Below are 72,089 nucleotides of genomic sequence, written 5' to 3' on the forward strand. Positions count from 1 at the left end.
GTGCGCATTTTGTGTAGCCTGCTGCAGCTTTTTTTCCCCGTAATTACCAACCCTCGCTTTAATTGTTTCATATTTAAAAAAAAGGCAAACATCCTCCCAGCCTTTCATATACAAGGTTTTACTACTTTACTCATTTCACATTTGTTGGTCGGGCTAAATCTATCACCTTGGGATTGACAAAAGAGATTGAGACTCGTGTTTGGAGGCAATGTGAACGCACACAAGAGTGAGTTCACCCACTCGCAGAAACATGCAGATAGATTTATTTTCCCAGATTCTGAGACGTCTGTCTGTGACAGTTCTTACTTGCTGTCGAGAGCTTTTCATTCAACTACTTTCTACTGTGAAAACACAAAAAGTGAAAACTGCTCACAGACAGTTCGATATATCCAGAGTAACGAGGACACTGATTCTGGATAGAAGTCTTGCTGTTGAATTTTTTCAGTTCTGTGTGGGAAGCACAAATCAAATAACCTTTTCCTCTTTGGATAGAAATCAAATGTTGAACCAGACACCAGAAAGAAAGCACGTGAGAAAACATGGATCTTTTGTCAATTCGGGTGAAATGGACTTGTAAAAAGGACATCACACAAATCAGAGTGTAATTGGAGTACGCATGCACGCACGCACACACGCACGCATGCACGCACACACACACACACGCACACACACACACACACACACACACACACACACACACACACACACACACACACACACTCTGTAGTGACCTAGTGGGCGAGTATAATGATGACTGAGTTTGTGAGAGTGATGCGGTTTCCTCAGGACAGATCTCACAAAGTCTGATAAAGGGGACATCGCCTCTGGGTGTTGATCTGAGCACACACACACACACACACACACACACACACACACACACACACACACACACACACACACACACACACACACACACACACACACATCTATACTGCAACTTGTGTACGGTTGCATGTGTGTGCACCTTGGTGTCTGTCTCATATTGGTGATCATTTACCGAACCTTCAGGGTAATGACACATTTCCATCAATACAGTGAGACCTTTGCCCCTTAAAGCAGATGATATTCCACATTCTCGCTCTGATGTGTACCTCTTGGAGTGTGACTGTGGAAGACAACTCAAGGTTTGCTGAAAAGGTTAAACCTCAATTAATAGATCCTTTAGTGTGAGTGTCAGCTGATGATCGGAGGCTAAATATTGCTCCATTGATTGGTGCTGATCCCAGATTACACACACAGGAAAGATGAAAAAGGGCAAAGGAAGACAGAGAGAAAAACAACAACACATCCCCATTTGAATGCACTCAGCCACCCCGAGATCCACTTTTGGATAAAAGAGAATGGTAAACAAACATGTAGCCTACAGTAATTTAGCACAGCCTACTGTTGCATTTCTCTTCAACAAATGGTTACAAAAGTTACTTTGGTATAAATATTTAATTTCAGCTCTGAAGCCAAAACACAAGGAGTTCACTCTTACTGCAGTGTTGTGTGATGCTGCATGTTCCTGCAACTCTCTGCAAGCCGGAGCGCTCACATACACACACGCACACACACACGCACACACACAAACACACGCACACAAACACGCACTCACATGACCGCTGACATGCATGCAACACATGGATTTCTCATTCACACGCACGCATGTACACGCTCGCTCACGCGCGCACGCACGCTCGCTCGCTGCAGCTTCTTCATGCAACGAAGCACCGGGCAGGGGTGACACTCACGTGCGGATTCCACAGATGCTGGTGTGGCGCCTCCGTTTTGCTTGGAGAAGCAGAAAGAGGAGATAGGAGGCAGGAGGGGAGGAGGAAAAAAAAGGCAGGAGAGGGAGGGATGCAGGGAGGGAGCCGGGGATGGATGGATAGATGGAGGGGAGGGAGGGAGGGGAAATGCGGAGGGACGCAAGGGAGTAAGGGAGAGGTGGGTGGGGGGGGGGGGCAATGAGAGGGCTGAGTGGTTCTAGTAAATATTTATATTGCATTATGATACGCGAGAGAGTGAGAGGGAGAGAGGGGGAGGCAGAGAAATGGGGAGATATAGAGCGTCCATCCCTTTATTAATTTTATTCCGGACCGCTAAGTTTAGCATTCAACACGTGTCGCCAGTGATGGAGGGAGGGAGGGAGGGAGGAAGGAGGCGAGAGAGGGAGAGAGAGGGAGAGAGAGAGGTTGACGGTTGCTAGGTGACGGGGCGCATATACTGAATTTTAACAAAAGAACAGGGAAAGAGGGAGAGAGAGAGAGAGGGAGAGAGAGTGAGAGAGGAGGAGAGAGGGAGGGAGAGAGGTAAGAGGAGAGAGACCGGAGAAATTGAATACATGAAGAGCACATATATATTTAGATATATATATTTTCCCCGGCGTGTGTGTGTGGGGGTGTGTGTGTGTTTGCGTGTGTGTGCGTGTGTGGCGTGCGTGGCGGTGGCGGCGGCGGTGGCAGCAGTAGCGGCGGCGGCGGCGGAGGCGGCGGCGGGGGACACCCGCAAAACGGATACCTCAAAAAGGAAGGATGTGAAAAAGGATGGAGGGACGCAGGAAGAGAGGGGGGACAGGCTGGTGAAAAACAGTAAGTGCATTTATTTTAATGACATTTGCGGTGCAGAGGCATTTTTTCTTCCATACACACACACTCACACTCACACACACACTCACTCACACACTCACTCACACACTCACGCACACTGACTCTGTAACTGCTTAGATTAATTGCGGCTCGGGCAGTGAGAGGGTGCTACGCGTCATTGAGACGGGAATAAGGGGCTCGGGTGTCGGCATCTGCGCGGCCGCTGCTCGTGATGGAGAGATGGATGGATGGATGGACGGATGGATGGATGGATGGCCGGGGGATGGAGAGGTGGAAACGGCCGGCGCACCGGGGCTTTGACCCCTCTGTCATTGCTGCGCCTGGAAACTCACAAGCCTCTTTAGCCCCTTCACGCATAGGTTCCTCACAGCAGCAGCAGCAGCAGCAGCAGCAACAACCGGGATAGATGCTCCACTGATACACACACATATACACAGATTACCGGTGGTTCAATTAATCATATGGACGAAAGCTTTGGGCTATGATTTTGTCTGCCAGGAATTTTCCATGCATTATTAATAAAGACAGAGTTTTTGGTTCCGTTTAAGTCTTTAAACACTGGCTGCAGTTCCCCCTCACTCTGCTGCTGCTGCTGCGGATGTATTAACTGAGGTGATCATATCTGTTGATGCTCATTTTCTCAGGCTGCGTGGTCAATGTTAGTGTGTTTGTGTTCCGCTAAGCCCGCAAGATTGCCGATCAGTTCCCCCACACCCCCACCACCACTGATCTATTTATATCCCGATACGCTGAATATTTGGGCGTATATCACACTGTTATCCCTCCACCGAGGAATCTTCCCCCAATGGGCTGACTTGCCTCAAACAGTCTCAGACAGCTGGAACAGGCAGTGTGTGTGTGTGTGTGTGTGTGTGTGTGTGCGTGTGTGTGTGTGTGTGTGTGTGTGTGTGTGTGTGTGTTTGTTTCCAGCTTGGTGAGAGAGTGTGTACTTTGTAGCTAGATTCCTAAATTTGCACCCTCTTTTGGTGCTCATGTAACTTTTGTGGCTTGCCTTGCAGTACTTTATAGCAGAGGGGAAGTGAATGACTGCTGCCGCCATCAACACCCCCCTTCCTCAGAAAAATAAGGCCTTGCACCATTGAGGACCACCATGGGATTGAGGCCATCATTTTGACCCAGTGATATGTTGAGCTGCAGGGGGCTGCTTCTCTCACAGATTTTGCTGCAGTGATTGGGATTTGTTGGATCCAATACATTGGCCTGCACAGCGAGGCCACTGAATGCATTTGGGAATTGGAATGTTGGAACGTGCTGTTTGTTTTTTCGCGTTTCTCCGAGGCATCTGCTGCCTCTCGATCGCCGCTCTCAGCTGAATTCTCGAGCTGATATCCATTTCAATCAGCTCTTTCGCCCACAGGTGACATGCTCCACTCAGTTTATCATCTCTCTCCCCCCCACCCCCCCACCCCCCGCCACTGCAAGCCCAGGGAAATTTACACACCGGCGTACTGCAGCAGTGTACTGCATGCACTGCTGCCCGTCAGGCTAAAGTGTTGCCTTCGGTGTCAGCAGTGCCGATCTGTCGTACAGTTGCCCAGAGAGGGATCTGTACTGTAACAGCTGTGTGTAGGGGTAGATGGGGGGAGTGGGTGAAGAGAGACAGACAGAAGGTGTGGAGGGAAAGAGGGATGAGAGAAGGTGTGAGGAGGAGGTGGTGAAAAGAAAGCATGAGGGGAGAGCCGGGTGAGAGATTAGAGAGGCGTCAGAATGGAGGGGAGAGCAAGAGAAAGGCGGCTGGAATTGACTATCAGAGGGACACGGGTGGAAGGCACTGGAGAAGAGATGAGAGGGCTGGAGTCAACATTTGTGTGCACTGTTTTTTTTCTCCCCCCCCCCAAGCCTGTGCTCCTCATCAATTTCACCTCATTGATTCGTGGACTTTTGAACAGAGAACCTTCAAGCTTAACCAAACCCCCCCCCCCTCGCTTGTCTCCCGTTTCTTCTACCAATCCCCCTGTTTCTTCTTGCCTCAATCCGTTCCGTCTCCTCTCTCTCACCCCTGCAACCCGTGACTTCCTGATTGCACAGTTTCCTTTTCCCTCTCGTTCGCCCGCCTCCTCTTTCATCATTTGTTTGATGCAACATTAGTGGATGGTTTCCTCAATCCTGCGGCCCACCCAAACCCCCTCTCCCACCCTCTCCACACGTTGCACCCAGTGTTCTTTTTAATACCACTAATTAAGGTAAAGCTCGTTAACATAGAACATCAATTAGTCTTTAACGAGATCAGAGGCTGGTGTTTTGGAGCGATTACAGTACTCCCCTCTGCCGGTGTTCTCCTCTGGACTCTTCTACGGCTCGTATCGATAAACGTGTTGCATATTCACTTTGGCCTGGAGCAGTGGCATGCCCAGAATTGAATACATGTGGGGGGTGTGGGGTGTCATGTGAGGTGGGATGTTTTTGACCAATTATCTGACTGTGGTATTTGGGTTTTTATTTAAATTCCTTGGGAGGCTTTGTCACAGCTACAACTACGTCAAAACCATTAACCACAAATCTATATTTTCTCTGATAACAAGGGCTCGTTAAATAAATCTATTATTTCAGGAAGAATTGTCCTCTGAAATCAGCAGGGGACACAATTCATCACATTGATTCTGCTCTGCAGCCTCAAGTCAACTGAAGTCTAAATTAAATACTTCAGTGCAATCATAAGGTCATTTAATGCATGAAGTGACTTTTTGGGAAAGAAGTGGCCTTTCAGACATAAAAAAGAGATGAATGTAGCTGTTCAGTTTCAGTAATTGCTCGACATGAAACTTGAATCAGTCACTATGCGATTTCACACATCTGTAACTGAAAATACAAAATTAACCATAAAGTGTCAACAGAAACAACAATTGTGGCCTTTGTTAAAGTGTAAAAACAGAAAAGCGACAAAGTCATGTTTCATTGCTGCCGACCCTTTTGGAAACATCTGGGTAAACTGAGGAAACACAAAATGTGTTAGGTCTCAATTACACCGGAGCTAATTAGTTGATTAATTAGTTTATTAGTATGTCAATCAGCATAAAAATAATTAGCGATGGTTTTGATTATTGCTTAATTATTTTTGTCAAAATAAAATATTCAATCTCAAATATTCTCAGCTTCTCCAATCTCCGAGTTTTTTTTCTTCTCTCTGCTTCTCGAGATTATCTTTGGGATGTTGTCTGTAGGTGGGACAGAAAAAGACATTTGAGGACCACACATTAGACACTGGAAAATTGTAATGAACACATTCTGCCTAGTGGCACGGTGGTGCAGTGGTTAGAACCGTCGCCTCACAGCAAGAAGGTTCAGCAGGGTTCCTTCTGTGTGGAGTTTGCATGTTTTCCCTGTGTCATGCGTTTCTCCGGTTTCCTCCCACAGTCTAAAGACAGATTGGGGTGAGGTGTGAGTGTGAATGGTTGTTTGTGTCAACATGTTGGCCCTGGCCCCGGCGACCTGTCCACGGTGTACCCCACCTCTTGCCTAAAGTCTGCTGGGATTGCCGCCAGCACCTCCATGACTCTCAGGGCATAAGCCTGAGGTTTTTTTCCCCCCACATTTCATTTAGCTTATGATTATATGCAGCTTAGCAGACAGGAAAAGTAGTTATTTGCAGCCATGCAAGTAGATGGGTATCATTAGCAGAGAAGAATCTTCTGCATTTATTTAAGTTTCAAGTTAAAACCAATGCGAAATTAAATATTCTTCGACTTGAAACACGTTAAATAGAAGTATCTGCTCATCAACATTAGAAAAACAAATTTCTTATCAACATTAGTGAAGGTAGAGCAAATCTCTGCCGATGTGTTCTGTCACAGCTGCCGAGCTTTCAGTGACAACTCTAAGCACCTACCACTAATTGGACGTAATAGTGACATTATGATGCACTTCCTCATGACAAGTTGCAGAAAAATCTGAAATGATTTACTTCCACGATGAGAATCTGGGCTTCATTTGTGTCGCATGAGAGATGTCAATCAAACGCTGAATGGCACTGTTGATGGGAGAGGTAAGAGGTCTTCTTTGGCTGTGATGAAATGCAGTTTAATGGTTCAGTGTGATGATAATCAATATCAAAACAAAATTATGCCTTAGAAACGTAGGGAATTACTTAAATATCAGCTGGGCAGCATATCTGAGGGTTTCTCTTCAGTGAAGTAGCAGCTGCTGTGGTTTGGCAACCCTGCGGTGCAGTTACAGCCCGACTCTGGAGCAGGACTAAAGCAAAGACAGTCAAGCACACAGTGTAGATGGAATAACAGGAAGTCATTCAACAAACAGGTGGCGATATGAGCAGACAGACAGATGGACAGGCGGGAAGACGGACACATTCATAAACAGAATCACACAAACAGGTAGAAACACACACAGCAATGAGGGAGAATTTAGTGATCATTCCTTGCACACAGCCTCTATCAAACAGGTGCGCACGTACACACACACACACACACACACAAACCTGAGCCCAAAGCCCAAAGCCCTGCGGCTTGTTTTGGGAATACAAGTCTGGAGGCAGCTAGCAGGCATGCATGCTTCACATGGCTGCATGCAATACACAGTCACACACACTCAAAAAGTACATTCAGGCAAATACTCTTGGGTTTGCAATCACACACACACACACACACACACACACACACACACACACACACACACACACACACACACACACACACACACACACACACACACAAAGAGCATACCCAAAAATACACACAGAATGAACAACGAATGGCATATTTCCACACTAGCACACACACAAGGGTTGATGAGAGGGGTCCTTGGGATCTCACCCATGGGATCCACACATATATATATACTGTACTGTATATATTCATCTGACTGCATACTACAGTATATGCACACACTACATGCACACACGACATGCACACACACACACACACACACACATACACACAGAGGAAAGGAGGATGAGGAGAAGCAATGAAAGCATATGATGAGATGTGCAGGAACATTTTGCGGCACGCGGCCGTTTGCAGCAGTGTGGTGCGGACCTACACGATGATGGATGGGTCAGGAAATGACAGCATAAGTGGTTATTAAAAAGAGGATATGGGGGCATTTATAAAAACTATGTTAGCCGGTGTCTGCGGCCCATGTCGCGTGTCACCCTGGGCTGCTGTGTCATGCCTCCTGATCTGTGAGACTTCCCCGCGTTCCATGTAGGGCCGTCTTTGTTAAAACCCTTCGCCATTCTCTTCTCGAAGAGCCTAGGAGCCGGCATTTATAGCAGTCTTTGTACTGGAGTGACTGTGCCGGATTTACTACGTGCCAGTACCAGGTGCAAAGTTGAACCTGTTTTATTGCCTTATCACTTCCTATAAAAATAGCATTGCTTTATTTCTCTTTTGGGTTTGAATAGGAATTTCCTTCCTAAACAGGGGGCCCGACTATACAGCTGTTACAAATGCAAATATGCGCGTTTGTACCTGAATGGAATTTGCACAGCGTGTTATCTATAGTACAATGTGGAGGGGAAGACAAGGATGGAATAAAGAACATCGGTGCAGAGATGGAAGAAAGCCTCGGATGAAGATGGTTTGATGTTGCTAGACTTGTTTTAAAGTGCATCATTTCTGCATGTAAATTGCTCCAGCGTCCAAAACTAGGCCCTGTGATCCGAGACGAGTCTTGCAGACCCTCTCCTGGTTTTTTGACACTGAAAAGAACAAAATGTACACTGCATGTGGAATGCAGGTAATCTGATTCAGGGTCAGGATTAATTTGTTCTCCATTCAGGTTGTGAAGCTTCATTATTCAAATTCAGACAGTTTTCACTTTGAATTTCTTCTTCAGTCTGTCTACTGAAAGGTGATTAGGAGTGAATGCACTCTTTTCAATTATGTAATAGCAATTACAATCTACTTTTTTCCTTGGAAACAGGCCAATAAATGACCCCATCCTTGGCCTGGTGCTGATCACGTTGATTGTTATGTGATCGGTTCAGTGTTAACCGTGGCATGTTCTCTATCAGAGGCTGCAGCGTTTTGAAATATAAACACGCACATTTTGCACTGAGCAGTGACGGGAAATAGCGAGCAGATCAATCACTGGCACTGGGTGCTCTGCGTGATCCATAAGCAAATATTACGTCTGCTGATCATAGAACTGTGCAGGGGGTACTTGTGAAGATTGACCAGTTTCTGTGAGTACATATGTGTGTGCATGCATTGATCCCGCACACGTGTGTTCCTTCTGACTCAATAATGTTGAGTCATCAAACACAGTAAGACCATTCTGTGTACTCGGACCTCATCCAAGATGTTTAGTCACCACAGCTGATGAGCTAAATGAGGCTTAAATTAGCTACATTCATGTTCTACATATTCATTACAAGTGAAACCGCAGAGAAACAGTGTAAAGCTCTGTTTTAATAAGCTGAATTTACAGTACGAGTGTTAAGATATGATTTTATTTTGGTGTGACTACTTTCAGTGGTGGCTTCGCAGGCATTTTGCCACTTGTTTTTTTCCCCTCGTCTTTCTTTCTGGGTAGAAAGTCGTAGCTGTCAGAAATTTCTGATACCTCATGGCATGAACATTTTTTCCCCCCGAGGCTGCTCATAATTGCGTTCTGTAAAGTATGATGTGACGTGAAGCCATGATAAAGAGGCCGTGGCGATCTCAGACTAGTGGAACACCTCTCTGATGAGCTGCTGAAGCTTCATGTGTCAAGGCTTTGGGAGAAATACTGGAGAAGACAGGTATTTCATATTCACTTCTGAGAAACAAACATCACAGGACGAGTGGGCCTCTGGATTTGGCTGTGTGAAGACAACACTGTGGGTTCTGACATTCCCTTCACTAACCTTCCACCACCTCTTACTCTGGAGAATCATCGGAGAATTCTTCACTGGTCTCGAGCCTCAAATTCCTCTCCCCTGTTGGGCTCCTGTCTGCATGGGAGTTCACTTCCTGAGCCACACTGATCCGCCAGCGTTTATAGGATAGGCTGACAGAAGTGTTTCTAACACCTTTGGTTATGAGCGGGGGCAGAGCCAGATGTGCTGTGAATGCAGCTCAAACCTGCACCCAGCATTGTCATGCAGCGTTTGATTCTAAGCAGACAGAATATGGCGACATGTGACACCTGCTACTGAAAGAGACCGGCTTACCATTTCCCTCTCGTTTTTAAAATTTGTTAAATGCTTGTGTGCGCTCGTGTAAATGTGACAGACTAACTGTACACACTCATCTGAGCGTGTCAACGTTGTACATGTCCTCTTGTGATTGTGTGTGTGTGTGTGTGTTTGCACCAGCCTGTGTGTGACCTTGTACAAAGGCGCCATAGTTATCAGAGGTTTCCTACACCAGTTTAATCTGTTTATTCTCAGAATAAGATTAACAAGAGTTAGGTGTGTTTATCTTTTCTGCCGAGAGTCTCGAGCAGCTTCCTAGTTTGTGGCTGTTACAGAATGTTTCACCTTTAAGGTCCTGAAGGGCTGCAGTGTCGGCTGCTTGTCATCTCGCTCTTTTAATTAGTGACTGATTTAGATCTGGCTAGGTGATCCCAGTGTCTGGCCAATCAATGAGGGAATTAATGGAAGCGCTGGTGCAAGCAGAGTAGAGCAACACTGTAGCTGGCTCAGCACGGATTAAGGAAATTCATTGGTTTAACGTTATTATTAAAACCCGTATTTGTTAATGATTCTTTTCATGTCTGAATATTCAGACACTTATTTCTACCGTCTCTTCACATCTGCTGAGAATCTTCCATCCAATTTGTTCCTGATTTCAATCTCAGTGCTTGTTAAAGAGAGCGGGAGAGAGAAAAAACAAAAACAACAATCAGCCAAACATTTCATTCATGAATGTACAGTACATTATGTAAATGCACAGTGCGCATGCATGTTCATTCTTAGATGATTGCACAGCATTGACAGTGCTCTGATATTGAAACAATTTTCCCTGAGAACAAAGCCCTCAGAGACTCTGGATGCATATAAAAGGTTGAGGAGTGAGACATGATGCCTATTAAAACAAACACAGTAAGATAATCCCCCAGGTCGTGTGTTGAAAGGACATCTTGACAGAGGATTTGTGGGGGGAAAAAAGCAATTACATGACACCATTTACAAAGACATTGAATCCAGTAAGTTATGTGTTGTTATAATTAACTTGGTAGCGGAAGGGACGGGCCAGGCCACGTTGTTTTAGTCGTCAGGTGTTGAGGTGGAGAAATGAAGTATCCTCGCTCCTTGGGCTGCTTTAAAGTAAATACTTAAATTCAACAAGCATTTGCAGTGGGCAGACAAACTGTGCAGTGTCCTTACAAAACCATTCAAGTGGAGTTAATATAGGCCAGTTAGGCATACTGGAATAATACCCAGCACATTCTGATGCAAGATCCCCAGACACTGGCCTTTCCACTTGAGTGCATTTGACCTTACTGATATTTATGTCTGAACACACATGAGGGTGGTAGAACATTTGTAGCCTTTTTTTTCTGAATGGATGTGTGTTTATCATTTTTTTCTTTTTAATTATATTTGTGTGTATCATTCATAAACAGATGAGTGTTTATGGTTCCTGTATAATAATATAAGTGTGTGGGTGTTTGCAGAATTCTGAGGATTAAATGAATGACAGTTTGAAAGATAACACACACACACACACACACACACACACACACACATGCATGTGGGCAAACACACACTCAAACAGACACACACAAACAATGTGAATAATTCAAGATGCCCCGGCTGTATAACAAAGCAAAGGGAAGCCACTGACAGGCCTTTACTTTTATCACCTGGTTTTCCTCTCACGTTACACAAGTTCAATTTCAAACATCACTACAATTGCTTGACATCTATGAGGTTATATCAAAGCAAGATTAAACACACTCTCCACTTAGGTAATTATATACCCCGCGCTGAATGTTATGAGTTAGAGAGATGAGAAGTGGTAATGTCAAATATTTCAGTAATAATCATCTGTAATGGATGTGATTTCCCGTCACTGCTTGTCATGGTCTAGTGTGCCGAAAAACCACAGTGGGGAGGATTGGAGACATTTTTCCTTTTTGTTAAAAAATGAGGTCAGAGAATTGTTAGTGCTATTCTGTGGAGGGGTCCGGGGTCAGCTTCATCTCATTTCCATCAATCCATAGAGGGAAGAGAAACAAGGAGTGTCCTCCCATTCAAGTAATGAAATGTATCCCCTGAATGTACAAAAGTGAAGTCCAATTAATTGACCCTGTCTCTTGGCAGAAGTGTTTTAATCCGAAGCCATAAAGAATGTATTTGAAATAAAGGGGAAGATACCGTGAACCTCGGAGTGAGGTGCGTTTTTTTTCTGCGACCACGTGGAAATTAAAGGGACTGTAAATGTCAGAATAAAACTCGTGAACAAACATCCGAGTGAGATGTCAACGTGACTGTTTCATTTTGTTCCTTTAAAAGGTTAGAAAATATAGTGGGCATAAAGAGTGACTACCTGCCGGGAAAAAGTGTTGACATGCTGAGCCTTAGTGGAGATTTCACTCCTGTAAAAAGAACAGCTCATATGAAATAAGATTGTTTTCCATTTGCTGGTATTAACTGTGAAAGCCTTCAGTTTCATTTTTGCACCATTTACAGTAGTTATTTGTTTAAAAAAAAAGACAAATATAAAGATGCCTCATAGAAATGTAATCTTATGGTTGGACAATAGATATATTCTTATATTTGTGACCCTGTGTGTCTTCCATTAGTCTTAAATTTGAACACCACAATCTTTTTTTTCCCATATTGCATATCAGCGAGCCCCGATCGGTGCCACATAAAAAATGGTGTCACGTTTATGAGAGCGACCAGCTTTAATCTGATTATCAGCCTGTGGCATGTTTAATTTATAAATATTGTGTTGCATTTTCCCTCTGTAGACTTGGTGTGACAAAGATTTGATAGATGACTCCGTCGTTTGTCACTGAAATGGCTCATGATAGCCATGGCATCAAGTGTGAGGGAGCCAGTGGCAGCAGCAGCAGCAGCAGCAGCCTTTACTACTGCTGTTTACAGCCATGCAGTAAAAACACACAGTACTGTACGCCCTGCTGCTGCTGCACACTGCGCTACTCGCTGATCACTCTGCACACCATGCACAATGGGAGCGGGAGCCGTTCGCCTGCCTGGTGGCTCTTCTACTCGACGGGGATCAAAGAGAGGGAAAGCGAGCGATAGGGAGAGGAGAAAATGAGAGAGGAAGTGAGGGAGGGGAGGAAGTCGAATTTGAAATACAGGACAAAGACATGTGTGGAGGGAAAGAATGGGTGAGAGCTGGGGGAGAACAGGCACGGAGTTGTGGGAGGAGGGGGAGAGAGGGATGGAGAGTTGGTGAAAGTGAGATGCTGCAGAGTGGGATGACAAGAGAGACTGACTGAATGGATGGATGGATGAATGAATGAATGAATGAAACAAAACAAGTGGAACTGAGACAGACTGAGTGAGGGAGTGTGTCTGCGAGCCTGCTCGTGTCCGTGTGTGCGTCAAGTCAGAGTGTTGTGAGTGAGTGGATGAGTGGGTGAACAAGTGCAGCAGGACAGAGAGGGAGAAAGAGAGAGCAAGATTGGGAAAGAGAGGAGGAGAGGGAGAGGATCTGTTCCGTCAGAGAGGACACACTCCACTGACTGTGATTGAAGTATGGGCCAATTAACACGAGGAGCATTGAGCTCCAGCTGCACACTTCTCTTCATTCCTCCGCTCCCCATATTACCCTGCATGAAACACACACACACACACACACACACACACACACACACACACACACACACACACACACGCACACGCACGCACGCACGCACGCACGCACGCACGCACACTTTATCTTATCTTTTACTATAGTACAGCTATGGACCCAAGGAAATTACAGAGGCTACATAAATCAGTTTTCTCGACTCTTCATCTTAATATGAGCATTTCCTAATCCAAGCACTTACTATGACTCATAGAGATGTAGTCTCTTCTAATGGCGTACAGTAGACTATATATTGTATTTCAGATGTTTGGTGTTGGCCACTGAAAGCTGCCTGCGCGGATTCAGTGCAGCCTGTGCCATAGGCTACAAGAAGCAGGTTCATTACTCTGGATGACAGCGTGGAATGAAGCAGCAGAAGCCTAAATGTGGGCTGCACGCACTGCACTTCCAACAACTCCACACTCCAGACTCCACAGACTCCTTCCCCCAATTCACATTTCCCCAGCAGATCCGATGCAGCAAAGGGTCTGGCACGCTGCCTCCACTGAAGTTCGGCAGGAGAAAGGGGGCTCAGAGAGGCACGGATGCCAGCAACCGACTTCTACCCGAGCGGTTTCCTCCTCTCTTGCGACTGATTCTTTCAGAATCACCGCAGGCTCTCGCTGCAGCAGAAGCATGTACAGTTAAGGGGGTGGGAGGGGATCTGATCCTCTAAAACACTGTGATTGTTTCCCCACCATCACACTGATGCCAAGAATCAATCTTTCATTTCGTGTTCAGAGGCGATACAAGTTTTTGTCTCTTTGGTCGTTGCATGAATAATACAGGCTCCACTGTTCTTCTCTATGGGAGAATATACCTTCAAAGTGGTTGATTTGCCTTCAGCGACACAAAGAAACAGTTTTGATATTTTTTCAAACCTGTGAAACTTTTTGAAGGAGCTGCACTGCACATGCACTAGCCATCAAATCCTCTACGTAATGATTTAGAACTGAGCACATTATGCAGAGTGAATCGAATGTTTGAGAAATGATGAGATGTGTTTTGATTGTGAAGCACTGGCTGGTAATTTGGGGAGAGAAAGAGGAGGCTGCTTTGGCTCCTGTGTGAATGTTTTCTCTCTCATCTTCCTGATTAGCCGTCTCTGTCAGCCCGAGAACATTCCTGCTCTTAAGTGCTCGGTAAATATTCCTGAAGGTGTTTTTAGTTTGCTCCTAACAGTCGCTGGCATGTTCGCTGGCTTCTGTGCTGCTGTAAATGCCACTTTCTTTGTTTAGAAAGATAAACTAAACAGACTCAGCGGAAAAAAATAATTATGCTGTAGATACAGTAAGCTGCTTATTGCAGTGATTGACAAAATGGAAGATCAGCGCTGTGCCAATACAAACACTTTAATGCGCTGTGAGTTTTCTAATGATGTAGATAGCAAGTCACGCTTGAAGGTGATGAATTCGAGAAGTTTTTTTTTTTTAATTTCAGGTTTTCAAGACTTTTCTTCCTTTCAAAAAATACATGATAATATTTAGAGGTAAAGACACAACATTTTTAGCCAAACACAATCCTGATATGTCACAAATAATCAGAATTAATGAATTTTGACATCTGCCAAGGAGGTTATGTTTTGGTCTGTGTTTGTTTCTCGTTGTTGTTGTTGTTTGTTTGTCTATTAGTTAGCAGGATTACACAAACTTTTTTTTAACATGAAATTTAGAGGAAGGAATCCATTAAAATGTGTTGCAGGTTTAGGATTTTTTCCCCCCTGCTTTCATTATTGGGCATTCTGCAACATTTTCCTAATTATTCCTTATCAATGGATCTTGATGAAAGAAAATCTGGCATGTTAGGGACTGATATTTAGGAGTGTGTGCAATCTGATGCAGACCCAATCAAAAATCCTGATCTAGTGAATTTACATGTGATTTCAGAGATGGTGAGATGATCGCAGTGTAATAACATCATCTAACTAAATCCTTACTTCTAAACCTGTTAGAGGAAAACAGAAACATTTACTGGGTTTGTCGGCTTACCAGATATGTACACAGTATGTTCTCCATTGACTTATAAGAGGCTCCAAAGACTGGAGAGGGTTGTTTTTAAAGCTAAGAGGGGAAAAATAAAATGTGAGCATTTGCATTCTAACAAAAGATTCATGTATGGTAGCAAATCAAATGGAACAGTCATCTCTCTCTTTCTCCCACTCTCCATTCCCTTCTGTGTGTGTGTGTGTGTGTGTGTGTGTGTGTGTGTGTGTGTGTGTGTGTGTGTGTGTGTGTGTGTTTGTGCGTATGCTTGCTGTTAGCCCCCTCACTGCAGTTTACAGAATTTCACCAAATGGAGCACATAATGAACTGTACAGTAAAGTACATTTAGATAAGGAGCTGGTTATAATTCACTTGCACTTAGCATTGCCTCAGTGAGACTTTGCAGTGGCGCGTTCGATAACAGGCAGTGTACACTCTGCGGAAAGTGGATACCGTACACAGTAATACACTGTGTTCACACCTCCAACGAGGCTCGCTGTGGTGGAATGGCACACACCGGCGGAGCAGTGCAACGTAAACACCTCATGAGAGTGAAATACGGTGACAGGCCTAACAGTTAATGGCTCAGAGCTCGGCACCGTAGAATACATCTTCACCAAATGATATGATGTACTGTATTCCTGCAGCTCTGGCTCTCATTTTCTGCTCTCGCCGTCTGTGTCTCTGTCCTTTTCCTCTCTCCTGTGCCACATCTTCCTCGCTTCAAAGACATAAAAAAGATAAAAAACTAAACAACAAAGCCCTGCTTTCTCCTTCTCCCCTTCATTATTACATTCTCCTTTTCTCTCTCTCCTACTAACAGGTCTGTCTCTCCCTATCGCTCCACACCTCCATCTCTTTTTCTTACTTGAATCTGTTCGCCTCCCTCATTCGCCCTCTCATTCTGTCTCATTCCACCGCTCGCTCTCTGCACACATACACATGTGTATACAGCCATGTCACTCAAAACAGATTTGGCAGTGTATTTGTTTAAGCCAAACACGTATACACATCCCAGTAATCAATATTTCTTTTCCTGCTACTCTCCTCACATATTTTACCCCACCGCGCTCGGCCTTCTCCTTTTCCCCTCGTCCTCTACCCCTCCACCTGGTCAGTCCGTCTTCTTTTCGTTATATACACTGTATTTTCGGCACATTACTCACAGCTCTCGTCCATGTTTGCTTCCCCTTTTCATTCCACCAGTTAATTCTTCCTCTCTGCCACCTCTCCTCTTTCTTTTTTTTTACTTTCTATTTCATTTCATTTCATTTCCTATAATACTGATCAGGGTCAAGGAATCGGCAGACTGTGACAAAGAGTGGAGAGTCGGATGAAGACGGAAAAGAAATGAACATGGAGGGGAGGAAAGGGGGGATTGACTTTAGAGGGAATATTATGTCAGCGGGCTGCTGTTCATCAGTGCAATTGTGTTTGGTAACTGAAGCCATGAAAATAGGGAGAAGTGATTGGGAATATGAAAAGACCGAGTATATACGGCAGAGAAAGGGAGGAGAGGGAGGGGAGAAAGTGAGACGGAAATGGAGAAAGGGAGGGAGGGCAGTTGGCACCAGAAGTAAATTGAAAATGATGTGCTGTGTTTTTGTGTGTGCCCTGCTATCTCCCAGGTAGTCATTATCTCTCTGTATGGTTGTTTGTGTGAGTGTGTGTGCGTATATGTTTGTATGTACTGCATTAACCCTCCTATCTCTTTATCATTAAGCTGCTCTCCGGGCACTGTGTTTCCATGCATTTATCTTGTGAGTGTGTGTGTGTGTGTGTGTGTGTGTGTGTGTGTGTGTGTGTGTGTGTGTGTGTGTTCTTACACACTTGCATGCATGTGTCTGTGTGTGGTTGCAGCTGTGTGAGGGCGAGTGTGTTTACAGTGATCTTAATTGTTGTTATCATTCATGCAGCACAATAACCACCTCCGCCCCCATCTTTGTCTCGGTCTGCTATTAACTCGCTCTCCCTCTCACCCTCCTTCCCTCTAACGGCCAGTTTCTGTTTTTCCTTATATTGTTCTTTCTCAGCCTGCAGCCTAAATAGCACCCATTTCATCTTCTCTGTGCTTCGCTTTCCTTTCCTTCCCTCTGTTGTTTTTCCCCCTTTGCTTTTCATATTCCCCGTCCAGCTTTTTCTCCAACCAAAGCTCAAACTCATCACCTCCCAACCAAGAACCACCCAAGTCTAACTAACTTCTCTTCCTCTCTCGCTTCTTCTTCACTTTCTTCTTCTTCTACTTCTTCTTCTCTTGCTGTCTCTCTTTCTTTCAGGCACCCTCTCTTAGTGCGATATATATCTGCCTCCCCCCCTCGGCAGGTTGCCATGGTCGCCATACCTACTCTCTCTCTCCTATTGGTCCTGGCAGAGTGGACAGGTCTGGTGGACGCCTCCCCCCACCTCCTGCTCCGGCCCAGTCCGCGGGAGCGTGATGCAGGGGCCATGATGAACTTCAACATCGCCGTGATCCACGCTGGTGCTACAGTGGCGGCAGAGGCGTCGGTGTCGGGGTCAGGGGGCAGGGTCCTCTACCCTGGTTTCGGCCGGGTGTACGGCTCCCTGGGCGAGAGCGTGGTCACCCAGTGGGGCTCTGCTAATGTCATCTGGCTACAGGTTGGACACTGTCTCCTCTACCTACTGCTCATCCAGCCTTACTTGATGGAAGGGAATAACAATGACCATCCATTATTCATACTCGCCCTCATTATTTGAGCTGAATGGGCTGCACACTGCTGATGTTGTGTTGGCTCTGCTGAATGAGTCTGACTCTGCTCTTTGACCACAGCTTGTATTGCTAGCCAGACATGTCATGCATACTACACACACCTTCCATATGAATAAGATAACTCAAGACATCATGCCCTAGTTGGCCAGATCTTCTTGTCACTGTCCTAAACCATCTCTATTTGTGTTTCTCTCTTTCCTCTTCATCTACCACGTGCCAGGTGAATGACAGTAGTCCAAAGACGGTGCTGTCCCAGCTGTGTGAGCTGCTGGCGGCGCGGCCCCTGCAGGGTCTGGTTTATGAAGAGGAGAGGCCCCCTCGCACAGCCTGGGGTCCATTGGCCCCCATGCTGGAGTTTGTCTCGGCGCAAACAGGACTGCCCATAGTGGCTGTAGGAGGGGGAGCGGGGCTGGGGAGGATGCCACAGGTAGGAGGAAGGGTGTTGGCATTGAGGTGGGAGAGAGAGAGCGAGTGTGTGAGTGTGTATGAGCGAGAGAGAGAGAGAGAGAGAGAAAGGTGAGAGAGAGAGGAGAGAGATGGATGGATAAAAGAGGACAAGTGTCCCAAACGTGTGATTGTTTTGCTGCAAATGTGTGGACTGGCGAGTGGGACAATGTTAATTAGGTTGGTGCTGTATACTAAAGCAGTATGGATTGACAGCAGTATAAAACATGCACAGAGGGCTTGGTCCTTTTTTTACACAGATTGAATGAAGTGTAATGGATGAGTTGCTCATTGCCGTAACGACTTACAATGTCACACTGTCGCACATCCTCTCTGTGAAGAAAAGGTTTGGGAAAGTGCCGGTGGGACGGAGCAGGAAGTTGAAGGTCAGGGTCACTGATCTGCTGAAACTCTGCAGTGTTTGATCTGTAAATGGCACCAACTGGGGCTGTTGCTCAGCCTCTGATGTTCCTGGGAGGGAGGCAATGAGCAGACATGGGCGGCGTGTGTATGAGTGCGTAAGGGCATGAGTGTGTATGTGTGTGCACTGTGAACTTGTGTGCATCAGAGAAATCTAGTGCCACATGCTTGCCAATGCCAAATGAGAGGGAAGTACAAAAAGCGTTGCATTACTTGCTAACAAATACTGTTTTAACCATTTACTCTTGAGGAATTAAATTGTATCACTTTGATGAACTTGCTTTGAGGACGCGCGCTCCTCATCCCCCTTCCCCTAAACAGACTTTTTAGAAACACTCCCTTTTGGAAGTCATTGGAGAATTTGAGCAACAATCCAAGCTGTGTTAGCCCTGTGGCTGCACGAGTGCTGCTGCTCCATAAAAACTTCAAGCCCCATGATGCCTCGATGTTATGCATGAAGATGGAGCAGTCCAGGGAGTTGTAGTTCTGTGCTTAGAAAACACTGTCCCTGGCTTACAAGCTGTATCGTAGCTGCAGTTTAGACACGGTAGAACTTCAGGGGATGAATTTCACTTTTTATTTTAACCACATCTGCTGCTCTCTTCCCCAAATCAGGAATCAGGTTCCATCTTTCTCCAGTTCAGCTCCTCTACTACCCTCCAATTAGAGGTCATCTTTGAGGTGCTGGAGGAGTACGATTGGACCGCCTTTTCCGTGGTGTGCACACGTCACCACGGCTACCAGGATTTCCTGTCCGTGGTGGAGGGCCTGACGGACGGCTCGTTCATCGGCTGGGAGAAGAAGAGTGTGGTGATCCTGAACGTGACCGACGACCCTGGGGGGGCACGCACGCGCAGGCTGCTGAAGGAGAACGAGGCGCAGGTGAGACAGGGGGGAGGGAAGGGGGGAAAGGGGGGGAGGAAAGGGGAGGAAGTGCTGCGAGTGTCATTGGGGGCCCCCTTTCTGACAGGTGGCTTCCCAGCTTTTTCCTTCCTTCTTCGTCTCTCCCTCACCCCCTCCGCATCTCTCTCTCCCCTCTCTCCTCTATCCCTCTGTTCTTCTCTCCCCCCTCCCATCTGCCAAGGCACAAACTGTTCAATGGTACAAGGGAACCACAAGTCAATCTGATCTGCTGGCTGGTTGTCATGTGGCATTGTGTGAGGAGTTGCTGAGTTCAAAGTCCTAAACAAGTGAAACCACTTACAGTTTTCCCATTGATTCCCGTAAGTAGCTTTAAGGTTCTGGGGAAAAAAATCCCAATCCTCACTGTCAGACGCTGTCGTATACACTATATATTCCGTGTCACCTCTCCATTGTGGATCCTTAATATGATGTTTATTATGACTCAACTATTTATAGCTGGGATATTTCTATCTTCTGCTTTATTTTACACAGACCCTCCCCCCCCAAACAAAAACATTTCTTTGGGTTTGAACAATATTTGGCGGCACAGCAACAGTTTGTATCAAACACACCACTGACCGGCCACTGCAAGGAAATGAACATGGTTTACAAACTCCCGCCTTTGGAGAATTTGAACCTGAATCACCTGAATCTACTTCACGATTCAATTTTGGTTGATTTTTTTTGGAGTACAAAGAGAAACGAAAGCCTAAAAAAAACTCTTAAACTTCAAATTGATTCATTAACCTCGACCAGAATGACTTGTGGTTTTGGTTTGTACCTCTGGTGTGTTCCATTCCTCCACACTGTATGCCTGCTCCCTCTTCTTCCCCCACTACCTCGCTCGTTCTTCCCTTCCTTTCCTTACTCATTCCAAACTTCCCCTCCCACTGCCCTTGCTCTTCAGTCTCACCACACTGTCCCACCACACTCAGCCCCCGACCTTTCCTTTTCTAACCCTATGATGTTCCCTTGAACCTCTTCACCACCATCTTTGACCCCACAATCCCTCCTGTTCAATTTTTCACTCATCCCACTTGTTTCTTACGCTTACTCCCCTCCCTCCTTTCCTCCCTCTGCCTCCCCTCCAACGGTTTCTTTGCCTGGAGACAAGCTCACTCTCCTCTGCTGCTTTGCTTTTCACCTCTGTCTCTGTACAGCTCTCTTTCACTCCTTCAGTCCATTCGTCCATCCCTCTGGCCGCATGTCTTCCCCGGGCTACGGACTCGGCTCTCCACTGGCTCAGTTTAGTCTGGGTCTCAATGTCATCGCTAATGTCCCAGCATGGGCACTGCAGCTCTGCGTGTGTGTGTGAGTGTGTGTGTGTGTTTTTGTGTGTACATGTGCACTGGATTCCTTTGACTCCACTCGGCTAGTGTCACTGTTAATATAACATACTCCCTGCAGCGCGTTGCCTATACGCAGTGCTTGAATTTCTAACGCTCTTGCTTTTCACAACAACCCCCTACTTCTTTTAGCTAGTCTCTGCAGAGCTAATAAATGCTTGTGATTGCTTAGTGATGTTTACATTACATGCTCTCTCTCTCTCTCTCTCTCTGCAACATGGTGCTCGTCTTCTACATTGTGGACGACCTGATGCCGCGGTCCGGGTCAATTTCTACTCAAATCTCTCACTGTCTTTCCTTTGCTCCATTCCTCTTCCAGCTTCTGCCTTGTCAGTATTTCTTCTGCTCTCTTTCTCTCTGTTGTGTGTTCCTCTCTTTCTTCATTTCCCGTCTTTAGATATCGTGTGTGTCTGTTTATAACCGATTCTCTCCTTCCCTTCTTAATTCAGTCCCCCTCTCTGTCTGTCGCTCTGTTTCCCCCCCGCTCCTTCCACCTCCTCCTCCTCCTCCTCCCCCTCCTCCTCCTCCTCCTCCTCCTGTCACTCTCATTCCCTGCCTAATTCACTGGAGGTTTATTGGCATACAGGCAGGATTGTTTTGCCAAGCCATTACAGTTCAAAATTCAATGAAGACGCAATTCTCAAAATGTGCTTTCAGTCTGTTTCCCCGACTCCCTCCTCCTCTTCCTCCATGAAAGACTTGTCTTCCTCTTTTTTGTCCTTCGACTCCCCTTTGTCTTGATTCCTCTCCCAGTCATCTCCTATGTATTTCTTTTATTTCAAACACTCTTTCCTCTCGGGTATTTGTCAGCATTTAACCTCATGCCCGCGCTTTTCCATCTTTTCCCTCAGTTCAGCTCCATCCTCTTCTTGTTGATCCCTTCCTTCTTTTTCCATTTCCCCCCTAACCCCTTAAAACCCCTCTTTGGTCAAGCTCTTAGCCCCCCCTCCCCACCACCCATCCTTAGCTCAGCACTTGCTGCAGAGAGCTCATCCACTGTCAAGGCTTTGTCTTTCTATGTTGCATTCTCTCTCTTTAATGTTTTCCCTCCGTTTCTCTCCCGCCTCACTCCATCATCTTCCCTTCTTTAGAAAAGAAAAAATCTCTTTTCTCTTCAGGCTCTGATTTCACCAAAATGTGTCATCCTTTGCTTTTCTTTTTCGATCCTCCCTCTTCCTCTCCGTTCTCCAAGGGGTGACTCTTCTGTTTTCCCATCTCTGATTACTTCCCTCCATTCGCTTGTGTTACCCTCTCTGTCTCCTGTTGTCTCCAGGTCTTTTCTCCACCCTGCTTTTAATAACACATATCACAGTTTAACCTCTTCCCCCCTTGTTTTCCCTCAGGTGTGTTTGGTCTTTATCCGCCCCCACATCCCAATGCGTCCCCACTCTCCCACTCCATTTCTGCGCTCTACCACTTGTTTCGTTTTCCCTTTCAACGTTTTACTCCTATTTTCATTATTCATTACTGTGACTTGTTTCATCAGGCCCCAGCTCATTAAGCACTGACCCCCATTGCTTGTGCACCTCCTGGTTAGCGCATATCACATACAAATATGCATTTCTCCCCCTTTCCCGTGTGTCTGCCTCTCTCTCTCTATCTCCGAATCATATGCCCAACTCCCATGAACCTAATCACATCAGCTTACAGCTACTCTACCTCTTCACTTACCTCTCCCAGCATCCTTGTCTTTTCTTAACACTGCCTTTTCTATCCAGCCCCCCCCACCTCCCTCTCAGGTGCACCTATGCTCCAGCTCTATCTTTCTCCCCTTACTTCTTCCACCCTCTGTCTCTCTCCATGTCTCCCCTGTCCCCCCCTTATCTCACTAGCGTGTGTGTGTGTGTGTGTCTCCCCTCGTCCCTGTTCTCTCCCTGCCTTCCTACTGTCCTCCAGGTACGTTTGCTGTACTGCTCCCAGGAGGAGGCCGAGCTGGTGTTCAAAGCTGCCTGGGCCGCCGGTCAGGCCGGAGCCTCGCACATGTGGTTTGCCGTGGGGCCAGCTCTCTCAGGTCTAGGGATGGAGAACCTGCCGCGGGCTGTGTTCGCCGTGCGGCCTCAGGGCTGGAGGGACGAGCCGCGCCGTAGGATTGCTCGCGGTGTGTCCGTGCTGACTCACGGGGCAGTGGCCATGCGCAAGGATTACGGAACAACGGGTGGGCCAAACTTTGTCACCAACTGCATGACGGATGCCAATCAGACTCAGAGAGTGCGGGGCAGGATGAGGTGAGACTGACATCAGGGTAAAAGGGAAAATGTGAAAGGCAGAATGTGAGAAGGAAAGGAAGATAAATATTAGGCTGGGAGTAAGTGCAAGGCAGTTGGCAGACTCCAGACAGAATATGTGGAAAAGGAAGAAAAAGGAATGAACGCCAGAATGAGCTGGCAGATATATGGGTGTAGTTGGTGGATTCAGAGTCAGAGAGCAGGGGGATGTCAGAATTTGGAGCTGGCTATCATCCATGCAAAATAGATGTTGTTGCATGTAGTTGTGAGTTGGCTAAATTATCCCAGCATCTGTAGCAAGCGGACCATGTCTTATGTATATTAATGAGCTGCAGGTTTTAATATATTCCTTGTAGGCTGTGCAAACAGAGCAGCACACTCTAACAGGTAGCTCAAGTGCTTCTGGTTATCATGGCAGTTCATTTTCAACACCAGTCATTTTCGCTCTGCATACACACATTACATTATATGGAGAGACGAGTGGAAGTTTGGTCAAGATGAAATCGAGCTGAACAGGCATATTGATTTTTTAATTATTTTTTTTAATGAAACAGAGCACAAACAATGTGGCGATTAAAGGGAAATGATTAATGGATTCTTCTTTCAGAACACATCTCATTTCCATTTTTTTTTTTTTGCACTGCTACCTGCTGTTCACTGTCTGCAACTACAAGCTGTTGTTCCATCTGACGTATTTCTGTGATGTAAAAAACAGAAAAAATCTTTCAGATATTGTGTTTTGAAGCCAGCAAGATGACATGAGGAGGCAATTAGAAGGTCTGTCCTGGGTGATTATCAGACAAACTATAGAGCTCGCAGCTGATTCGAGTGCTGCAGTGGTTTCACTTCAAAGATCCTGACATTTCCGTGCATCTGATCATTTGTCTCTAGATTGGATTTACAGACAAGCCCTGACTGACACCATAGAAATGTTGTGATGTAGTTTCAAGGAGGAAGGAGAACAGGGCAGACTTTCTGTTCGCATCAAAACCAGTGTTCTACTTTTTCCTCTTCTTCTCCAGCAATGCATTTAGTTAATTAAGTTATATTAAGTGTTTTCTGTCATTTATTTACTGCCTGCTCTCTCTTTTGCTTCCGCCCCGTTGCCATGCAGGTATTTCAGCAACATCACACTTGGCGGTCGAGACTACTCCTTCAGCATTGATGGTTACCTGTCGAACCCCTTCCTGGATGTCATTTCCTGGACACCTGGACGGGGATGGGAAGATGTAAGGACATGACATCAGTTCTCTGAATCTGTGCTGAGTCTCGTGATCCGCTTGATTGCATGTTATTTTGTTGTCTCCATTAACTGTTTGAATCCTGACACTTGCGAGATGCTGCTCGGAGCAAGCGAGGAATAAAAGCGCCAAGCAACTGAACCCGACACAGTTTTTTTATGCTGATTCGAGCAGTGTTCTTGGGTCTTAATCTCTCCAAGCGAGCTGGAGGAGCAGATCTGTGCTGCATTGGCAACAAGAATATTTAAATCTGACAGCGAGGATCGGCAGGTCACATGGGTTTTATGATCATGTAAAGTTCACTGTGGCTATTGGTGCCTGAGGCAGAGGAGAGGAGCTGGCTGCTGACCATTTGACCGTGCTTTGTGTGCTCCTGCTGTGCTTGTTCACTTTCTGCTGCTCCTCTGCTGTTACTCGGTTAAAGCACATTCGCTCAATACCACACACACACACACACACACACACACACACACACACACACACACACACACACACACACACACACACACACACACACACACACACACACACACACACACACACACACACAAACAACACACACGCTGCACACATTTCCAGCTAAAATGTGAAGAATGGCTGTTTTTTTTTGGTTCATCATTTATTAAAAATCTAAAACGCTGGGGCTTTGGACTGTTGATCCGACAAAACAAACAATGTGCCAGTCGCCATTGGTTGCGGGAATTGTGATGGAATCCATCGACCAATATAAGAAAAGTTTCAGACAATTACGTCTGTCCAATTGCACCTCATAGGAAGCTGGTTGCTGTAATCTTACCTCCTTGAAACATGAAGGGCAAAATCCACAGCTCTAGTTTTGTGCAAGAAGTTAATCTGAATATTATATGAGATTTTAACAGTCATAGTTATCCAACTCAAGTGGTTTTGTTCCAAAGTAACTGTCTATTTTCTGTGAAATTCCCTCTTTGTGTTTCCCTGGACAGCATTTCCTTGCTGAGATGCAGCAGAGGGAGAGTAACACAGAGCTTTAAAACCCACTCGATTTTACTAACTGACATTGTCGAATCTGCATGTGAGTTGAGGCGGAATGTTGGATTGTATTTCACCACGGAACAAGGACTGTCTTCTCTCACCTCTCGGCCAGTAATGAATAGAAATGAAACTAATCATTAGCTGCAGCAACAGCCCCGTAGTCATACACTTCCACTCATGCATTTAATTCTTCCTCATTTTTTCGAAAACAGTGTTTTGTTGTTGTTCTAATCAGGAGTTGCTGATTCCTTCTCATTTCTTGCCTGGGTTGCCTTCGTCTTTGCTGTCAAATTAAACGCGGATTTAAATAGAGATGAAGAAATCTGGGTGTCATTGCCATCTGGTTGTAGCCTCACCATTGTTTTTGGTGTTCGAGTGTCTTGTCTACACAACTGTATGAGCAGCTACAAAGACCCAGCACCCCTGGCATGTCATGCATATTCTATAAAGCTGTGGTTTGTTCACAAATCCTCAAAACGAAGCCTTGTCACCTGTTGTAGATGCTTCTCCCTTTAATACAGCGGGATTTTCACCCTTGTCAGTGTCAGAAGAGAGAGAGAGCGATGCTCATTTTCATCAGCACCGCACGGTACATGTGCACAGACACACAGCGCTCTCAGAACATATGCTCCGCAACTGCACATTATCACAAACACCGCACAAATACAAATACCAATGCCTACACACGCTTCTGCACACACACACACACACACACACACACACACACACACACACACACACACACACACACACGCGCGCGCACACACACATGGGTGGTTCTCAGCCTCCTGCTGGTTTTAACAGCCCACCAGAGTCCAGTCTCAGCGTGTTGTAACATGCTGACTCCTGCCATATCCCTCAAATCCCTTTCAATTAGAAGGTCCTACGCAGGTCCTTCGACTCTGTGCAAACCCAGGGTACAAAACACGCCCACACACGCACACACACACACACACACTCTCATACACTCACATGCTTAGAGCTTCCTCACAGACGCCCATATGTATCTACACGCTTCTTGCATAAACCCTATTCCACACGCATACACACCCACCCACGATGAGGAGAACATGCCTGTATCTGCCTATTATGCACATCCATGCTGTTGGCTCTCCCTGAATATTTAATGCTCTCTGTTCAAGACTGCAGCATTACCTAGAGCCCGGGAGCGCATACCCATCTTGCTTTACTGGAGCACTGCAGACGAGTATTGAAGGTTGTCCTGCATTAGCATGGCTCGTTCCTGCGCACAGAGCTTGATGTTCCAGGTTACTATCAGAAGTCAATGAACATTTATTACCATCATCGACAGCTGCTAAAGGATATTGTTTCAGGTCTAAGTGGTTCCCAGTCCTCACACTTACGTCCCAAGATATTCTAGGAACTTGTAAAGTGGGAAGTGGTTGACATTGACAGGTTTTTTTTGTGCATGCACTTGTCTGGTTATCTGTTTTATACAAGCTGCTTTCAGGTATGCACTGAACGTTCTCCTGATATTTTCCGGAGGGGCCCGTAGGTAAGAACGCATGGGAGTCAGTTGCTCCTGACATTTTCTGGAGCTGCCAGCCCCCTAGTAAAATCTCTGGAAAATGTCAGAGTGAGGCCAAGTGCAAATGCAGCGTGTAAATGTCCAGGAAATTCACAGCGAGCGAGCGGGCGTATCACTTACGTTTCATCTGATGGACACAAAGCTGAAAAAAGTATCTCAGGGAAAGAGTTGCCATACGAGTAGAAGACACCAGCGAAGATGTCTACTTGGAAAGAGAAAAAGAGATTGAAGAGCTTTTGGTGATAAGGGCAGATTCTGGTGTCTATGTGCTTTAAACAAAAACATGGAATTTATATGTCACTTCCTGCCTCTGGCCTGTTCCTGTTGTTGTGAACGTGTCTAATTTGGACAATCTCCTGCTGGGCTCTTCATACTCTATATGAATATGTCTGAAAATGGCTTGAGAGTAGAGTGATCTTTTGCTGTGTGTGTTCCCTCGAGTGGGTTTTGATTGAATGTGTGTTGTGGAGCTGCGGTCAGAGCTGTGTTCTCTGCCAGCACTTAGAAGTTGCAGGAAGCTGCCAAACTTACTTTACTATGTGTGCCTAAGTTTACTGTATATCTCCCTGTATTTCTGTGTAGGTGTGCATGAGTATACAGTATGTATGCACACTTTCTTTTTGCGTACATCACCTCAGTGGCACCTGTCACGACTGTTAGACGTGACTTTTATCAGGCGATCGTGCCAAGATGTGTCAAGTTTCACACAAAAAAAAAAAAAAGAGACTCTGAATCTTCCTAGGTGTGGTTCTGCCTTGTGCTGCTTTCAAAAGTCTGAATATCCCAGGCACAAACACCCAACACATCCAGAGTGCATATAAACAATGCAAAGAAACTGGGAAAACAATGCTGCAGCCAAAGGGAGGCTTGACGGACATTTTCAGGTCAACAGTGGACACAGAGCACTGAGGTCTCACACCATCATCCAAGGACAGGTTTTAAAAATCAAACTGAAGTGGCATCTGTTGCAATGTGTCTGCTCTGTGTTCGTTATACAATGTGCAAATGTCTCTTAAAAAAATTGAATTTGACCAGTGTGCTGGAAAAAAAAACTTCCAGGTTGCCACTAAAACACCTCCGTCACCACAAATCCCCCAAGTGTGTGCGTCTGTGAGCCACTCGCTCTCATACGACTCAAAGCCGATAGTCTATATGTACGCTGGAGTAATTTAATTTGATGTATAAATTGACACTAAAGTAAATGACTTGTAGGAACGTATGTGGATAAGCACCGCAGCCTCATTAATCAGTGAAGCCTTTTTACATGCACATATTTGTCAGGTAATTGCTCCCATTACACATAACAATGAATGTTAGGGCTTGGTGTTTTAAAATTAAGTGAGTGGGCACACTGTTAGTACTGATTTTATATCTTCACTGTGTATTTGCAATGATGCGAAAATACTAAATAAACAAATAATAATTATAAACGTTAGACACTGTATTTGAGGCTTTAAGAAAAACTGTTAATCTCCCGTTTTTAGCTGATTTGGCAACACCATCACTATCTGTACCTTAACATATTCATAAATACCATTTCTAATTTAAAGTAATTAGTAGCATTATTAATTTCAAATATGTATTTATTCAAACGATCTTAAAATGTGCACATAAATACTGTGAAGCCTCCACTAATGCTAACTCCTGGCTTCATTTGTGTGACCGACGTAGAAATCGGGAGGAAATTCTTTTAACTACAGAATCATGATCATTGTGCTTCAACCAAAACAATTTAAACCCAAAATTGAGTATTTTTTATGTACATTTCCTCCCTCCGGACAGTTCGGACACATTTATGGAATCATAAAACTAACTTTAAAGATGTAACCCGCTGCTGGACAACGGATATTAAATTAAGTTTGATATTTCTGTCTATCTGTAAGCGACTTTACAAAGTAAGGGAGTGCTGGCATCTTCCTCACATCCATATTTTGTTTGATTTATTTTCTTACACTTCTATATAAAGAAAGCATCCAATATAATTAAAATGTGTCACTTGATAAATCACATATACACAAATATAAATGTAGTAACTATAAGCGATCCTTAATTATATTTGAAAATTATATATTGAACTAATCTACACTACAAAACGATCAAAAACTTGAATGTATGATCCCAGAATGAGATTATTGTGCGATAGACTCTGTGTGACCTTGTCCCCTGGTTGTATGATGTATATGCTGTGTTGGCCTCGAACTGGTATTGTTGAATTTGTTGGTAAAAAGTTAAGAAGAAAAAAAAAAAAGAAACAGACTCTCGCATGGATGTATTGAGCAATCCCTATAGATTTTAACGGCTGCCATTATCAGTCCAGTAACTAGGTCTTTTAATACAGCCATAGTTCAAAGTCATATCAACCATCTTCCTTCTAACTTTCCTGTATGACGTCTAACACATTGACCCACAAAATGTTATGTCAAGTAACTCAAACATAATCTTTCCAATCTGCTGAGGTAATCATATTACTGTAAACAGGTTATCGCCTCATAGTGAATAGACAGACTTTCCAACAGAGGGTTACTGGAGGACACTGAGAGTCAAAACACAACATTTCACTAAACACACAGCAATGGTAAATGGACTGTAATAATATAACACTTTTCTAGTCTTATTTACCACTAATAGCTCTTGACAGTACAAGTCACATTCACCCATTTATACAGCACTTTTATGCGCAGTGCTTTTTTAAAAATCACATTTATACACTGCGGGCAGAGCCATCAGGGACGATGTGGGGGTTCAGTCTCTTGCCCAAGGACATTTGGGCACACAGACTGGAGGCGCCCGCATGGTTTCTAACCATGCAGCGACCTTTTGGGTTAGCGGTGATTAGTGGACGACACGCTCTTCCTCCTGAGCCACAGCTGCTCCAGCATTCCTCGAAGAACAACGACACACAACATACATTTATTTCCATGGTGGTCCTGTCTGCACCAAACCTTAATAAAAAAAAATGTTTTGCTACATAAAAGACCTGAATACCAAGTTTAACAAGCATTATGTAAATGACACATTTTTTACAACAAATACAAAGTACCTCTCCCTCCTCCTCATATTTTTACAATATCTTGAGACACGGCAAATGTGGGATGACTTGGGTTTTTTGTTGATCCTTGCTTTGTGTTCATTAGTGTTGTAGAGACCTGGTTTTGCTTATCATCATAGAGAAAAACAGTATCCTTTCAATAAAAAAAAAAGAAAATAATGATTGTTGTTAATATTAAGCTCTACTACGCCCCTCTCTAATGTTTCTCTCTCCTGTTCCCCCAGGTAGGCTGGTGGGAGAACGGCGTGCTGAGGCTCCGATACCCGGCCTGGTCCCGCTACGGGCCGTTCCTTAAACCACCTGATGATGCCCAGCACCTGCGTGTTGTCACTCTGGAGGAAAGGCCATTTGTCATCGTGGAGCTGGCGGACCCTGCGTCGGGGACCTGCATCCGTGACTCAGTGCCCTGCAGACGACCTCTCAATGCCAGGTTTGAATTCACTTAAGATTAGTTTTAGGTTGAAATGTATAATTATGCATTTGATGTCACTAACTACACATGAAAAAAAAATCCCGGAACACTATTGTAGGAAAGTAATAATAAGAAGAAAGTAGCTTCTCTTCTTTATTTACCGCTGTAATGAATGGAGTTCCAGAGCTCTCATGATGCCGTCCAATGGAGGTGACATCAATCACCTATCAAAACTGTGGCCTCTTCACTCCCCTGACCATGATCAATAACAGACTCCTCTCCAGAGGATCAGTGGAATGACTCAGGGGTCTGAATCAGATATGACCATAGTGGAGCTTTAAGGTTCATCAGCCTCCGAAGGGATGACGGCACCTGTCTTCTACTGCTCGATCAAACCTGTCACCGAGGGCTCGGCCACAACCCTCCCTGTTTGTGACCATATCCTCCTGAGTTCCTCCTTTTCCTTTTCCTTTTTCCTTTGTTTCATTTTCCTTCTATTTCATTTTGGAATTCATCCAATTTTGAAATGCACTGTTACAATTCAATAAGGATGAGTTTTGTATAGGCTTTTTGTTTGACAGTTTTATTTGTTTCCTTTACAATCCCCCTCTTTTAACTCTTTCCAGTGCCATCCATGAGGGCGTGGCTCCCATGAAGCAGTGCTGCAAAGGCTTCTGCATTGACATCCTCAAGAGACTGGCCAAGATTGTTGGCTTCACCTATGACCTTTACCTAGTGACCAATGGGAAACATGGGAAGAAAATTGATGGAGTTTGGAACGGCATGATTGGAGAGGCAAGTCTTAGTGTGTGTGTGCGTGTGTGTGCTTATCTGCCCTTATGACAAAGTGTTCTCAATGTGGAAGGGCGTGTGTCTGTGTGTGTGGGTTTATATTTGTGCCTCTGCATACTTTATGTTACATTTTCAGCCAACAAGTGGCACAGTGACATTCCTCCTGCACCCATGCGCCTGTGTTCTGGGTGAATGTGCATCACATCAATTGCTGTGAGAGTTATGGCCACTTAATCACTGCTATTACAGTACAGTACACAAACATATCCTGTAATAGAACCTTTACACATTTAGATTGAAGCATGAGCCATGCAGTTGTAGTGGAAAAATTAACTAAGTGTGGTTGAAAACTATTTTGTAGTTGAAAAGTAAGTTTCTGCAGATCTGTCTAAAGACTTTTATGACCTGAACTGTTTGTGACCTGAAACCTATATAACATGTCTAAATACTTTTATGACCTGAAACCTTTATGACCTTTTTATCACTTATTTACTCTCCAAAGAACTGAATGTATGTCTCCAAAGGATGTAAATCAGTTCCCTGTGTTTAGATTCCTCTCTCAAACTGCGCCTACAGAACCAGTCTGAACTGGCTCAGAGAGACAGCCTTAGTTCTCCTATATAAGATCCTTGCATTTGACTGTCCTGCATCTTCACTCTGAGATCCCTGTGACTCTCTGTGTTGATCCTTTCTGCAGAAAGCCCCTATTAAAATACACAAAGACAAATTTGGTGTTCCAGCCTCTTGTATTTCCAGATTTCCATCACACAGTGAACACATAGTCTCCTGCAAACACATCCCTACAGTGTCTTTATCTGCAGAGACACTCTTTGAGACACGCTAACAGCACACACGCTGGCTGACACCCCTGGCTAGTTGCGATTAGTCCTTGATATTTTCTTGGCAATACTCACTGAGGTTCATGATCCCCCATCAAGAAAAGACACAACCTGCTGGCAGAAAAATAAAAAAACAAGCACAAACACACACGGACAGAAAGAACCGACACACATGCTCACACACATACTGCGGTCGATATGGGGGCTGCTGTTTCATTGAAGCTACACGCTGTTTCTATCTTGGTCTCGGAGGGAACTAGCCGAACACCAGTTGTCACGGGCTCCAGAACAGTTCCCCTGCACTCTCCCGTGTGATCATTTATATTAATCTAATTTGACATGTAAAAGTCCAAGTAAATTTTGTTTTCCCAAACTAATGTCGGCCTTTTGATCAGCCTGCCATTCTTTGATCAGGTAATCCAGGGACTTGGCAAAGTTGAGAGGGTGCTTTGCTTTCCGCTCCGCTTCATTTTTCTGCTGATTTGCTCTGAAGAGTGGATGTGCCATGTCTAATGTAGATTAACATTTCACTTGTACAATCAGCCGACACAGCGGTTTCCAGGTTTTTTCTACACGGTGGCACGGGGATGAAGGGCCCAAGAGACGTTCACTGTTTGTACAGGACTGTATCCTTGGCTTCTATCATCCAAGGTTGTACGAAGGGTCAGGGTGCAGAAATTTCACTGTCTCACCTGCAGGAAACAAATCTCTCTGGACTGTTGAGGACACTCTTTGTCTCCCCATAACCTCCACAGGAATTACCGTTGATTCGATTTCTCTGTTGTCCCCTTCAGGTGGTTTACAAGCGAGCGGACATGGCTATTGGCTCGCTGACTATCAATGAGGAGCGGTCGGAGGTTGTGGATTTTTCAGTCCCTTTTGTGGAGACGGGGATCAGTGTCATGGTCTCCCGTAGCAACGGAACCGTATCACCATCAGCTTTCTTAGGTAAGAGGCTCTGTTTACGGGAGGCAGGCTAAGTGGCGTGCAGGACCTAATCTAATTGAAAAGCGTTGAGTTTGCATAAAACACCTCGGCGTTTGGCTGCTGGTCTTTACATTTAAATTAGCCGTTACTTTTTCTTAGCTGCCTGTGTCTTCACAACTTATAGTTTCACTCTGTCAGCAGTCTCAAGGCTCCAGCGGGAGAGCAGTGTTATTGGCCTATAGACTGCAGTGAGATGATTGTAAAATAGAAACACAGCGTTTATGGACTTATGGAGAATACTGTACTGTACGTTTGCCCTAATGGTCACCTTTTTCACAGGACATATATATGTCTACTTTATACACTTGAAACATTCTTGTCCATTCTATTGATAAGAATAATACTATTTTAATAAAACAATGTATTAATAATGTAATACCAAACAGTTAATTAAGTAATTATACGCTTTTTTGTTTTCTTTTAAAGAGCCCTACAGCCCAGCAGTGTGGGTGATGATGTTCGTCATGTGCCTGACTGTGGTCGCTGTGACAGTCTTTATTTTTGAGTTCTTCAGCCCTGTGGGCTACAACCGCAGTCTCCAGAATGGCAAGAGTGAGTGATGGGTCTAAGCTGTTTCTCCAAGCATGAAACATGGCTCTGCCTGCGCTGTGGAGCCATTGCCACATGGACCAAATGGACACTGAACACACTCCTGGAATGTGGTTAAGAAAATTAATTGTCAAGTTTTCTGTTTCATTGAAGTTTGTTTTCTTAGTGTCAGTTACATTCAAAATGAAGCGATGGTCAGGCTTGAGTCTCTGACTGTGAGTGGGGCAAATAGTATGTTGAACTGCGTCCAAGTCTTCTTGATATTGAAGCAGCTATTTATTATTCAACAGCATCGTTTGTACCCCTGTGATATTCAGCACCCCTGATGCCAATATTCAGCCTGACTCGCCTCTTTTACTGCATGATTGCTGTGCTCTACATAATTTTAGCCTTCTGTCATCCTCTCATATATCCCTCTTTTTCACTCTCATCTCTCCCCTTCCTTCCTCCGTTGCTCCCTTCGTATACAAGCAGGAGTGTGTGAGACCTTTGAATGTTGATATTAACCATGTGCTTTAATCGCTGTAAGATCACTCAGCGGGAATGAAAATTGCCATGCCTGAAACCTATAGTTGCCGCCTTATGAGCGTTGGTGTCAAAAAGCCAGCGAGATATTTTCTTATACAGTAAACCCATTTTACGGATCATTCAGGAAAGTATAATTTGAATCTACATTCCATTGCTACTGTATACACTTTTGTGTCATGTTCAAAAATAATGTTACCACCACTCATTAGACTCAAACGTCTTTCTTTATTTCTCACTCTTTTTTTCCCTCCATCATTGTGGGCAGAGGCTGGAGGGTCTACTTTCACTATAGGGAAGTCCGTATGGCTTTTATGGGCCATTGTCTTCAACAACTCTGTGCCGGTGGAGAACCCCAGAGGAACCACCAGCAAGATCATGGTGCTGATCTGGGCCTTCTTTGCCGTCATCTTTCTGGCCTCCTACACTGCTAACCTGGCCGCTTTCATGATCCAGGAGGAGTACATTGACACTGTGTCAGGCCTCTCGGACAAGAAGGTACTTCGTAGCTTGAATACTGATTAAGTGGGGAGAGCCGAAGGAGAATTAAAGTCTTAGAGTGAGCCAAATCCCATGCATTTGAATGCTAAATTGATTAAAGCACAGGAATTTAGAAATGAATAAAATCTCATTTAACATGACTAAATTACCACAGCTCCTGAATACATAAAAATACAGTGCTAAATACTACTTTAAGTCCACGGACCGGGCTCTTCTCAAAGATTTGCCTGTGCATGGAGTGTTGCGAGTTGGTCTGGAAAGTGGACAGAAATAGGTCAGACAGATTGGTGCACAGCCTGGTGTGTCTCATGCCCCTTCCATCTTCCTCTCTCGCCTTCCCTTGCTGCGATAGTTTCAGCATCCCGAGGAGCAGTACCCACCTCTCAAGTTTGGCACGGTGCCCAACGGAAGCACGGAAAAGAATATCCGCTCCAACTACCCAGGCATGCACCAGTACATGGGCAAATACAACCAGAGAGGAGTGGAGGATGCCATACTCAACCTAAAGACTGGGTCAGTTTGCCTTTATCCATATCTTAACTTTTTGTCACTTTCACTTCTACCTTCTTTAGGATGGGCCTTCGGACTTTTCAGTTTAGTCCAAACCAAAATAACAACTGTGAAAGGTTCCTCGGACCAGGGTCCAGTCCAACTCAAAGAGGGGGTGTTGGTCTGGATAAAACCGAACCATGCTTCACTTTATTTGCATATTTGGGAGAAGAATAGTTTTTTGGATAGTTCGGCCTTTTGGACTAATTGTAGGAAGTTGAGACAGCGTTGAACTACAGAAGAAGGGAGAGAAGCGGAAGCGGCTTTCAAGATAGCCTGAGGACAATTTTAATGTTTTAATGAAAGGATGTTCATGTTGCTGTTAGTAAAACCACAATGGTTTTACAGTGGCAATAAATTAATGAAGTGAATAAAAGGAAAAGTGTGCTTTTTACAATACAATCGGATAATTAAAATAACACGCCAATGTCAGAAACACGCCCGATAGAGATCATAGCAAATGTTTGTGACCATAGTCCAGGTGTAAAGACATCCTATGATTTAATTAACAATGTATTCTAAGATGACAAGCCAATTGTAATCAGATCTTTCACAACTTATAATACAATGTCATCACAAAATCCATTCAAGTGTATTTATGTGCATCAACCTATCAGATGAGGATGATGCATCTGATCTAGATAGTTATGAATATGTTTTTTATCTTTAATCTTTGTTCTTTATTTTAATTGTGCTCATTTTTGTACTAGCAGGCAATCATATAATCTGTGTGGCGCTCGTTTCAACCCAGTCCAACATTTCACATCTTCTGTCGCTCTTCCTGCACAGATTCTCTCACCTTTACACCTTCACTGCTATCTCCACCCTCCCACACAGTGCAAGCAGCATTTCCCTCTCCACTTTCTAGTAAAATCTCAATCACCCGTCATGTGTTGGATAATCCCAGTTTACTTTATCCTAAGCCTCTGTCATCGTTTCTCCCTCCCCATTGCTTTGCCACCACAATTATAACTCGGCATTAACATGCGCAAAAAGCAAGAAACTCCTGCATCTCTCCTGCTCTCTTTATTACTGCTCCTCAGTACTTATCTCTCCCTTCCTCTCCCATCTTCTGCCCTGCAATCTCATCATTTCTCCCCTTTCTCCTTTTGGTCCATTCTTTCCCCGCCCAGTGTGCTCTCTCTGCGTGTCTGTATTTAAACTTTATAATCCTCATCACTCTCTGGCTCTATCCCATGTCTTTTCCCCCTGAAGTGTGTAAATCTCCCCCCTCTCCCTCTCTCTCCCTGTCACTGCGCTCTTCGCACTATATAAATCCCCATCCTCCTGCTCTCCACCGCCTCCTCCACCACCTTGCCACTAACTCTTACTCACACATCTTTCCCTGATCTCTGCCTTATTATATTCTCCTTGTGTTTTCCCTCTTTCCGCCAAGCCTGCTTTCTATTCCACCCTTCCCTCCTTTTTCTTGTTATGATTTAACTTTGTATGCCCTTTCTATCATTGTGTGCCTGTCTGCCGTATACTTCTGCACCGCGCCTGCCTTCCCAGGTACATCGCAAAGATCCACCTTTACACCTCCTCCCCTGCTTCAGCCGGTCTCTCCATCCCTCTGCTCGCTCTCTCCCCATTAAATGATGAATGAATTTTCCCTGGATCCCTTTACAGGAAACTGGATGCTTTTATTTATGATGCTGCAGTATTGAACTATATGGCCAGGAAGGACGAAGGTTGTAAGGTGAGGACTAACCCACAAGAGCACCTTTGCTCACACACTGCAGACTCCACATATATGTCTGCCTCTGTCATTTTTCTTTATATATCTGAACACTGTCCCTTTTCCAAGGTGATGACCATAGGCTCGGGGAAGGTTTTTGCCACCACAGGCTACGGTATCGCCCTGCACAAAAACTCACGCTGGAAACGTCCTCTTGACCTGGCCCTGCTGCAGCTGGTGGGAGATGGTAAGAACTCTGTGTGGGAAGGGGAGGGTGGAGAGGAAAATAATTAGGACATCGGAGGGGCAAATGGAAGGTTGTGGGTAAAATGATTTGAAAGAGAAACGATGGGGGGTGGATGCAGGACACGGGGTAGATGAATGAGAGGATGTGGAGAAGTGGATGGGGGAGTATAAGGTGTGGAGAGAGTAATGGCTGTAAGGGGTTTTGATTGTGACAGAGGGAATAATGGTGTGTAGGAGAGGGCTGATGGTGCTGCTAAAGAGGTTTGTAGGTCTCTTTATTGGTTTGAAGAGAGGATGAGAAATAAACGAGGGGGTGGGAGGAAGAACAATGTTAGTTGTTCATCTTGAGCTTTGCAAAAATGATTTAATTCTGACGGTGAAGGTGCACGAGCCCTCGCTCCTTTTCACTCATTTCTCTCTCCGACTTTCACTCTCTTTCCCGTTTTCTCGCTCCGACTGCTAAAAAAAAAAAAAAAAGGATTTACTTGTGTGAGTCAATGTTGTAAAAAAAGGATCATCACAACTTGTGCGGTGACAGATTTACACTCATTAGAGATTAGCTGAGACAGACACAGAGAGTGAGGAAGTGTGAGGAAGAAAAAAACTGAGGAGAAACACCTGAAAATACCCGGAACACGAGGTGTGGAAAGACTGAGCTGAGGCAAAAAGAGTTATATAGAAAATAGATTAAATTATTAAATAATTGATAGCTACAGTACGAGAGCACTGTTAGAATGTTGTTCGTCTGCTGCACAGACTTGTGTCTTGGATTAATCCATGGGAGGACGTTTCTTTTGTGTTTTACAGAGAGATTCTGTTTTTAGCAATAGCTGCCACTACACAAATGCTTGATTGTCATTTCACACAGTCCGCCACACGCATTTATTGTCTCAATCGGTTGCTGCTTGTTTGGCTTATCCTCATGTTTTAAATCAGCTTTGCTTATGGCGTGGCGGACAAAGTCCTCTAGCTGTTTCTGGCGTGCAGACACTTTAGCTGCTTACACACTGATAATGCCAATTTGGTGCCAAGATCTATTAAACGAGACTGACATCTGGAGCTGAAAGAGGGATGTGTGTCTGTGTGTGGAGGAAAAACCAGGAGCCCAGACAGCCATGACTGTGTCTGCTGTTGTTTGTTTAAGTTCTTGGTGCATGCCCTTGTCCTTGAGCAGCAAAAGCTCAAACATCAGCTGTGTAAGCCGCATGGATCTGGTTACAGGGTGGTGTTGAATGGGGGTTCTAGTTATAGGTAGGCATTATTGGAGTGGATTACTAAGGAAGAGGATTAGTTTGTTTGGATGTGAAGGGAGGGAGGGGGGGCTCACATTCAGCGTGCCCTCTCAACAATCACCCCCGCGGCTCAAGGACTCAGCATCACACCTTCAGCTGGGCTAAATCATGTCACAGTGTTACATCATTATTGTGCCATGCTGTGTTGAGTCATATCATTTTACAACTGCATTAGAGGATAGAGGGACACTAGAGGAGTGCGCCGCTGCTTTGTCAGCCCTGTGAGTGTATTGTTCTGCTCGCTGTAGCCTCTGGTGATTCATACCACGGCTTTAATAGATGGTCCATTGATCTCACTACAACTTGTTTCCTGATAAAGGGAAAAACTCCAGAGCAGCAAGATTCCTCTTTTTTCTTCTTATCAGATCCACCTCTATTTTTTTTGCATAGTATCATGATTTTGATACCAAGAATATATTATTCAGTGAGCAGATGTAAAAAAACAAAAATGGTGAGAGGCTGGGTTTGCAGCTCTTGGCTTTTCTTTTTTTTTCTGAAATCTTGCAGTGAATGCCGAGAGGTTTGTCGTGTTGTGATAAAAGCATCGGATTGGACGGTTCATGGTTTGCTGCTCAACCACTGTGGAGCTCGGCGTCTCTGGACATGTCTGGCGTCGTGCCACATTTGGCACACTGCAAAAAGTGAAAACTTGCACACAGCCACTTGCAAACACACAAACAGGGAGACACGCAAATAGCGTTTCCTTTATTAAATAATGTCTTTGTGGTGCATGCCAGCTTTGCGTTTGCAGTGTGCCAACTCTACCTGACCTGACCTGCCAGGAACGACAGAGGTGGAGTGTGGATTTGACACACCTGTCAGCTTTGGCAGGCCTGAGCTGGCTGCGACTGAGAGGTAGAGACAACTGCCATCACAAAGGTCTGAGGGAGGGAAGAATTAGGCGCAGCGAGCAGAGAGTCAGATTGTAAAAAGAGGGAGACGAAGACGCACAAGATGAATCACGGAAAGTCAAATGGCAGGAAAAGCCAGGAGATGAGACTTAGAGCTTACAGAAAGGATTTGGCTGGGACTTGTGAAGTGGAGGGCAGACACGAGACTACCTGTTTATCTGCACCCTTCAACGAAGACACTCGCCATTTTCACATCAGGCTCCTGTTTGGACACATCGCTGCAACTGAAGGTCAACGACACCGATAAATCCTGCTCAGTGGGGCTCCGCTCTAAAGTTAAAAACAGACCTTTGTGTCCCGGAATGTGAGTGAATCTGAGACAGGGACTTGTTACCTGTATCCTGCCTGTGGGCCGCGGCAGCTCTGTGTCCATCTGCTGCTCGAGCTGGAAGCCACGGCTGATTGGCTAATGATGTTCTACAGGAGACACATTAGCCACATCCCACAGATGAGTGAGTCGACTTCATCTTAGCTACACGAGCAACAGCTAATGACGGCACGAATGAGAAGGCTTGAGTTTTCGCAGCGTTGCAGGTGGATGTGCGACTTGTCAGCATTTAAACCCTGCTCCACCCGTTTGACTTGACTAGTTCGGAGACTGTAATATGCAGTAAAATGCAACCTTCAGACCTGGTTATTGCAGCGCTGCTCATCCTGCCTTTTGTATTAGTGTAACAGAAAGCTCTCATTACGAGTCCTGTTGAAGAATACGCCTCTTTAATTCCATCGTGAATCATGCGCCGCATCTTCTGGCTGTCCATCACTATGGTTACACCGGCAGCTGCCACATCCAATCAAACGTTTAGCGGGGCAGTGTGGCCCCGTAAGGCCGGTGAGATCATAAATGAAAAGGCAGAGTTCTGCGTTAAAGTGGTCTTGCCTGGTTCGTGGTAGGTTAACAGATGGGAATCTCGAATCCCCGAGAGCTTACCACCTTGATGGAGATTCTGACCATCCCTCCAGCACAATTAAATGATTATGATCTTCTCCTCCGCCTCTGTCTCTGTCCCTCCCTATCGGTGCTCACTCTCTCTTCACACTTCTCCCTCTTTTTCCTCTCCTCTTATCCTCAAGCCGAGGAGTGTTCCCTCTGTTTGTCATAATGACACAATCTCAGCCTCTCGTCCTCCATCTCTGCTTTCCTTGTTCCCGCTCCCTCTAACTCCCTCTGTCTCTCCGTCTGTCTCATTTCCCTTGATGCACTCGTGGACAGAGAAAGAATACCTCTCCCTCCCTCTCTTTATAAAAGTCTCCTTATAAAATATTCTTCCCAACTCTCTTATTACTTCTCTCCCGCTCTCGTTCCAGCCGACCCTCTCGCTGTCGCTCCTGGTCTCCCTCTCTCCTCCTCTCCTCATTTACTCGGGGTTACAATGTTGAGATTAGGTTGTCGGTGCCATTTTACTTCTCAGTGCTAGTTCATTGTTTTGGACTCTCTCCCTCTGTGTCTCAGTGTCCTTCCTCTTTGTTACTTTGGACACTGCATTGCTTTTTGTTTTTACTGACCTCTGAACTTGAGGAGACACCTTGGATAATGGGCAAACACCAGAAAATACTGTGTACCTGTACTTTACTGCTTATTATCTCTGTCATATCTAGCTATCTCTGTCTATCTCTCTGTGTCTGTTTTTCTGTACAATCTTGAAATAACCCCAAGCCTCCCAGCCTTAATTCTTCTATCCAACATGATCCCTTCTCTCATCCCTTAACCCCTTTGTCTTGTCTTTTCCTATTTTTTTCCCCCCTTGTGCACTTCAGTCCTGCTCGTCTACTCTGCTCCCTCCATTTCTCTCTCTCTCTCTCTCTCTCTCTCTCTCTCTCTCTCTCTTTGAAAGGCCTCTTTAATTTTACCCTCTTCTAACCTCATTCATTTCTGTTCCCTTTACAGATGAGATTGAGATGCTGGAGCGCCTCTGGCTCTCTGGTATTTGCCATAATGACAAAATTGAGGTGATGAGCAGTAAACTGGATATTGACAACATGGCCGGGGTCTTCTACATGCTGCTGGTGGCCATGGGCCTGAGTCTGCTGGTGTTTGCCTGGGAACACTTGGTCTACTGGAAGCTGCGCCACTGCATGGCCACCAGTTCTGGCAAATTGGACTTTCTCCTTGCGATCAGCAGGGTAGGTGTTTTTTTTCCCTGTGTGTGGTTTTATTTCTGCACTAAATATCTTAAATTACTTTTTTTGTGGCAAGTTTCCCTATAAAGAATGCTGCACTACAACAGGCAAGATCATCGGAAACCATAATGCTGTGGATTACATTCACACACTTGTGTAACCATGTGTGTTCATGCCTGTGTGTGCCCTTATCTATTACCCGAGTGTGAGTGTTTGAAAGTGTGAGTCTGGGGTCAATTCAATTCCACTCAGTCAATTCGCAAGATTAATTGAAATTCAATTCTGCTCACACCCTGGATATCCTGTTCCTTTGACAGTGACCTTGACAGAAACAGCCCACACCATATGCATGTGATTATTGTAGCTGTACTGATCATTTATCCCATTTCCTCACTGTGGTTATGATTTATGCTTTTATGTATGTATTTTCATGAACCAAACAATACACAGCAGTGATATAAATAGAAATGGTTATTTATCTGTAAAATAACAATCTTGCATTTCTTTGGAAAACTGGAACTAAATTGTGTTGCTGCTTTATGATTTCTTTTTTCATCCACTTCATCCACTTCCACATCCACTTTTTTCATCCACTTCCCCTTTCTCCATCACTTGTGTACATTCAATAAAACGTATTTTGTACGTGTGTGGCATATTTGCATCTGTACACATTTATGTTGTCAAACCTTTTCTCATTTTATTTCCTCACCATTTTCCCCAAAGCATTGAATTTATTCAGAAAATACTGTTTATTACATTTCATTTTACTTAGTAAATCAGGTCTTATTTTACGTAGGGTTATTTAATTTATGTTTTCTGCGCTTCTTCTTCTCAGGGCATGTATAGCTGTTGCAGCTTTGAGGATGAAACAGCACCAGGTGGAGCAAAATCTTTGCCCACTCATCACCATACGGCAATGGTGACAGTCCCATCCCAGCCACATGTTGTCTCAACGTCTATGACCAACCCAGTTATTGCCATGTCGCAACAGCAGCAACAACCGCAACAGCAGCAACCACAGACTGTCTACAAAACACCTCTACCAGGCTCACCTCCCACCATGGTGCATTCTGGGACAGCACTGGGCCCCTCCAATACCCCCATTGCCGGCGCACCCCTCCCTTGCACCACCTTTCTGCCTCGGCCAGATCGCAGACTGGCTGTGGTGGATCGCTGGAGACTGCCGAAAACGGCTACAGCTACCAACCCTATGGCTGTAAGGTGGCCCGTCACTGACATGGGACCCTTTGCTCAGAAAGTCCCACCAAACTGGGCTCCAAGTGCTGGAGGGGGTGGGGGACTCGATGGTTATAAGAGATACTATGGTCCCATTGACCCTGAGGGACTGGGGCCCTGCATGGAGCAGCAGGCAGGGTCCCAGACCCCCAAGACTATGCCCAGGGGCCACCCCCAGCCACCTCCAGCCAGTGTGGCTTTCTACTCAGAAAAGGGCATGGACCATGGGGTGGGGAAGAGGGTGGTGGGAGGTGGCAGCGGAGGTCAGGGGAAAGGGGCCGTTAAATCTCTGGGCACTCCCAGAGTGCCTCCTAAGAGTCAGGCCCCTCTGCCTCCTACACCCCCACTGCCACACCCCTCTCCCCCTCTCCCCTCATCCTTCTGGAGGAAACGCAGACCCAAAAAGCCCAAAGAGCCTGGAGGGCCACTGTATGAGAACATTCTGCCCCTGGGGCGGAGGGGAGCAGCACGAGATGAAGTGAGGGAGGGAGGAGGGAGAAGGGCACGCCCGCTCTCTCCCCCGCTCTCACTTCCAGTGCCAGTACCCCTCAGCCCCACCTATACACCTCCTTCTCCGTCTGCGTCCTTGCACTATACGTCCTCGACCTCTTCGTCGACCACTTCATCCACATCCACATCCTCATCTGCCTCATCTTCTCGCTCCACCTCTCCCACCTACTCTTACAGCTCCTCCAGGAGCACACGAGACAGGACTGGAGGAATAGATGGAGAGGATGATGATGACGATGAGGAGCTGACAGAAGAGTCAAGCCTCCTCCTCGGTAGGGGGAGGGACAGGGAGCGCTCAATCATCCGGCCTCGTTCCTTCAGCCACGGGCGCCTGCCACCACCCATACCCCCCAGAAAACCACGAACATCCTGGGGTGACAGAGAGAGAGAAAGGGAGAGAGGGGGGAGTCAACTATCTCAACTCCAAGAGTGGTGGGCAAGCTGGAGTGAAAGAGAGAGGAGTGGAACGGGCGGCGATTCTGAGAGGCAAAAAAGGGAAAAGAAAAGGAGGAAAGAGAAGGAGAAAGAGAAGAAGAAGAAGAAAAAGAACAAAAAGAGGAAAAAGAGGGAAGAAAGGGAAAGAGAGCGAGAGAGAGAAAGGAAGCGGCGAAAGGTGAAAAAGAAGAAAAAGAAGGCACTGAAGACAAAGAAAAGGAGGAAATCAACTGGGGGGAAACGATCTGAGCCAGAGGAGGGCGATGTAGAGGCAGAGAGGGAAGGAGAGGCAGAAGGAGACAGGGAAGGAGAAATTCAAGACTACTCCTCCTTCTCTGCTCAGTATAGGAGCACATTTGGGGAGAAAGGGAGAGATTCCTGGGAAGGAGAGAGAGACAGAGGAAGGAGAGAGGGAGGAGATGAGGGCAATGACAGGGAAGAGGAGGACAGTGGTAGAAGCAGGGACAGGCATCCCAAATCCTCACGCTCCCATTCCAGACATCAAACCCCAAGCAAGCGCTATCCTAACCTTCACAAACTCCCTGCATCAGTCAAATTTTGGGTGAATGGAAGAGGAGATAACTCTAGTACTCCACCAACATCCCTCCATCCGCTACTTCCATCCTCAAAGCGGAGAAGAAGTGGAGGAATGGAAAGAGACGATAGCGGTCGAGTTGGAGAGCGGCGTCCTTTGTTAATGCATTATGAAAAAGAGAAAGCACAGACAAGAGAAGGGCTATCCTTCCAAGAGTGGGACTCTGAAGATGGCGATGTTGATAATGATGAGAATGAGGAGGAGAGGGAGAGACTGAGGGAGCGTGAGGAAAGGAGAAGGAGAGCAGGTAGGGGGGCGGTGTCCGAGTCAGAGAGGGACAGAGCCAGGGCAGAGGACAGTTACTCAGATGAAGGCTCGTCAGGGGGGTTTGGTCGTTTCGAAAGATATTGGGAGGGAGGTGCAGCGGCAACTGGTGGAATAGGAGGAATAGGTGGAGGAGGCTGGTTCTTTGGCACCTACCCCTCCAGAGAGAAAGGGGGCAGTATCAACAGTCGGGATGATTCCTTAATAGGAACTCGGGCAGAGGGATGGTTTGGTGGGGATTTCTGGGGTTCAGGGCCAGGTGCAGGTTGGGGATCAGAGGGAGGGCTAGGGGGGTCAAGCTCACAGTGGCCGCCACCCCCAACGTCCTTTCCTCCTCCTAGACGATACTGGTCAATGGATAAGATCCCTGTGAAGGGAGAGAAAAAATGGAAGAGTGGAGGAGGGAAGAGCAAGGGGAGATCTAGGGACAGAGGTGAAGAAGCAGGGCGACCCACCATGTGTTCCTGTAACCTTTATCCCCAGCCCCATCCTTACCCACATCCCCACAGTCGCTCACACACCTCCCACTCCAAAAGAGGAGCCACAACCCTTTCCCATAGCCAGGAAGAGCTTCTCCCCCACTGCCACAGCTTCAGCGGAGTCTCTCGCCCCAAGCCTCTGCCTCCCAAACCAGATCAGTCCAAATCCGGCAGCCAATCTAACCTCAGCCTCAGCACACAGCCCACAGACCATCCGCCTCAGCCTTCACCGTCGCCACCCCAGCAGCCGTCCATGTCTCCCTCCTCTCTCCCGATGCCCATCCCGCCTCCGCCCTCCACATCCCCCATCTCGCCACCTGCTGGGGTAGGGATGGGGGGCCAGGGACAGGCTCAGGCTTCGGCCAGTGCCAAACTCCAATATCAGAGACTGCGCTCGGTGCCACAACCGCGGAGGTTCTACTCCCCCCACCTGCCTCTCAAAGCCAAGAGCCTGTGCTCGCGCAGAGGGTCGGCCCATTTCTCCAGCCTGGAGAGTGAGGTATGACAGGGGGAGAGGAGAGAGGGAGACGTGGGAGCGAGCACCACTGCTACTGAGAACCGTGGTGCCATGGTAGCTGCAGCCAGGGATAACACAAGAGACACAGCTGCCTTGGTGACCATAGGTGATCAATTAGCGGCCATCACTGCGGGAACTAATTTGGACTGTAGTGCTATTGCTAACACTGCTTTGTGTGAGAGCAACGCTACCGCCACCCGCTCCATTGTACACGTTCTGGTGAGAGCGACAGTGAGACGCCACACCACGTTGAGCTATGTCCGTCTGGATGGTTCCCACGATGACGAGAGTGAAGGTGAGGCTGCATCGCCGCGGACAGCAGCCCCTGAACTTGTCCTCCGCTCAGAATTGAGCTTTGTGATGTCATCTTCGGTTCTCCTCCCCTCCCCGAGTCACAACTATGGATAAGAGTAGTCTCCAATCTGTGAGTAATGATGTCATATTTGTACACACAAACCCACACACACGCTCACACAATCAGATGAATGCTCACAACGTCTCCCTCCCTCTGGCTTTGAGAACACACCTCGGTGGGATGTGGATGGACCCACCCTCCCCCAGAAGATGCCAGTTGTTTGGTCAATAGACTCTGCCTCCCTGTCCTCATTGGCTGTTGGCTTTTGAACTGGATTGGTGGACTGTTCCCTGGTGTCGGAGAGACTGCCCCCTCTTTTTCCCTTTGGTAAATCAGTTGATATAAAAAGCAATGCAGTCACCTCTCCCGTGCCCTCTGTCTGCCTGATAACCTTTCACTGGGCAGCGAGGACAGTGCTATTTATTTGCCCTTTGACCTCATGACAACATCAGACCCATCTAGCTCTACCCCAGGACCATCCACGTGATGTCATGTTTTACTAGAAACTCTTTTAACCAGTCAGATTGAACAGGAACCACTTCTCCTCCTCCCTGTCGGAGCTTGTCGTGCATTTGAACAACAAACTGAACTTTGAGAAGAGAAATAACAATAAGAACAAAAAAGACATGTAGCAGGTTTTCTTTGACTGTCTTTTCTTTTCTTTCCTACTCAGACTTCTCTCCCCATCCCCTCTTTTTTATTCTATCAATATATTTCTCTCACTGTGTTAGTGTTTTAATAAGGAGCAGGCTGGATGTGGCTAGTGTTGGAAGTGGGAATGATTCAACAGCAGTGCCAAATTTCCACTCAAGAGCTTTTAAGCAAGATTGGTTTTTCAAGCAATTTGTTTTCGTAGTATAAAGCCCCCATCTTTCCTTTCCACATGTGAGCCACACATAATTTACCATCATGTAAGTGGATCAAGGGGATGATTGGTGCAATATCTGTAATTGGCACTAGATGGCTGCATAATATTCAAATAAGCTGTGGAGACAATTGTGCATTGCAAAAGCTCTCTTAGGATATTATTGTATTACACTACCATATTGCATCTTTGCAGAGTTTGTAGATGATGGATTATATGAAGCACAATTCCTCATTGTATTTTTCAGAACATACGGCCCGAGTTGTAATTGCACAATCTGCAGGTAACATATTTTTCGTACGTGAAAAACTATTCAGTTAATCTTAACTCATGTTCCAGATTATGGACAATGTAATTCACTGTAACCAAGGTTCAAGTCACAGTACAACACACAATTGTGCTGAGGAAACGATCTCGTACTTTGACTATTTCCTTTTTCGGCAAATAAGACTGAACGATATACTGTGAATGTTTTTACGTTCCGGTTTTAGGTGCACACACAGTAGCTGAGACTTCACTGAAGGCAGTCGGTAATAACTCCTGTTATCAAGATTTTCAGATGACTGTTTGACTTTGAGCAATATTCCCATCTTCAATGTGACAGGGATGTGATGGCACATCTGTTTGCATCTGAGACATTGTAACTGTTTGTCCTCTATTTTAAAAATGAGATCATTTGTTTCAGCCAGAGTCAGATGCTCAACATAATCATTGGTTTTTCTTACAGCTAGATAGATAGATGTCACCTATTTCAATCAGATGTGATTGTAATAATGAGTTAAAGTCTGCGGCACCTGGCTCGGGCTGACCAACGTGCATATGAAATGTGTTCGACAGAGTGCGGTGGACTGTAGCACTGAACCTTCTGTGAGCTGTGCCAAAAGCCATCTACTTTATAAACGGTGCCAATGTTGCAAACATTGCAACGCACACACACTCTGGATTTTCATAAGGTCAACACATCCACTTCATCCCTCACACTAAGACCAGCCACAGCCCAGCTCTTCTTATTGTAGTTGAATGTAGCTTTGACATGATGTAGCAAAAGAACACCTACTTTTAGACTTTGTAGCTTTTTGGATGCTGTTGATAAAGGCTCGAAGGAGGGGGGGTGGGGGCGGGTTGACCTGCGATGTGAGGGACTGTGCGTTGTGTTTGTGCATGTTGTCACAGATCGAAGGGTTAGTCGACCTTCTCCATTCCCCTTTGGACTCCTTTGCCTTTCAGTGAGAGCAGACTGTAACTTTTATTACCTGCACATGCATTGCTTTTTTCTAGGTCTGTACGGGGCAATTTTTTAAAAGCAATCTGTCTTTGTTTTTGTTTTATTTGTTTATTTCGAGAAATGCTTTTGCCGTTACCCATCTTTTGGAAAACTCCAGCGTCATTGCATGTTTTGCTGAATGAAATCTCAAAGATTTGTGGCAGGAGGGTTGTGTAGTTCAACTGTAGCAAATGCTTAGGACCCAGGGCGGCCACCTTTCAGTGAGGTAGTGCGCTCGCTTGACTCTGCACCCCGACAGTGGAACCCACGGCAACAGTTCGACTGCTTCACGTGTAGTAGAACACAGTCATTTTTCGACCAATCAACAGGGCTTAAACCTGGTATGTCATTGAGCATTATTGATTTCTACTGAGGCGCTAATACTTAAGTCTGTGACTGCATGAACAGAAGTGACTCTTAAAAAACCCTCTGGCTTATTTTGTTTTATTTATTTTATTTAATGCTGAGAAAAAAGAATATATTAAAATATACTATGTTTCTGAGAATGTACCATGTTATACTGTGATTTAACTGAGATATTTTATTGTATTCAATTATCATTTGAATTATATCATTTATCTATAAAGAAATATATCTGTACAAATAAATATATACATATATATACATACAGGTATATATATATATATTAGTTAAGTTTGGTATATTTGGAGGAAGTGTTAGATGAAATAGTTTTAAATGTTTTAGCTTTGTAGCGATTCTAGACACTGAAATCATTTTTGAATTTCGATTCCTCCTATATGACTGTGAAGACATTAGTGCCTGTGACAAAAAAGACAAGTAAAAGTCTAAACTCTATTCATCTATATCTACTATAGCTATCAGTCTGTCACTCCTCTCGTACTACCTAACATTACTTTGTGACACTCGCTGCTTTCACACATCACTATGTTTCTCTCACACAGTCTCTTTTGCTTTCTCCTCCTCTGCGGTTCTTTCTCCTGTTTTTTCTTTTCATTAGAAAGCTAAGAACATCCTCCACCTCTCCTCTTTAAAAGTTTTATCACATGGTGATCACGTCACTTTGCTGATCAACACATCCATTGGCCTTTGCTTTTTTCCCCCTTTGATCACTTTTCTTTTTGAGTCAGCTCATTCTTCTGTCTATCACTTAGCAAAAAACAGAGACCAGTAGATACTGTGTTCTTGCTCCTTTTGACTGATTGTTGATGATGATGATCAATTAATTGATTGATGAAATAATTAATGAACATTGTTACTATTACTGATGTGACTGAAGTGTGTATCTGACGACCACGCCACTGTAGCAAGTCTGGGCTGCACCACACCACCAGCGAGCAAATGAGGCCACAGTTGCTATGGTGTTGCCATGACATTTTCATGGCGTTGCCATGGTGTCCTCTGCACCGCCACCACCTGGTGCCTGCTGGGTAATATAGCATAATGTCCTTCACTTTCCCCCAAAGCACTGGTCAAAGATCTGCTATGCGCCTGTCTGCTCAGTCCTGACCTTAATCAATGGGAGGTGAAATATTTAAAAGCTGACTTTGGTAGAGTGCCGAGGGGCAGCATGGTGGTGACTTGTCTGCTGTCTATGCTGATCTAGACTGGACTGGTTTGGCTTGAAGTGGCTCTGATGAAGTGTTTGTATCATGCTGATCTCCTAATCTTTAAATCATCCCTTTGTGCTGCCCTGCATGTTCTCCCAAAAGCTTCATGTCACCGAAAGCCTGAAACCAGTCGGGGCAGTAGAGTGTGTCAATGCTGCACATGTCTAATATTGAATGTGTGTGTTTCATGTCGAGAGGGTGCATGACATGTGTGTGTTTTGCATGTGCGGTGATCATGTGTTAGTCCATTGCAGCGTGACTCTGCGGTGCTTTCTTTCGCCCATCCTCTGTTTTCCTTCTCCTGCTATTTCTGAAAAACACAGTTTGCTTTGCATGGATATTCAACACACAATGCGTACATCACTCAACCAATGATCCTCATCTTCCTCTAGCCCTCACTAAGCTGCAATCTAAAGCTTTGCCTCAAGTAGTTTGATTATCCCACACAGGCACACATGTGCCGTCACAAACACACGCACACACTGAAGCCCATCTCATTTCTTGAAGTCTTTTGTAGAAAACTCAGTTCAGAGATTTGGTTACTTGATGAATTTAGTACATCCACAAAGACTGTAGTGCTTGTTTTGATCCATCTGTCCCTTGAGTTTGCTGAATGGTCCTGCACTCTGCTTAGCACTGTCCTGCCTGTTCTGATCCATCAATTCCTGTTTCGAGTCGTCAGATCCAATTTGTTTTACTTTGCTGAATTGCTCCTCTTTTTGATTTACCTTGTTCCCCTAATCTGCTTTGATTTATCGGAATCACTGTTTGGCCAGACTGTATGCATTAAACAGTCCAGTCCAGCCTAGTGCAGTGTGCGCCAGGCTAGTCGAGTACCTGAGTTTGTAAGAGATCCCAGTGCAGCCTCAAGCTCATCCTCTCTCTCTCTATTGTCCCATGACCGGTGAAGCAATATGTGTGGTGCTCCAGAATTCAAACAGGGTCCTCATTGGCTGAATCGGCCATGAATTATATCAAGGAAATACAGGAGTGCCACACATTGTACTCACCAGGTCTGGGGCTTGCATGTTGCACCACGAAAAGCTTATCCAACCACAGTGACAGGGCACATATACCCACAGAAACCAGAGTGTGTGTGTTTTCAGTATTGTACAAGGCCCAGTTCTGCTCTAGTAACCTCGCCAACACACAGGCCTACTTACGGGTTGCTAAGGCGGGTTGCTAGTAGGGTGATGTTGCTCCTAGCCCAGACTGGTCTGGTCTATGCCCTAATTTAACTGTGTTAGTTTATTTGACATTGTCTGTCTGGGGTGGGGCTGGAGGGTCAGTGCTGCACTTACTTCCTGAGAATTGCTTCATAAAATATGATTCTCTTTAATTAATGCCAGTGGTGCTGTGTCTCCTTCCAATTCTTGTGTCAAGAATGCAATTATAAATAAGGGGATTCGAGATTGTGTTCGTACAACGCGACCGTGTGTCTGTGTGTTTGTGTTTGTGTTTGTGTGTGTGTTTGTGTGTCTGTGTGTTTGAGTAAGTGTTTTTTTTGTGACAGTATTTTCCATACAAGCTATTACCCAGTCAGAACTCCTTCAAAGTAAATTTATGGAGAGTGGTGTCTTTGGCATTCTGACAGGCAGTACTCTGCCAAATTGTGTGTGCGTGTGTGTGTGTGTTCGTGTACTTATATCTTTGTCAGGACAATTTTAAACAAAGACCCTACAGAGTGAGGACATTTTGAAAAGTGAGGACATTTTGACCGGTCCTCACTCTTTCAATGGGCTGAGGGTTAAGACTTGATTTAAGGGTTGGGTAAGATAGGTAAGGTTAGAGTAAGGGGCTAGGGAGTGTATTATGTCAATGAGTGTGTGTGTGTGTGTGTGTGTGTGTAAATATGAATCATTCATTTTAAGCTGAAAACATTAAGACATGTTCTAAAGTTAGATTTAGGTTAGGTTAAGGTCAAAGTCTAGGTTCAGGCAGGTAGTAGTTACGGCTAAGAAGTAAATCTCCAGTAAATTAATTCAGGTCAACGTGATGTCCTCTGAAGTCAGAGAGACATAACTCTCCCTCTGTTTATCTGTGTGTGTGTGTGTGTGTGTGTGTGTGTGTGTGTGTGTGTGTGTGTGTGTGTCCTAGGTATTTCTCATGTTGTGCAGACCTGAATCTGTTCATATAATGGGGATTTGTATCTTCCTCAATTGGACAAAAACAACTCCCCATAATCTGAATGATTAAATGTTAAGGTGAAGACATTAGGACATATTTTAAGGTTAGGGTAAGTATTCAGCAAATGAATGTAAGTCAACACAATGTCCTCTGAAGTCATGGAGACATAACTCTCGCTCTGTGTGTGTGTGTGCGTGTGTGTGTGCGTGCTCGTGCATGTGCATGGCTGCTCGCACATATTTCTCTGGGAGGTTTCTCGCCTCTTGTCAGACTTTTTTGCTTTGATGTGGTCGGAGCTGACCGAACATAATCCACTTCTTTCACCCTCAAAGAGAGCAACACAGCTAACACTCTGCCTCAACTCTCAACTTCAGCCAGCGTGCCGCGGCCCTGTCAGAGCCACCCGAGCAGCTCTCTTTCTACTACACAACAAACAGGTGTGTTTCTGCTGATCAGAGCAGAATCTTAAACAGACCTGTCCCCAGTGCGGCTTTCTGGGAAGTCGTCCAAAGGCCTGTGTAGAGCGATATTTGCGTTACAGCCAGTCACTTTTATTCGTTTTGGTTTGTTTGTTTTGGCCTTCATGGTGAGAAGTTAATTTATCAGGAGAAGATAAAGTCAAACGGAGAAAGATAAAGAATAGGAGATTAACTTTCGTCGACCTTTGTGGAAAATCTTTTATCTGATTCTCGAAGGCTGTTTTAAATTTATTCACAAATGCGACCTGGTTCTTTAAAAATCATGCTCGGCCAAGCATTAAAAAAAGTATCTAAACAGTACCTGACACATGATATTCTGCAAGAGTGTTGATGAGGATATTAAATATGTTTTGTTCTGCTCCCTGTGCGCCTGCGATCTGCTAATTAGCCATGCTTTGTCAGTGTGATGGGCTAATGGCTAATTGCATTGTGGGGCCTCTGTGTGTACATGCGGTAATGACTTAACGCTCTAATAAGATTGAGTTACAGGCAGTCGGATCACGGTGTCCCCAAACACTGATCTGAGGTCAGTGTTATGTTTTTTCGCTCTATTGGCGATGATGGGAGGATGCAGGGGATAAACTGATCTAAACTTGATCTCCCCTGAGGGATTTCTATCACCCGCTCTGTTTCCTGTCATTTATCTTAAGAGCTGGCTGCGGCCTGATGCCAGGGATCGTGCCGTAAGCGTTTTTTATGGATGTCAAATACAGGACTACACATTTCACTGCATTAAAAACACACCGTATCTATTGATTGCCGCTGGACGATGGTTGCATCTTAAAACTGTAAAGTCTATAAGGTCTGAACTTGTCTGTTGATAAATATCTGAACCTGACTAGAGTTATCTATCTCTGTTGAACTCCTGTCTTCTTCCGCCTGCTTCATCTTTTTCCCCCTCCCTCTGTCCTCCCGGTCCTCACTCCGCTTCTCCCCCGACTCCGTGGACACACACATACATTACCACGACGTACACGTGCACACACGTGCACGCTCTGTGGGAATTGAAGGAGTGCATCCCTGCTGAGGTGCAGCAGATTGATCCTGTACTGATCTGCCACTGGCTCCCTGGGGATTTGTAACACGTCCGCGGTGCAGGGCTTAACACTTTCTCTCGCTCGCTTTCCGTCTTTGTCTCTCTCCCTCTCTCTCATTCCGTCTCTGGTGACACCAACGTCGTCTCTTGCTATGCAGTGCAGTGGCCTCATGCTCCTGCATCTCTCACCCTTCATCTCTCGCAGTGTTCTGCCAATTCTGTTCCAATGTGTTTCCTCTGACTGGCTGTCATTTCATCTATGCTCTGTCTTATTCTATATCTGTTTGTTTCTTTCTTAAAAAACGCTCTGTCCTTTTTGTTGACACGGTTGTGTTTCTTACAATATGTTTGCAGAATATATATTTTTCCGTACATCTACTCTATATCTCTGCACAGGCCATACTCGCACACATGCCGTACATGTGCAGTTTCTCTTTCATCATGTGTGCAGCGCCGCAGGGTTCTACAACTCATCGGCTTGATCTCTGAAGTCTGGAGAAAGAAAAAAAAGAAAACTGGCCAAGCATCCTTTCATCTCATGTGTTTTTTTTTCTCCATCTACGCAGCCAATCTCTTGCTTCCTCCATTTCCACATGAGCCACACTGGGCCACGACCAGGGATAAATGAGCTAACTGACCCACAGCTGATACCACACTGTTTGTTTGTGTGTGTGTGTGTGTGTGTGGGTGTGTATGTGAGAGAGAAGAGGAGAATACACAAACGATTGTTACTCTAGCATTTATGTGTTTGTATTTAGCATGTTTGTGTATTTTATTTCGTAATTCAAACAATTATTGTGTCTCCTTGTCTTAATTCACCAGGATCTGTGTGGATCTTAAGCTATTACACAGATTATTCTATTGTCTGGGGTTGTACCTCATTATCTTAACTAGTCCCCATTGCCCCAATGTAATACCAAAGAAGAAACAGGAAGTGAACATGTGACAGTGACTCACACTAGATTACTGCTTGTGCACTCCACATAAAACATTGTTACATTATGCAAAACAAGAAAAAATGTGGCTCAGGGTTTCAACTAATTGGATTTTCCGTTGCCGATTAAACCAGTGATTATTTTCTCAATCACAAGTGATCTTACCCGTGTTCCTTTAGTGTGTTCAGTCTAAACTTGAATGGCCTTCCTCCGCCGAGGCCCGACGGTCTCCTTAAATTCAATCGAGCTGCATCAAATTTCACACACTTGTAGACATCAGTTCCCGAAATGTGCCAGTTTTTTCATCAAGACCCATGAATTATTCCCTGAGAAACTGGTGAAAATGTCAAAAAATGTCTCACGGTCTTAATGAAGGTGAAAAATAAGTCTTTGATCCGCCTCTTTGTCCAGATCTGTGCCAGAATTTAATGGATTCGTTCTTGGCCCATGTCTTATCCTTCCAGCAAGTTTTGGAAATCTGTTCACTTGTTTTTGAATTATCCTGCTGAGAAACAAACAAATTAACACACAAACAAACCAACGGACAGGGATGAAACCAGCCTCCTTGGCAGATATACCAAGATGAAATAGAGGAAAGCAGCAGATCCTCTCATTTGATGGCCTGGAACCCTTTTGTTTTGGCTGACAAACATAGTATTAATTGATTGAATTGAAATAATCAACAAATCACTGTATTTCTATTTCAAGTTTTTATGCCGTGTTTGTTTCTCTGTTGCACTTTTGTCTGAATGTAAACTGGAATTAATAAGATAGCATGGACAGAAACATGGATCTGCATATATGTTACAGACAGTACTCTACCTCCATATCTAGGACACAATAATTATTCATACTACATCCTTGTTTGCCTCGTGTGTGTGTGTGTGTGTGTGTGTGTGTGTGTGTGTGTGTGTGTGTGTGTGTGTGTAGTGCCACCTGCCTGAAGGGAATTCATCCTAGAAAACTGGGATGAAGATTAAGATATCCCAAGACTTTACCTTGTTCTCCCCTCGCCTCATTATCCAATCGTCCCTCTTACCCTGAATCTCTTGCCCTCCCGCTTTCATCCTTCCCCTCGAGCACATTTTGTTCACAACCTTCTCTTCCTCCCTGCAGCAGTAAGAAAGGTTTTGCAGCCCACAGCTGAGGCTTTGAGTTCTAGTTAGTAGTTTGCACATACTGTGAATCGTAATATGTTTCATGTCAGTGATCTATCGGCTCGGTCACGCTCCCAAACTCATTATTCCCGCAGACCACAAACTCAACATCCGCTCAGTGTAGATAGGATTGTCTCGATACATTTTAAAAACATATTTGGTATAAAAAATAATGACTGGTTAGGTGGTTAGATTTTGTTTGTTGCTGAAAATATATATTAAATCAGGAGGTAATGATGCCCTGCTTGTGTCAAGGTGACTATAATAAATATTCCTATGTTAATAATGGATAACATGAGGTGAAAGGGTTCGCTTGTGGTGATAAACCCACTGAAAAAGATCGCCTGACTCTGCAGTCAGCCTCCACTCGATGTGTGTTGTCCTACAAACCCTCAGAAACTCTCTGGTGAACTCGGTGGAGCATTGAGCAGATAACAGGAAACATATTTCCATCAGGAAACGGTGGAAATCAAAACACAGCTAAAAGAAAAAATAAATGTTGGAATTAAATTCATCAGGTTTCCAGAAACATACCACGACATGAATTCTAATGCTCCTGCAGTGCTGTCAGACGGGTGAATAAGAGACTACTTGAGGTGATAATATATGTTTGATATTTTTACAGAATGTTTACTCTGCACATAAGGGGGAAACATTTTTTATTGCAGGTTTAGAGTTTCCCTCAAAAAAGACTGAAAATAATTCAGAGTCATATTTCTCAGAATTTGCCAGGTTGTACAAGCAAACAGGAGCCACATACTGTGAAGTATATAAATAAACACAAGCTGCATATCAGAGCAACACACTGGGTGATGTAGTAATAAAGAAAAAGAAGGATTATTTAATTCGTTTTTGTTTCACATTGGCATACACATTATTTCTGACACATCACCAGTGTAATTAATGATAATAGCTATAGTAATTATTATAATAATAATAATAATACACTTCATTTATAGAGCATCTTTCAAAACACAATTACAAGGTGCTTTACAGGATAAAGATTAAGTAGCCTATCATTGGCAAACAATAAGACAGAAAAGCACTTCCAAGATCACGCATCATTAGAAAACATTAGAGCACAAATATGAGTCCAGAATGGGCCTTAAAAGTCACAAACATATCACGTATAAATATTGACAGTATATTACACATATTCCTCAGATTCTCAGGCCTCCGACTCCCTCTGATGTTTGTGGCGCGAACTGTCCACAAACCCAAATTCATGACTTCATCCTACAGGGTCCATTCATTTTGCACAACTCTCTTTCGCTCCACCTGCCTGTCTGTTCCGTTCCAGTGCTATTTGTTGTTGCAACGAGAGGCAGGTCAGCAGTAAAGTAAATTTGGCTTATTTGCTCCAGCGCTGTGTGAGCTTGTAGGCCCATGTTGACGGGGCTCTAATCGGCTGCCAAATGTCTCATCTGACTGGCTTTGAGGTTGCTGCTCTCTTCCAAAAACACAGCGGACCAATCTTCATTAAAAAGATATATAAATAAAGCAAATACGAGCGCAGCCCAACAGGAAAGCAATGCAAGCAAACAGAGCCAATTGGTTCTGAAGAGACAAATTTATCCGGCAGATATGATTACCTCAGACACCACTACTCCCTTGATTCCACAAACAACAGTTAGGCAAGTCAATTTACCTTAATTTCATTGGAGGAGAAAGCCATCCAGTCAGCCAGCCAGCCTTCCATGGCCGGGATGAAGCCGGCGCTTGATGTGAGCGAGCACTCGTTAGACGATAATGGATGCGTGTAATTGGTGAAGTGCTGATTGCACCCCCAAAAAAGATTCCATCAGAGGAGAATTTTCTGTTTCATTAAGCCATGGTCAGAAATAATAAGATAGCCATCTGTACACTGAGATAGAGAAAGAGAAGGGGGGGGTTGGAAGTGGTAGCAACAGCTTCCAGTGCTGTGTTGTAACAATTAAAGACAGCAACGAGATGGGTTGTGGTTTTTGAGGATGTCTCCCTTCATTGATCAGTCCTCATTTTTCTCTCGTCGAGAATCATCAGTGCATTTCCTCCTTTTTAACTTTACATTTTCTTAATCATCCAAACGGCATCTGTGTGTTTCTCATTCTACTGTGTGTATGTGTGTGTGTGTGTGTGTGTGTGTGTGTGTGTGTGTGTGTGTGTGTGTGTGCGTGTCTTCTCGGTTTACAGCCTTTATGTATCAATGACTGGGCGCACACACCAGCTCGCTTTTATGGCCCAGGATCAAATACTGTAAAGCACACACTGATAGGCATGCAAACGCACACTCTCCAACCGCAAGTGCTTACTCATCACACATTTATGTGCTTTGTTTTCCAATGCGACGATTACTGTGGAGTGCACGGTCCACGGTTCATATTTTCATACGTCCCCCCTGCCCCTCTCCCTTGGTTTCTCTCATGTATGCGAGCATGTCCTCTTCATTTATTTATGACAACAGAACAAGAAACATGACTCATCCCAGATAAGACCAATGAAGAGTGTGAGTCTTATGGGCCATAAAATGAAGACTAATGGGAATTCTATAGAGAGAGAGAGGTCTAGTGCAGGTTTGTGTGAGGGGGGAAGCCCCCTATCATTTTCAATCAGAGCCTGCTGCTGCATGACTAATGCTGAAATGACATATATCATTGTCAGATCGGGCATGTTCACACAGCGTTTTTTTAAATAAAGATACGCGCACAGTGATGACAGCCTCAGTCAAACACACACACACACACACACACATTTGTGCAGCTCACAGCTAGCTCACTCTTATCTTGTAGGCTGACACCATTTTGCTCTCTAACAATCTTGCTAATTATAATTGTTAATTAATTCTCTGCCAGTGTCCTCATCAGGAGACTAATAACCTACATTTCCATTAATTAGACCTTCAACCCCTCGCACCCTCTCTCAGTCTCTCCGTCCCACTGCAATCCACCCCTCCGTCCTCTTCTTCCCCTGCCTGCCTGCATCCCTGCTCCCGCCTGCTGCTTTCCTCTTCTGCAGTCGTCCACAGACCAAGTGCACACATGGAGTGTGATTAATTGTGTGTGTGTGTGTGTGTGTGTAGTATTTATAATTCTCACATTGTTGTAATACTTGCTCCTATTCTGGGACAAAAAGCTGAATCCACTGAGTTTTAGGATTAAAAGAATAGTTTGACATTTTTCACACAATACTCATTTGCTTTCTTGCCGACAGCTACATGAGAAGACTTGCACCAACTCCCAAGTCCATAGGCTCCGTACAGTGGGCTGCAGTTTGTGGTCTGTTCATTAAATATAAAGCTGGAGCTAGATGCTAGTAAAGTTAGTGTAAAGACTGGAGACAGGTGGAAACCGCTAGCTTTGCTCTCTCTGAAGTTACAGGAAAAAATCCTCCTACCAGCACTTCTTGAGCTCACTAATTAATAGTAGCCCAAATCTCTGTGGGTTGCCTGGCAACTGGTCCCAACCAACAAACAGTCTGGTTCATAACCCCCTGAAAAAACAGCGCGTCGCACTTTTTCACACTTTTGTTGCAGGGTAAACAAACAAGATGTAAAGTGTTTTTGAGAGTTCGGGGAGTTCGACTGTGAATCTTGTTACTTTTGAACAGTGTTGGGCAATAATATAAGAAGTAATTTTACTTGACAGAAACTAATATTGTTCCTGCTTTTTTCGAACTAAGTAATGTCATTACAATTACCAAAATTTAAACCAGCTCGTTATTCATTTCTTGTGGCTCTTGTTAAATGGACAACTGCAGACAAATGCAGCCGTCACCCGACTTTAAAGTATTGCAAATGACTGAATCAAACAATCTATCAGCATAACACAATGGCCTGAGCAGTGCAATATTTTTCTCCTGGAAACATTATTTTCCCCTCGTCAGGGTCAAGGTCAAGACACAGTGATGAGTTGTAGTCTATGTGCTGGTGTGAGGACTTTATCTACATCAAAAATGAATCATTCTAATCTTCTGAAGCACTTGGTTTGTATCTGAGAAACTGTTTGTATTTCATTTCACGCTGCCGAAGCAGTTTTAGTGCTTGATTTAAAAGCCTGTTAAGGCTCAAATAACGAGGCCTATTAAAACATGTCAGTTGTGTTTTACTGTTCCACTACTTCATTATAGGGATCATGGACACACTGAGAAATAAAAACTGACACTTGTCTCACACTGTGTCACAACGATAAGATGATATAGCCACATGTGCATTAATAAGAGAAATTAAACAGACCTTTAAAAGTACCGTGAAAGTTACTTTCTGTTGTTACTAATTCATTTTAATACAAGTAACTCAAGTAAATCAAATAAACTAACAACTAAAATGATTTAGTTTGTATTACAAATTCTTTACAAACTTAATTCTAAGCCAACCTGTTCTAGGACCATCCCTAGCTCCATATTTACCATGTAGACATACAGGTGTAGATTTTCTTATCTGACTCCCTGCAAGCAAGTGAATAGGTTTGGATACATATATATTGTATTGATCTAAGACTTGGAGACAACAGCCCTTTTCCAACTCAGCCTTCATTCAGAGGCAGACTAGCTGTTACCCCAAGATTTTTTTACAATCTTTATGCTAAGCTAAGTTCACCCGCTGCAAGCCCTAGCTACATATTTACCTTAAACTGCTTTCAGACCTGCTCTGAGCTCAGTAGAGGAGGTCCATTTCTGAGCGCAAAAGTCTGAGTGAGAGGCTCCGAATATCTGCAGACTTTCTCTGCCTGGCTCCCGAGTATAAAGTCTGTAGAAATCCAGGAGAAGTTGATGTGTGAACACAGCAGGGGATCCCCCGCTGGATTCACCGCGAGCAAGTGGAGGGGCTGATGACGATTCTAACAAGCGACAGACGCAAAAACGAGATGTCAAGAAAGTTTGTGGTGATAAGGGCCGACACTGGCTTCTGTGTGTTGTCAAGAAAAATCATGTGATTTGCGCAGCGGAATTAATAAGTCACTTCCTGCCTCTTCCTGCTGCTCCAACTCTCGCCTGAATAATGCGGAGGATTTTTGATGCTGTTGTGAACGAGTCTGTGCAGAAAACCTCCCGCTGCGTTGTGCATGTGTGAAAGGCAAACTCTGGGTAAACTCTGTAGCCAATTCTCCCGACTTCCCCCGTGGTTCATGTCTGAAATGTGTATAAAGACACACTAACAGTGGTGTTAAGGTTCTTTTCTGACTCTGGGCAAGAAGGTGAACAGGTTCATCCAGTAAATGTGAAACTCAATTTTAGACTTGGTTTGTGGTTCATGTGAACGAATGTAAATCTACTTCCTCCTAAGTGTGTTTGTATGTGTGCATATATGCATGTGTGTGTGTGTGTGTGTGTCCTTGACGGTACGTGGTCGATAGCCAGACAAACGGGCCCTCTCTCTTCCAAACGACAGGTCCCAGCAGACTGAGCTGACCTGGTTTCAGTGCACAGCGGAGCCGAGTTATCGCGCCACCGCTTGCTCTGATCTCAGAACAAATTCTAAACGCGCTGAGCTTCCTGTAACTGCACTGTTGCAAAATAGATCAACAGGCCTGTTTATTTCACAGGCCCGCTCTCACGCTTCAGTCGTCTTGGATCTGCTGCAAACCTCTGCCACTTGCAACAGTTTATTTCCACTTTGAATCAGCCATTTCATGGAGTCTCCACAAGAGAAGCTCTCTGCTGCTTTTTCGCCCATCTCCTCATCTCCTCTCCCCCCTTTTCCACTCGCCGTCTGGCTCGAGAGGAAGTGAGAGACAGTTGGTGCTCGCTTGTCTGTACTGTAGGCTATTGGTAGTGGCAAAATGGCAGCTTCGGTCTCATCTGTCCTCCTTCCTCTACCTCCCTCACCCTCTCCTCTGAGAGAAGTAACCCAGATTTTAAAATGAATTCCCCTCAATCTTTCTCCTCTCTCTCTCTCTATCCTTCTCTCTGTGTCTCTCTCTCTCTCTCGCTCTCTCTCTCTCTATCTCTCCTTCTGTCTCTCCATCTCTCGTCCTCTTCTTAGTAAAAACAGAATCAATCTTGGAAAGAGAATACCACCTCTCTATCTCGTCCTCCTCCTCACCCTGCCTCTGGGTTAACGGATATATACCAGTTCACTCTTCTCTTTTTGTTTCCTAGAAAGCTAGAGTCTCTCGGAACGTTTGTTGCTGTCTCTTTTTTTACGCATTTTTCTTTATTCTTTCTTTTTTTTTATTTTGGCTGACTCTTCTCCACTGCACCGCTTCGCTGGGTTTTTCTGTCTCTTCTCTCCATCTTTCTCCCCTTTTTTTTCTAAGGTGACCAGCTACAGGTGTGACACTTTAGCCTTTTGTTTGAGGTGAACCAGACAAAGAGAATAGAGAGGAGGAGAAGAAAGCTGCCCTTCAGTCCACAGATTCAGGTATTTGTCCTTTTCCTTGCATGGGTCTGTGCACACATTTTTTACAGCCATTTTTTTCTTCTTGTCCTCATTTTAACTTATTTTTAAGCACTCCACCATTTTTCCCACCATTCTTCCTTCGCCCTTTTTGATTGATTCGCTCTTGCGTCTTTGCTGAGACACCATCATTTCATCACTTTCTTTTTCTCGCAGGGTTTTTTTTGCTTTGGGCTTATTTATTTATTCATTAAATCTCCGTTGCTGTTTCATTTATCATTTAGCAGCGTGCAACTCTTGCACCACAATCTCCCCAGCTAGCATTTGTCATTTTTTTGCACATCACCTAACCCCTATATACATATTCTCCTGGTCCAAACTTTTTTTTCTGCAAAAATGAGGCTAATTGCCAATAAGGGCAGTCAGGAAGCTGAGAGAGGAGATTGGAGCAGGTGGTGGGGGTGCTGTTGACATGGCAAAAGGAGGTCCAGTTGACATGACGACAAGGGGGAGTAGGGATGTGATATAGCCATAGTTGCCAGGGAGATGGAGATATAAGGGGCACAGTAGGAGGGAGATATGGACATGCGGTATGTGGGACACTCTAATGGTTCAGTGTCTCGGAGTCTCTTAGGAGAGTTTTGTCTTTGTACATGGGTTAACCTCTCTGTTTCCTCTTTTCCTTCTTCGCTCGTATACCTGTTGCATTTCTGGCCCATTCACTCTTTCTCCATCTTTCTCTCCATCACATCCCTCCTTCGCTGCTTCCTACCCTGAATCTCATGTGCAATTAACAAAACTGCTGCCTCCACCATGACCCATCAAACTCTCCATCCTTCCTCCTCCCTGTCCTTGCTTCCTTCCCTCCTCCATCTCCCCATGTCCAAGGTCTTCCACCTGCACTCAACACCCTCCTTACTGACACTCATCATCCTATCCCTTCCTCCTTTCCTTTTTTTTTTTTTTCCCCATACTCTCCAGGCATCATGTCTACCCCGGTCTCCCCTTCCCCCTCGCTCTCCCCGTTGACACTGGCCTCCCCTACATCAGCAACCTCCCCCGGTGCTTCCCCTTTGCCCTCGCCCCTCTCCCCTCCACCCAGAGTGCCCGTGTTCCAGAGGAAGGGAGCGCTCAAACACAAGAGGATTGTGGAGGTGAAAGACCACCAGTTCACGGCACGCTTCTTCAAACAGCCCACCTTCTGCAGCCACTGCACCGACTTCATCTGGTAACACAAACACAGACACACACACACACACAGCAGCACATTTGCACAGAAACCTCCCCGGCAGCTCATAAGCCGCCTCCTCAGACATCCCACTACTCCTTATGACTTTTTCTCTCTTTCGCCTACACTGACCTCATCTGATCACATGACCTCCCCTCCACACTCCCGGCGCCCACACAACACAGGAATTACTTCAGGAACTTAATATGCTCACGCACAATCAAGATTTCAGTTAGGAAATACAGTTACAGCAAACAACATGCCCACACACACAGAGGCAGGGCTGGTGGAGGAAGTATCCAGATCTTAAAGGGGAAATCCTTCCATTTTAGTCACGTCCATAAATTCAGAGACAAACCAAAGCACGAATGGCCAAAATCAATGCACCAAATGATGAGATGTTACTATTTTAAGTCTTATTTTAGTAAATGTGACAACACAAAACAAGACTAATGATTCCCATATTGTGCTCTGGGAAAGTGTGATAGACATAAATCATTTAAAATCCCACTGGAAGATATTAAAAATGCAGTGTCATAAAGCTGTGGGTAGTGCTGTTTTAATTAGGTCATAAAAAGTTGACATTTTTCGAGATGCATGGTTTTTTATAGGACACTGATGATATATGTTGCCCGGAACTCGTAATCTGAAAAGTATTTTCAGATGAATATGATGTGAAATTGCAACATTTCCCTTGAAAAGGAAGTGGGAGGCAGAGAAAAAACCCTCATCCAAAGCCAAGAAATAGAAACACTAGATCAGGTGAGGTAACAGTGTCTCAAACTGAATTCCTGTACAGTAGAGTAATGCATGGTCTTATTCTAATGTCCAACATGCAGGCATATGAGTATTTATTCACATAAAAAGAGAGTCTTATATACCGACAAGCATGGTGTGTGTGTGTGTGTGTATATGTGTGTTTGTGTGTTGGGACATATGGTGGGGGTGTATGTTGGAAGCAGGGCCGTGCATGTGCCAGCAGCCTCTGGGTAGCTTTCAGGACATTTCTCCAAGTGGCTGCTGTCTTGGCTGTGGTGGTTTTGCGTGGCCGTTCGTTCAGGGTGAACACTCACTTCCTTCTCCCAGGAAGTCAGAGTAGCAGCAGCAGCAGCAGCTCGCAACCTGGGCGTTGAAGCGCCTGCAGGGATGAGCAGAGTAATTAAAGACTGTAAAACGATTATTCTAATTTAGAAATGTAAATATCTTATTGCTCAATTGGGTTAAATGTTTTTTTGCGTTGTAGGGCTCCGTCAGTATCAGTTGAGAGGAATAGTTTGAAAAGATAAAAACAAGCTGCCATTGCATGATGTGTTAGTTGCATTTTATGTGAATGGACTCAACAACCTGTTGTTTACAAAATGTTACTTCTTAAAACTGGTTCTAGTCTGAAAAGTCAGTGAATAAGAGCAGACAGTGATGCACAACATATTATTATCAGTAATAATGATAATAATACTATAATTACTGTATTTCTGTAGCACTTAACCAAACAAGGTTACAAAGTACTTTACAAAATAGATGGGAATAAACCAACACAGGAGAAAGCAACACAAATAAGAGAGATAACATACAAGACAATATTCAAAACAAGCAATATCCGCTAAAACATTCAAACGTAAATTATTTTTAAATATTCTATAAGAAGAGTTGCGAACAAGTGTCCCAACACACCATGGCAGTGTAACAGGGAGATATACCACACTGAAGTGTAACTTACAACTATGATGTTCCTACAGCGACATGTCAAATTTTCCTTTGTTTCCGTTTTGTTTTTTAATACATACATATATACAGTTTCATTTTTAATCAATCGTTAGTAATTTGTTACTCAAACTACATATTGCATAATGTTGTTTAATATTCTGGCCATTTTATGCATTTATTCTGATGTTCTTTTTGCCAACTCTTTATTTAATTGAGGAGCTTCTTCAAAGCATCATCACATTAACATGCAGAGATTCACTACATTGAATTCCCTGTGATTTCCAGCCAGGAAGCAACACTGTCAGTCTCAGCTGATCTGTACCTGGCTCTCTGATGCTCTCTGCTGGTCCGACAGCAGAACTCGCCTCGTGCACTCCAGTGCTGCAGTCCAGAGACTTGTGTTGAATGCTGATCGAGGATCAGACTACCCTCAGCTACGCCATCCCTTAATTATTACTCAGGCAGATGGTGAGCTGATTGTAGATCAGTGATAATGGTCAGTTTCCTGTATGGACCCCTGGGCCTCTCCGGGGGGACGGTGGAGGAGCACACCGCTGTGTCTTGTTTGTCCGACTTTTCTAAACCTCCTAATCAAAAGTTGATTCACAGCAGGCAAGCCGCTGAGTGGACTCTTTAGCCAATCAATGACTTTAATTATTCAATTAAAGCTCTAAGGAGACACTGGAAACTGGCCAACACCGCAGTTCTGGAAACAGAAGAACTGTGTGTGTGTGTGTGTGTGTGTGTGTCTCTGTGTGTGTGTGGGGGGGGGTAGAGAGACACAACTATTGACACTGCTCTACTTGACCTAGTCAATGAGGCTCAGAAAGGACAGACACCCAAAATTCACACATCGTGACGTATGTTGACCTCGTCGGTCGTCTCTCACACAGCCGGCAGTGAGACGGGGTTTGTTCTCGACTTGTGCCTCCATGTCTGATGGTCGTAATGCAGCGTGGAATAATGCAACAGCACTATCTCTAGTCTTGGCAGCATTATCCAAACTCTCCGGGCTCGGAGTCTCAGAAGGAAAATATTTCATCTTAAAGTGAAGCAGAGGAGATTGTTTTTTTTCTTTCTGTCTTAATACATGTGTCTCTCTCACTCAGGGGCATTGGCAAACAGGGATTCCAGTGTCAAGGTAGAGATAAACCTGCTGTTATTCTCTTCTTTTACACTATTTAATCTTCTCTCCTGTATCTTTTCAGCGTGACAAATAGATTTTTGAGGATATTTTTCTTCTCTGTGTGTCTTCTTTAGTGTGCAGTTTTGTGGTGCACAAACGATGCCACGAGTTTGTGACCTTCACTTGTCCGGGCTCCGTTGCGGCCCCCAGACCAGAAGTGAGCAGATTTGTTGGCGCACACGTCTTGTGTTCCATTTCACTCAAGAATCGCCCTGTCGTCATCACATTTAACGGCACACTTGTTGCCAGGAACTTGTGTGCATGACTCATCTGTCTATCCATACATCCTGCGCACCACTGTGACGTCTGTAACCATCTCGTCCCACAAGGCCTCTGAGATGTAGGGAGAGTAGGGGGAGAGTAGGGCTGAGGGTGGGAGGGAATGCGCAGAGGGAGAATTAGAGGGTAAGTGAAGAGAGGACAATAACATTGTGGCATTTTATGGAATTAAAGGAGATTTGTCTTTTTTTCAAACTTTTTTTTCCCTGTCAGCTAAATAAACTGCCTCAGAAATTAGGTCAAAGGGAGTGAGAATCTGTGTGTGTGTGTGTGTGGGATGACAATGGGAAAGGAAAAGACGAGAAACAGGGTGACTGTGTTTTTAAATAGCGGCTCCGAGGAGAGAAAACACTTTGGGAGAGGTGGAGGGGGCGGAGGGAGGTGGTGGTGGTGGGGGGTCTGATGAGCTGAAGAGAGATAAAAATGATTCATCCCTCTGTGCACAGAATACACACACTCTCTCTCTCACACACACACACACTCGTAGCCTTGCCGAGATGCACTCTCATTTATATGTCCTCTCCCAGTGGAGAAATCTAATTGGCTTGTCCATAAATACCCCACTCTACATCTCTCCACTAATCATACTCTGCATGTATGTGTGTAAATGTGTGAATGTGTTTGTGTGCGTCTCCTCCATGATCAGTGTGTATATGTGTGTGAGGTTCCTCAGTGCATATTTTTTTTCCTGTTGCATTTCAGGACCTAAAGAGTCAACACACATTTAAGATCCAGACCTACTCCAGTCCGACCTTCTGTGACCACTGCGGCTCGCTGCTGTACGGCCTCATACACCAGGGCATGAAATGCACCTGTGAGTTTCATCAGATACCAAAAGTGTAATACATCTGTGTCTGTGTACTTCCATTCATCATGCTACGGGGATACAAATCTGCACAGACAGGTTCATTATTGGGATTCACCTCCCTGCAGCTGGAAAAAAGCTCATTCCCTTACAAAGATCAGATCATTTTAAAGGAGTAGTTCTATATTTTGGGGGATGTGCTTATTCATGTCCTGAATTAGATGAGGAGGCTGGCAACCAGTTGAGACGCCAGATATTCCAATATAATCCCTTTAAAAACTACAATTTGTTCTTTCTTACAGATACAGTGTGTAAAAGTGTGTGCTTTAGAGATGCTTGTCGGCAAATAGGTTTCCAGTCGTGACGCTGAGCCAAACAACAGACTGTCGGTTATAAACTAATTAGAGAAGATACATGACACTGGTATTAAACCACTCATCTAACTCCAGACAAGTAAACAAATGTGTATTTGTTTACTTGTCTCAAAGTGCTTTTTTACAGTATTAGTCACATTCACACATCTACACACATTCATACATACTGCACTATACTCAGCACTATTTCTAAGATACACTTGTATCTTGCCCAAAGACACTTGGGAAAGCAGACTAGGGTAGCTGGGGATTGAACTACCGACCTGATTAGTGGACGCCAGTATCCTTGTGACAGAAATGAGATGTGTGGTGGCAGTAGGTTGTCCACTGAACCAGAAGGTCGTTTGTTCGATCCCTGGCTCCCGCAGTCCGTACGCTGACCTTGGGTAAGACACTGAACTCTCAGATCTCTGTTTTGGGCACACTATATACGAGTGTGTTTTATTATACTTGTGTTTTGTGTGTCTTCATATGCTGAGGTTGTGACATGAACGTCCATCGGCGATGTGAGACGAGTGTTCCCAGCCTCTGCGGTGAGGACCACACAGAGAAGAGAGGAAGAATCCACCTGACAGTCAGAGGAGACAAGGAGGACGTCTATGTCACAGGTGAGAGAACCTTTTTAAAGTTTTCACCACAAAAAGCCAGATTACACGTATAATGAAGGATTTCTCTGTCTATACTTCCCATTACTCTGCTTTCTCTCCAGTGCTGGAGGCTCGTAACCTGATGCCCATGGATCCTAATGGCCTGTCAGACCCCTATGTTAAACTGAAATTGATTCCGGACCCAAAGAGCCACAGCAAACAAAAGACCAAGACCATTCGCTCCACACTCAATCCCGTCTGGAATGAGAGTTTCATTTTGTGAGTCAGTGTTTACTTTGATCCAAGGTGAAAAAGTTACAAGGTTTTAGGACTTTAAAATAAAATGTTCCAGAAACTGAGATTACAGGGTTCAAAATGACCCTGAAAGATAAAGAAAGGGGATGGAATATACAAGCAGAGTACTCAGAATATAAAGTACAGATTATGATCACTGAATTCATGCATGTTATCTTGTATCCACAGTTTCCTATATGTTTTAATTCATTAGACTGAAGTTATTATTTATTTTTTTTCGAAGCATTAGAAATCTTGAAAATGTCATATAGATGAACATATCAGCAGTGGTGGAGGAAGTAGTCAAAGTACAAATTAAGAGAAAAATGTACACAAGCAAAATTACCTCATTAACTTTTCTACTTGAGTAAATAAATCTACAAAAGTTAAGTCTCAGATACATGGAAAATGTACTGAAGTACAGTAAGTATGTAAATGGACTTTGTTAGATCCCAGCACTACATTTAAGACTAATTCCTACTGTGTCCTTGTGCGTCATTGTGTTGCTTCTAAGAAAGTTTGTTTGTGTGTGTAGCTCAGTGCGTGGTCACCAGTGGGACAGGCGACTCTCTGTGGAGGTCTGGGACTGGGACCGCACGTCCAGGAACGATTTCATGGGGGCGCTGTCATTCGGGGTGAGTGAGATCTTCAGGCGTCCCATCAGCGGCTGGTTCAAACTGCTGGCCCAGGATGAGGGAGAGTACTACAACATCCCTGTGCCAGACCCGGACCTGCAGGTAGGACGCACTGTGTCTCTCATCAGTAAAACCACTGCATCATCCTCAAGGTGAACACAATTTAACAACGTGTAAACTGTGGAGCAGCCCTTTATTTAGTATCATGTAAATGAGCATTTATCCTAACGCCTTGGTTTTAGCTTTATCAGCTTGTAATTACCTACATCTAATAAACAGATGCCACTGCTCACACTGGGTCAGGATTTTGAACTTTCTCCCTACTTACAATTCTATCTGAGAAAGAAAACATGGAAGATTTATGCCTGGTGTAGTAGATAAGTAATTAGATAATAAATTATATTGAGTCGCCTCCTTCCTCCGTTACGCGGTGTCTCCACCAGGGTGCAGGATTGTCCTGGCTGACTGTAATCTAAATCCAGGGGTAGGACGGGGTTCAGTTTGTCTGGTGTCCATGTGTGTTAATGCTGTGCTGTAGTGTTCTGTGCCGGACAGGATCCAGTCATTCACTTCTCAACCTTTATGGATCATTCTCTATAGGAGCCTCAGCTGGATGCCTCAACACCCTCTCTGCCTCAAGCAGTACCTGCCCCGCTGTCTGAACCCTTCCCTACGGCCCTGTCCCCGACCCCTGTCTCGCCCTGTCCACCCGTCCACACCCCCCTCCCCAGCATAGTCAAAGTGGGCATCCACGACTTTAACTTCCTCATGGTGCTGGGCAAAGGCAGCTTTGGCAAGGTAAACACACACACACACACACACACACACACACACACAATTAGCAGATCTGATCCAACAGCACTAAGTGATATCACAGGTCATTCATCCATGCAGAAAAAAACAAAGATTATTCTTGGCTTTAAATTACTTCGTCTATCGATGGACTTGACCTTCAGTTTGCATTTCATTCAGCAGAAAAAAGTCTCCTCTCTCACTGACATGCTCATTGTCTCCTTCCACTGCCAAATTATTCATTTAACCCTTCGCTTCTTCTGAGCTGTCAGCAGTCGTGAGCTCGGGCTGGCCGCCTTCCTACTCCTGGAGGTGTTTTATTTCAAGGGAGCCTCTGCTCTCCATTTTCGCTTTAATTCCCCAGTAGATGAGCCATAATGAGGGAGAGAGTGGAGTTCCGAGTCCTTCTTCCTCCTCTGAAATCCCGCTCTGCTGTTTCATAACTGTCAGAGGAGAGTCTACAGAGGACAGGAGAAATAGACTCGACTTACGTAAGATGTGTGAGAAAAAAAAAGAAGACGACCCAAGAAAGGAGAGACAGACCCCGGGGCTGCTGAGTGAGGGAAAGTGAGAAAGAGACGGAGAGATGGAGAGAAGCATCACTGTGCCGCAGAAAGGGACAGGATGACCGAGAGGAAACTGGATATCAAGAGGAGGAACGAGACAAAAGGACCACACTGCTCCAAAGTTTTAGAACAACTCAGGTTTTCAGTTTTTTACTGAAATTCACAAACTTCACGTCCAGAGAACAACCATAAATGTAGATAGTAAAAACTATGATTTATTAGTTTTTACTGTGATTACCACTGTTGCTTCACAACATGAAGGTTCTTGGTTCCAATCCTGGCCTGCCCTGCGGCCTCTCTGGTGGAGTGTGCATGTTCTCCTAGTGTCTTCATGGGTTTTCTCCGACTTCCTCTCGCAGTCCAAACACATGTAGATTGATGTGAGGTTGATCGGAGACTCTAAATCGACCGTAGGTGTGAATACGAGTGTGAATGGCTGTTTGTCTGAAGAGCTGTCCAGAGTGTAGTCCAGGGATCGATGAACCGATGGACGGATGGATGGACAACTGGACGGATGGACAGATATAAAGAGTCCTGCTTTTGTGTGACTTAGTTTAGAAACCACAGAGAAGGGCAGAGCAGACAGAGGGTGGCGGGATTCCTCTCCGGGACTGGCAGTTCATCAATATCCCTGCACACACACATTCACACTCTCTCTCTCTCTCACACACACACATGCGCTCACACAGAGGACATACACACGCAACCTCCCTCACCTTCGTGCAGCCATATTGATTTCTGACGAATGAAGCTGTGTAATTTTCTGTCCTGTTCACCACAGTTTGAAGGAGCGATGAGATCCTTTATCTCCGGCAGCCAGCGACCATCACGGCACACAATCAACCAGACCATTTCACACAGTACTGTATCAGCACTTTCCAGTGCTCTTGACTATATCTGACCCACTAAACCCGAGGCCATGTGGTTCACAGTGTGGAAAATCAGAGCGCCATTAGCTCTCGGAGCACCACGCTGGCAGCCAGTTTCACAGGAGAAAACAGCCACTAAATATATAGTTTTAATATCTGACAAACAACATGAGAGCTGCCTCACTTATTCATTTATTATATTAACCTGTCTTGAAATCTTAGGGCAACATTACATTCAGTTGTTTGATGATAACAAATACCCGGGACAAAGTATCAATCAACCAACGGGATTTTAAATACACTTATACCCTTAAACAATAACTTAAAGTGACATAAATGTATAATTTTCATATGCATACATTAATCAACAGTGGGCAATTGCTTAGCATGTCATTTAATCTATTGGAAAAATATTGCAAATGTGCATCAAAAGCACAAAATCACTTTATTACAACAGTACTAATAGTTTGCATTATAACATGGTCAACTTTATCCAGAGGGAGAAAAGAAGCTTGAATGAGAGATGCATCCACATTGAACACTGTTATTGAATACTGAACACTCCATCCATCCATCAACCATATGCTGCTGCAGAGACAAACAACCATTCACTCTCACATTCACAGCTTCAGTCACATTAGAGTCTCCGATTGGCCTAAACCCAGTCTGCATGTCTTTGGTCTGTGGGAGGAAGCTGGAAGGAGACCCGGCCAAACAGAGAACATAGAAACAGAAAGGCAGGGATTCAAACCAGAAACCTTCTTGCTGCTCCACCTTTTATGTCAAAGCAATGATTCTCTGTTGATGTTTTTTAGCATCTGCACTTGTCATCTTCTTCTCAGCTTGTGCAGTGTCTATAAATAAACTTTTTGTTTATTTATGGATCTCAGCAGTTGAAAGACTCTACAGTAGCCCCTCTTAAAACCGGTATGATGCTTTGTTGTTACAGTAACTTATCCTCCTTTCCTCTCTTTTTCTGCTCAGGTGCTGCTG

The 72,089-nt window shown here is 44.7% G+C and overlaps 3 protein-coding genes across 3 annotated transcripts in view; all 3 read left to right on the plus strand.

The window, feature by feature from the left end:
* Positions 1-2,171: 2,171 nt before the first annotated feature.
* On the plus strand, positions 2,172-19,202 carry LOC124852290 (glutamate receptor ionotropic, NMDA 2D-like). The gene is made up of 3 exons (XM_047341033.1): positions 2,172-2,573; positions 17,580-17,919; positions 18,252-19,202. The coding sequence occupies exons 2-3, from the start codon at positions 17,632-17,634 to the stop codon at positions 18,549-18,551; spliced, it is 588 nt and encodes a 195-aa protein (XP_047196989.1). The 5' UTR covers positions 2,172-2,573; positions 17,580-17,631; the 3' UTR covers positions 18,552-19,202.
* Positions 19,203-19,480: 278 nt separating this feature from the next.
* Positions 19,481-51,073, plus strand: LOC118113150 (glutamate receptor ionotropic, NMDA 2D; the record flags this gene model as incomplete). The annotated part of the gene is made up of 13 exons (XM_035162564.2): positions 19,481-19,777; positions 23,041-23,369; positions 24,484-24,598; positions 30,444-30,649; positions 31,258-31,426; positions 33,057-33,210; positions 33,676-33,801; positions 34,592-34,821; positions 35,177-35,337; positions 37,003-37,072; positions 37,181-37,298; positions 41,389-41,624; positions 42,457-51,073. Coding segments are annotated over 13 exons (5,400 nt in total), but the record flags the coding sequence as incomplete, so codon positions are not given.
* A 9,470-nt stretch (positions 51,074-60,543) lies between these two features.
* The window catches only part of prkcg (protein kinase C, gamma), a 20,415-nt gene continuing 8,869 nt past the window's right edge, over positions 60,544-72,089 (plus strand). The window contains exons 1-10 of the mRNA XM_035162628.2: positions 60,544-61,801; positions 62,759-63,005; positions 65,819-65,850; positions 65,970-66,052; positions 66,877-66,988; positions 67,833-67,961; positions 68,063-68,219; positions 68,770-68,971; positions 69,470-69,667; positions 72,081-72,089. The exon at positions 72,081-72,089 is cut by the window's right edge and continues 165 nt beyond it. Of these exons, the coding sequence (XP_035018519.1) occupies positions 62,764-63,005; positions 65,819-65,850; positions 65,970-66,052; positions 66,877-66,988; positions 67,833-67,961; positions 68,063-68,219; positions 68,770-68,971; positions 69,470-69,667; positions 72,081-72,089 (1,164 nt within the window). The 5' untranslated portion in view covers positions 60,544-61,801; positions 62,759-62,763. The remainder of the gene's footprint in view (positions 61,802-62,758; positions 63,006-65,818; positions 65,851-65,969; positions 66,053-66,876; positions 66,989-67,832; positions 67,962-68,062; positions 68,220-68,769; positions 68,972-69,469; positions 69,668-72,080) is intronic.

The sequence above is a fragment of the Hippoglossus stenolepis genome, chromosome 8, assembly GCF_022539355.2.
Source record: "Hippoglossus stenolepis isolate QCI-W04-F060 chromosome 8, HSTE1.2, whole genome shotgun sequence".
Lineage (NCBI taxonomy): Eukaryota > Metazoa > Chordata > Actinopteri > Pleuronectiformes > Pleuronectidae > Hippoglossus > Hippoglossus stenolepis.

Bases quoted from the DNA above. Each gene is read 5' to 3' on its own strand.
- LOC124852290 (XM_047341033.1), top strand. From the start codon at position 17,632: ATGGTCGCCATACCTACTCTCTCTCTCCTATTGGTCCTGGCAGAGTGG. The intron at 17,920-18,251 runs GTTGGACACTGT...ACCACGTGCCAG, and splicing joins CTAATGTCATCTGGCTACAG to GTGAATGACAGTAGTCCAAA.